The sequence below is a fragment of the Cibotium barometz genome, chromosome 8, assembly GCF_041138505.1.
Source record: "Cibotium barometz isolate CiBa-2024 chromosome 8, ASM4113850v1, whole genome shotgun sequence".
In the NCBI taxonomy this organism is placed as follows: domain Eukaryota; kingdom Viridiplantae; phylum Streptophyta; class Polypodiopsida; order Cyatheales; family Cibotiaceae; genus Cibotium; species Cibotium barometz.
The window spans coordinates 60,449,453-60,521,541 of NC_141053.1; the positions used below are offsets into that span (position 1 = coordinate 60,449,453).

Genomic DNA, 72,089 nt, shown 5'->3' on the forward strand with positions numbered 1-72,089 from the left:
TATGGTAGATAGATATCGTGTGGTGTGTTTATGACCGCGTCCAGCTGGTCATGTGTGGTGTGGACATTACATTAGGTTTACTTTGTAGTGTGGACATAACACTATGTTGTGTTCCTCTTTGTGTGTGTGAGAGAGATGGTGACTATGGCTTCTCTCCTTCTTTATGATTGATGGTTATGGATTAGGGTTTGCTTCTCTTGTGTGTGCTCCATCCTGCTTCTGTTTTTTATCAGTACAAGATATTGAGAAATTGGTTATGTTTTCTAAAAGCCGTAATGTGGTACAAGATATTGAGATGTGGCACAAACGTATTGGGCATGTGAACATACAAAAGTTGAAGAATATGCAATCAAGAGGCATAGTTGGTGGGCTTCCCTTATTCAAATATGATGGGAGTATACATGTATGTGATGCTTGCCAGTTTGAAAAGCAAGCAAGGTTGCCATTTCCTAGAGAAGGCAACATGAGTAGCAGGCCACTTGAGATTGTTCACAATAATGTATGGGGGCATACACAAAGCCCATCCATTAGTGGAGTGTTAGCAAAGTTCATGGATTTCAAAGAATTTACAAAAAATCAATATAGTAGTTGGATCAAATGCTTGAGGATAGATGGAGGAGGTGAATACACCTCACATGCATTTGAGGGCTTCTTGAGGAAGAATGGCATTAGAAGGCGGCTTTCATGCATGTACACACCTCAGTAAAATGGTGTTGCGGAGAGGAAAACCAGGGTCATTGGTGATGTGGCTAGGGCAATGATAAATGATAAGAGTATGCCAAACTTTATTGGGCAGAAGAATGTGCCACAGCGGTGTATTTGTTAACAAGACACCTACAGCTGCCATACATGAGAGTATGCTAGCGATGCGCCTTACAGGATATAGGCTAGACATTGGGCATCTAGAGGTATTTGGTAGCATTGCTTATGTGCATGTGCCAAATGAGAAGAGGAAGAAGCTTGATCCAATGACAAAAAAGTGTATCTTTGTTGGGTATGCACAAGATCACAAAGCATATAAATGTTACAATCCACATACTAGGCAAGTGCTTATTTCACGGGATGTGGTGTTTAATGAGCTTTAGTTGGTACAAAACAAAGGATGAGGATGCCAGTGATTCTAGTGATGATGATGTTCACGTGGACTTGCCACAAGAAAGTTCTACTTCTATGTTTGGGCCACAAGAGTCAAGTGGTAGTAGTGTACGTCCATGGTCAGGGCATTTGAGGCATGATGGTGCAAGCACTAGTAGTAGTGTTGTGGACAAAGGAACGAAGAAAGTTGAAGGTATTTGTGTTACAGGATATAAGTCATCTAGTTCAGAGAGTTTGGATGAGGAACTTGGCATACCAGTCTTACGCACACCAAGAGAGATATGTGCCTCCACATGCTACAGTGAGACAAGTGTCTAGAGTGATCCACAGGTTTTGAGGAGATCATAGAGAGTCAGGTATCCAGTTGACAGGTTGACATACCGTGGTTATGCTATTCATTATGCATATATGGCTTCCTTGTTGTGGTAAAGCATGTGGAACCTACATGCTGTGCAGAAGCTTTTGGAAAGCATGTATGGGAAAAGGCAATGGATGAGGAGAGATGAATGCATTGGTTCAATGATATTTGGGAGTTGGTTGCCTTACCACACTCTTTCACTCTGTCCATCTGTTTCAGGGTGATAGGCTATGCTGAGATCCAAGAAAGTTCCCACTACTTCAAAGAAGAATGGAGTCCAAAATTTTGATGTGAATTTGGGATCTCTGTCACTACTATCCTCCTGGGTAAACCAGCAATCTAAAGATCTCCTTCAAGAAAACTCTGGCAACATCCATTGCAAAGTATGTTTCTTTCACTGGAATCTGATGGACAACTTTGGTTAGCCTGTCAACTACCACAAAAATGGAGTTGTAACCTGATTGTACTGAAGGTAATCCACTGACAAAGCCCATACTGATACATTCCCAATTCATCTGTGGAATGTCTAGAGGTTGTAGTTTATCTGGCATCTTGACTCTCTCTTCCTTGACTCTCTCACACATTAAGCATTTTCACACATGATCAAGTACATCCTTTTTGAGTCCTAGCTAGAAGAAGCTTTTCTTCACAGATATATAGGTTTTTTATAAATCCTGGATGTCCAGCTATCAGGCTATCATGGGCTTCTCTCAAAATTCTTCCCTTTATTCCCTCATCATTGGGGATACATAGCCGATTATTATAATACATGCATCCTTCATCCAATTTGTACCCAAGAACTCGACTCATTTCCTGACGAGTCTTGCTTTCTTACATCAAAAGGGTAGCAATAGGGGCAAAGAATTTGTCCTGCATGATTTTCTCCTTTTCTTTTGTGAGCTTTCCTTTGGCTTGAGGGATTGAGGGTTCTACTCTTGTTTGGACCAAGAGTGGCCACCAATTTCTTTGTAGAGGATTTAGTCAAAAACAATTGAATTATCAAGTAAATTCAATGTAATTGGCTCTAGGTAGGAGTAGAGTAACAGTGCATAAAACACCATTAAGCTTTTACAAAGGGGGAGGCTTCTATTTATAGGAAAAAGTGAGCCTCAAACCAAGCAAATTGATTCTAGAATTTTCCAGATCAGTTTGGTCAATTTTTGACCATTTTGGGTCAGTTTAGCTTACTTTTTGGAACTAACTTGAAATAGGGGAGAGGAGAGATGAAATATCTCACTTAATTGATTTAAAATTGAGGAGTAAGATAAGAAAAAAGGTGCCTCCTTCATGAGGGGGAATCCTCACTATGAGGTGTCAAAAATCAAATTTTAAACTATTTTCTTTGGTCCTTATTGGATCTTCATCGTATGAGAGTATTTACTCATTTTTGGGGGTTATTATTTATTTCTTCAATTTATCTCCTCCCTCCCTACATTTGGATTAATCTTTTTGGTCCCTCAAAACCTTAATCCAAAATTTTCAAAAAATCTGGACCCTTAGGCTAAGGTCTTTTGAGCAGATTATAATTTATTTCTAATGCACCTTAGGAATTTCTTTTTAAACATCTGTTTTGAGGGAATTTATTTTAATAAAAAAGGATATTTTTCCCTCGAGGGGGTCACTCACAAAAAAATGTGAATATCACGTGCGTTCAACACAAGCATAATTTTAATTTATGAAACTTACAGAAATATATTTACATAAGAGTATGATTTAAATTTTTTTCAAAAAAATTTACAGATTCATAAAGAAAAGGGGATATTATATAGATTAAAAAATTCACAAATAAGGGATTTAAAATATAGACCTTGAATGCACGCGATAGGGATATTTTACATATAGTGACCTCCCCGAGATTTTTCCATCGAAAGATATCTAAAAATTGAATTATCTCTCTCTAGAATATTTTCTCTTTCTAGATAAAAACAGATAAAAACAAGATATGTTATTATTCTGAAAAGGGAAAGTATTAGGGAGAGAAACTGGACATCTTGAGAGGATGGGGAGGAATCTTACATCCTACCCCACTTAAAAAATGCTAGATATCCTCATCTCGCAGGTGAAGTATGATCTCTTTCATCATCTTCTTCTTCTTCTTCAATCACTTCCAGCGTTACTGTCTTGGAAGTGGACGGTTGATTTTGAAATATCTCTCTTTGACTTACCCTATTCTGAGGCGGAGGTCTTGCACTCCTTTTGATTGAGACTATGGGTTAGTCAGAGGTTCTACCTCTGGGATTTCCTTGACTTTGGCAAAAAGAAACCTGATTACTTTAGAAGGAAGAAGCTAGAGTTTGGAATCTTGATCCCTGATTTCCCTACCTTGAAAACCTTGATCCAAAAGGAGTTGGGCAACCCATACTATGATGTCCAAATCCTTGACAGTTATAGCATTTCACTCCCTTGTTCAAGGGTGGAACTTCTGAAGTTGAATTCTAGGAGATTGAGTTTCGAGAAAAAGACATTTCTTCCATTCTAGAACTTCCCATATCCTGGGCGGCTTGACCCTGATATCTTTTAGTCGGCAGAAGGTTGGAACCACCTTCTGGAATTAAAACCTTTTGAAAGGTGATGGTGCTAGCTTCGGCAGGGCTTTGACATCAAAGGCCTTAGCGAAATCCTTCCCATTTGCAGTGCTTCGGCCATGGAAACTGGCTTGGCATTCTTCACCAGGATATTCAAAGGTCCGTTCAGTCCTCGAATGAACCTGGCCATCAGCTGTCCAGCGGTGGTGAGTATTTGAGGAGGAGAGCGAACGCTTGGTAATAGACTTCAATAGCTCTGCTCCCCTGGGTTAACTCTAAGAATTCGTTCATCTTTGTTTCCAAAAAGCCGAGAGGACAAAACCTCGTCCTTAGGTAAATTTTGAGATCATTCCATGTCTGAGTATTCCGATCCAGGCGGTTTATCTCGCAGTGGTTTCTCCATGCCACTCTGGCTGTTTCTACTATCTTCAGCCTTGCAAGAGCCATTTTGCTCCTCATTGTACCCGATGACATCGAAGTACTCTTCCATTGTTTCGATCCACTTTTCCACAGCCTCACCCAAGTTTTCCCCTTCACCCTTGAAAGGTCCAGGCTGCAATCTATGAAGAGTTTTACGATATCCAAGTCGAGCTCTTCCTCATCGAGTTGGGGGTTATCATTTCTACCACGATGACCTCGATCCATGCTCCTATCAATATGAAAATTCTTGTTAAGTCCCTTTATTTATGATTCAAATCCGATTTTAGATTCAACTGATTCTAGGGTTCTTTAGATTGGTCAGTCATAGGACGCTTCCTTGGTCCCTCATCCACCGTACCGGAAGCTCACCATTTTAATTGAACCGAGGCTGGTCAAGACCTCGGCCGACCTTGCTACATGAGATGTCCTCCATTGACTCTCCGCCGTCAGCTGTTGTAACTTTAACAGATTAGGTCTCCACGACCTCATTCACAAGATGGTCAAAATGCTTCCCCAGTATTCTTGACATAAAACAGTCAGTTAAAAACAGGTCATAAATACAGTTTCTATAACGAACCCTCGTCTTTCCACATTGTTCCACATCAATTCTCATTTATTTCATATGTATTCCCATTCTTATCACATCATTTTCCATTTCATCACATCTTTTCTCATTTATCCACATTAGATCTCATCCACTCGCATCTACACATATCCACATCTCATCACATCACATTCATTCACATCTCATCCATTCAGACCACATCACATTCACTCACATCACATCTCATCCATTCAGACCACATCACATTCACTCACATCACATCTCACTCATTTTACCTCACATCTCATTCATTCACATCTATCTTGATTCACATCACATTCATTCATATCCCCATCACATTTACATTCTTTCATATCCATCACATTCACATTCATTCATATCCATCACATTCACATTCTTTCACATACACATCCTTATATATTCATGTCACATCACATCTCTTTTCATCACATCACATTCTTTCGCATACACATCCACATAACATTCTTTTACATACATTCACATACATCCACTCACATTCTTTTACATACATTTACATACATTCACATACATCCACTCACATCCCATATCATTCATTTACATCCTGATTTTCACATCCCATATCATTCATTTACATCCTGATTTTCACATGACATCATATCTCATCTATTCATTCACATTTATCTGATTCACATCACATCTCTTCACCCCTCTTTACATCTTATCCATCCATCCATTCATGCACATTTATCTGATTCACATCACACATCTCATCACATCTATTCACCTCACATGTCATCACATGTATTCACATCACATCTATTCATCCCTTCATTCACATCTTTCTGATTCACATCATTTCATAGAATTTAAACATAGAATTTGAGAAAATTCTAATTTTGATATAGAATTTCTTTATGCATCTATAAAAATCAACTTTAATGAGACTAACACTTTTGAATTAAAAATAAATCCTTTGTGCATCTTTCTATGCATAAAATCAATTTTGATTAGAATAACACTTTTAAAATAAAAATAAATCCTTTGTGCATCTTTCTATGCATAAAATCAATTTTAATGAGAATAACACTTTTGAAATAAAAATAAATCCTTTGTGCATCTTTCTATGCATAAAATCAATTTTAATGAGAATAACACTTTTGAAATAAAAATAAATCCTTTGTGCATCTTTCTATGCATAAAATCAATTTTAATGAGAATAACACTTTTGAAATAAAAATAAATCCTTTGTGCATCTTTCGATGCATAAAATCAATTTTAATGAGAATAACACTTTTGAAATAAAAATAAATCCTTTGTGCATCTTTCTATGCATAAAATTAATTTTAATGAAAATAACACTTTTGAAATAAAAATAAATCCTGTATGCATCTTTCTATGCATAGAAATTAAATTCAATGAAAACAACACTTTTATTGTTGCCATATATATAGGCAGTGGTGTGTGAGCACACTTAGGACGATCGGGGTACTTTTTCCCTCCTTAGGAGGTTTTTTCCCCCGGCTTGTATATACACATCATTCTAGGGCTAACTTATCTTTGTACATTGACACAATCTAATATACTGTGTGTTGTGTGCATTCTTGCTTCTTCTTCTCCAAGCTTTGTGTGCTTTCTTGCGACCCCAATTCCAACAATTGGTATCAAAACAGGTATCGGCTCCTAGGGCTACGTCGCTAGTACCCTACGACTCACGTTCTCCGATTGAGGTCAGCTTTCACGAGCGCTTGCACTCTGTAGATAAGCCCGCACGGCCTTACATTCTCAAAAATTGCATCTGAGGTCGTTTCAGGCTCCGTTTTTGCATTACAAGTTATGTACAGGTGTTTTCATCATTTTGTGCAAAAATTTCGACAGTGCAGTTTTCTGCAAAACAAGCATACGTATTCTATTATGGACCGTGCTACATAGCACGAGTTGTTTTCTATTTAACCTTTGCTTCATTAGAAGTAGCTTTTGCATCCGTTTCAGTCAGTGGTGGCCATGGCTGATAAAACAGCAATGATGTATTTTGCATGTTGTCCTGCTGATGACAAATTGGATGGAGACAGCAACTACACACTTTGGGCATACATGATGCAGCATGTTTTGGTTGCAAAAGGAGTGTGGAAGATTGTGCAGGGTATGGATGTACGTCCAGGTTCTGTGGATGTAGGATCTGTTGAGGATGTTGCAAGTTCTAGCAGCTCTACTGTTGCTGCTGCTGTTTTACCCACCCCACTGCTGAACAAGCTCGTTTGGGATGGTAAAGATGTGCAGGGTCATGCCTTGATTGCACTTTCTGTTAAATGCAACATCACTCCACATATTTGTTCAGCTAAAACAGCAAAACAGGCTTGGGATATTCTAGCTGGTTTGTATGCAGGTTTGTATGCAGGTTTGTATGCAGGTCGTAACGAGGCAAAAATCTCTTACCTATGTAAAGAGATAGAATCAAAGATTATGCAAGAAGATGATGACATGAATGTTTTTCTTGCTAAGATTAAAGATCTCAAGGAACAGTTGATTTCTGTAGGTGAGATTATTCCTGATCATTCTCTTGTGAAGACTGTTCTCTTGATGCTTTACTTGAGTCATATAAGACTTTTGCTTCCACGTGGAGACTTGTTACTGAGGACAGATCTGATGTTGTCAAGTATGATACTTTAGTCAACAAGCTCTTGCAAGAAGTGCAATCCAGGCAAAACAAGGCTAGGCAGCGTCCAGTTGATCAGGCATTTGCTGTGCTACCCAACAGAGAAGAAGTGGTAAGGTAGCCCCTTCCACTGTTTCTTCTCCTATTAGTAGGTCTGCTACTTCTTCTCCTTCCACAAGTAGCAACAATAGGTCTGAGAAAGCTCTTGATAAAGGCAAGAAAAAAATCAGGTACAACTCTTGTAAGGCAACTGATCATGTCATTAGGAATTGCCCTAAGCTAAAGGCTAAAGAGGCAAAGAAGAAAGAGTCAAATGCAGCCACAATAGTGGATGCTTCTACAAATGCAGATTCTGCAAATGTTGTGTAGGATAGAGAATGGGTGTTTAGTGTGTATTGCTAGTATGACCCATCTGTACATGATGCATGTTTGTTGGCAGTTTTTGTTGACTCTGATGTATGGTATTTTGACAGTGGTGCTACAAAGCACATTACCTCGCATCATGATATGTTCACTTGTCTTAAGGCTGTCCCTAATGGGAATACTGTCACATGTGCCAATAATGCTTCTTACCCAGTGAAGGGCATTGGTAAAATTATGCTTACTGCTGCAAATGGCAGCGCTTTCACACTTTCAGATGCTTTGTATGTGCCAGGGATAAAGAAGAATCTATTGTCTGTCTCTCTGCGCTTGCTAGACTTGGACTTGTAGTTAGTGATACGATTATTGCATCTAGCACCTTGTTTCGTGGGTTGTATAGGCTCAATTCTTATGACAAGTGTGTGGAAGATTCAGCAAATGCAGTTTCTGATGAAAACGCAGTTTCAGATACAAAACTACGGCATGCTCGTTTTGGTCATCTGAACTTTGCTAGTTTGCTGCGTTTGCAGAAATTTGATATGGTTGCTTCATTGCCCCCTCTTGAGGCACCCAAAGGATGGGTCTGTGCGGACCACTCGCAAATTGCAACTTGTACATAGTGATGTATGTGGGCCTATGCAAACTCCGTCATTTGGTAAACACTTGTACTTCGTGACTTTCATTGATGATTACTCAAGGCATGCATGGGTATATCCACTCAACACAAAGTCCAAAGTGTTTTTGTGCTTCAAACAGTTTTTGCTTATGGTTGAAAATGTATCCAATTGTACTGTGGGAACCCTCCGTTTTGATCGAGGGGGGGAGTACATGTCTAAAGAGTTTGATGCATTTCTGGCTAGTCACGGGATAAAACACCAATGTACAGTGCCGTATACCCCTCACCAAAATGGTGTTGCTCAGAGGAAAAACAGGTCACTTATGGAGATGGCACAATGTATGGTCAAGAGCCAAGCTTTGCCACATGCATTTTGGCTTGAGGCTGTCATATGTGCTGCATAGGTACTCAACAGGTGTCCCACTAAGGCCTTGCAATATGTTACTCCATACGAAGCTTGGCATGGTAGGAAGCCTTTTATTGGTCACTTGTGTGTCTTTGGTTGCTTAGCCTATACTTTAGTGCCTGTGTAACAACGTAGAAAATTGGATGATAAGGCTGTCAAATGCATTTTTATTGGTTACAGTGTGGAGAGCAAGGGTTACAGATTTTATCATCCACAGTCAAAGCGTATCTTGATTAGTCGAGATGTTGTTTTTGTGGAAGATGTTGTGCAGCATTTGTTATCATGTACCAAAGAGACAGGTGTGAGCTCACGGGATGTATTTGATACATTGTTGCCTTTGTTTACAGGTGGGAATTCAAATGTAAGTCCTAATGAGGTAGATATTCAGCCTATGCAGATTTCAAACGACATTATAGATCAACCTATTTCTGATGGAGATACAAAGTGCTTTCTGTTGGACTATTCTGAAAACCATGTACAGTCAAATATGCATGTATCTTTTCATACCAAGCTCGTGGAGCTTGCTTTAAACCATACAAAGCCTTTTTCAACCTACACACTTTGTTTTCCTACCCTCTTTGAACAAAACCACGAGGCTGCGATACATACACCTCCTCATGCAAATCTCCATTCAAGAACACTGTCTTTATGTCAACTGATGTACATTCCAACCATTATGAGCTACCAATGCACAAATGTTACGAATGGTAGTCATACGTCAAGTGGGAGCAAAGGTCTCATCAAAATCAATGCCCTTTTCTTAAGCATAACCCTTTGCAACAAGTCTAGCCTTATAGCGATCAACATTGCCATCTGGCTTTCGTTTCAACTTAAAAACCCACTTACATCCAATGACCTTTTTACCAATAGGCAAATCACACAAAGACCATGTACCATTCTTCATTATAGCATCATATTCACTTTGCATTGTAGCCAACCAATTTATTTATTTTTGTGCCTCATCAAATGAAAGAGGTTCTTCCTCTTCACACATACTAGACATAGCCAAAGCATAACAATCTGATGCATAAGAGGCACGCTGAAAACCTAAACGAGTACGACTAGAAATAGGTGCATCAATTTTACTATCATGCAAGGTTTGCACCAGCCATTTAGGCATACCTCTAGCCTGCTCATTTTCAGCCCTATCCTTATAAATTACATCCTATAGGTTAAACATGTGGATGATGTACATCTAATCATTGCTCTCTATGTCAATGACATGCTGCTCATCACAGGACCAAATGAGAGTCATATTGCTGATTTTAAGGCTGATTTGAATGCCTCTTTTGAGATGTCAGATTTGGGACATTTGCACCATTATTTGGGGATACAATTTAAGCCGTGTGATGGAGGTATTGCTTTGTGTCAGACAAAGTATATTGAGACATTGTTGCAGAGATTTGGTTTTGAAGACTGCAAGCCTATTGCTACTCCAATGGAGATAGGTTTGGAGTTGAGTCTTCATGATGATGTTGGAGATCACTTTGATGTCACACTCTATCAGACAGTTGTTGGTTGCCTCATTTATGTATGCATTATGAGGCCGGACATTCAGTTTGCAGTCTCACAGGTGAGCAGGTTTATGCATAACGCATCTTTCGCTACTTGAGTGGTATCATACATCTTGGGTTGTTTTATCCCAAGGGGGGATCGTTGCCGCCAGATTTACATGCTTTTTCGGACTCAGATTGGGCTGGTTGCTATGACACAAGAGTGTCCACAAGTGGTGTCCACAAGTGGTTTTTGTTTCATGCTCGGTAGCTCATGCATATCTTGGTTAAGCAAGAAGCAACCTACTATGGCCACTTCTAGTTGTGAAGTTGAGTACAGGGCAGCTTTCACAGCTACGGTTGAGTGTGTGTGGCTCAGACGGCTTATGGCTGACTTGGGTGTTGGACAGGAGTCTGCCACCTCTACACTGACAGGTCAGAGCGCATTGGTAATTATTGCGAGAAACCCAATTTTTCATGCTCGCACAAAGCACATTGAGGTGCATTATCACTATGTCAGGGAGAGACTCTCAGCAGGAGAAGTCAGCTTGGCATATGTGCCAACACAGGACAACCTCGCCGATCTTTTCACAAAGGCACTTCCTCGTGAGAAGTTTGAAGCTTTTCGCAAAGCTTTGGGCTTGCTCCCCTTTGTGGACTGATCTACTTCAAGCATGGCACTTCCCTATACATGAGTGCCAGCTCTCGTTCACACCATCACTCCCAGGGGGATTTTTTGCCATATATATAGGTAGTGATGTGTGTGAACACACTTAGGACCGTCGAGGCACTTTTTCCCTTCTTAGGAGGTTTTTTCCCCCAGCTTGTATATACGTCTCATTCTAGGGCTAACTTATCTTTGTACATTGACACAATCTAATACACTGTGTGTTGTGTGCATTCTTGCTTCTTCTTCTCCAAGCTTTGTGTGCTTTCCTGCAATTCTAATTCCAACATTTATAATAAAATTTTCCATTATGCATCTTTCTATGCATAGAAATTAAACTCAATGAAAACAACACTTTTATAAATGAAAATTTCCATTATGCATCTTTCTATGCATAGAAATTAAATTCAATGAAAACAACACTATAATAAAAATTTCTATTATGCATAGAAATTAAATTCAATGAAAACAACACTTTTATAATAAAAATTTTCATTATGCATGTTTCTATGTATAGAAATTAAATTCAATAATTAATATCAATGATATCCATGCATATTCATAGGTGAATATGTACATGAAGTAAAAAAAATTATTTCTTTTAGAATGCACAAATGGTGGGAATTACTCTTTTAGAATAACATAAAAATAAACTTTATTTCCCAAAAAACTCAAGAAAATTTTGCCATAACCTCCTTTGTATGACTGACCATTTTTAAATTTTTACATTCTATTTTCAATTTAAAATTAATCCCAATTTGAAGTAAAGTACTCTAATCTACTTAATTTTCACTTTCTAGAGAGTAAACAATAAGAAAAGTTTAATCAATTTATTTGTTACTCATTCTAGGATAAAGAAAGGCTGAATTCTTACGGAAGAGAAGGGGGTAGCCTTTTCATCAAGGCATAATATCAGGATTCAGTTTAATCAACTAAAAAAAGCAAAGACATCAGAAAACCATAGATTTGAAATTAAAAAGTAGACTTTTTAGCTTACATGGAGTTTTGTGAGCTTTCCTTTGGCGGCTTGAGGGATTGAGGGTTCTACTCTTGTTTGCAAGGGTGGCCACCAATTTCTTTGTAGAGGATTTAGTTAGAGGATTTAGTAAAAAACAATTGAATTATCAAGTGAATTCAATGTAATTGGCTCTCGGTAGAAGTAGAGTAACAATGCATAAAACACCATTAAGCTTTTACAAAGGGGGAGGCTTATATTTATAGGAAAAAGTGAGCCTCAAACCAAGTTAACTGATTCTAGAATTTTCCAGATTAGTTTGGTCAATTTTTGACCATTTTTGGGTCAGTTCAGCTTACTTTTTGGAACTAGACTTGAAATAGGATAGAGGAGAGATAAAATATCTCACTTAATTGATTTAAAATTGGAAAGTAATGATGAGAAAAAAGGCACCTCCTTCATGAGGGGGAATTCCCACTCTGAGGTGTCAAAATCAAATTTTTAACTATTTTTTTTGGTCCTTAGTTCACTCTTCATCTTATGTGAGTATTTATTTTTAGGTGAACCCCCCGAGTGCCCATGTTGAGATTGGAGACCTGACGAGTGCCCATGTTGAGATTGGAAACCTCAAGGGTTATGAGCTAGGCCATTAAAAATATCGCCACGGCATGTGGAGTTGAGTAGAGGTGAGTGGTTTCCTTCTTGAAGCTCTCTCTTAGCCTTAACATTTTTGGTGCTAATGCCAAGGAGAAATCCCTTGGCTTTATCATATGTTTTTCTCTAATCTATATTTTACCCATTGCTCATACTCTTGAATAGTGGAGATCCATGTTCGAAAGTAGGATTTGATGGATATTTATGTGAAAAATATGTGATTTTTTTGTTCTTTTTGCTCTCTTTTATGTGTTAACATAGAGCTTAGATGCTTACTATTTTCATGTTATCTAGGTTTTTTTTATATTTGATTGCATTAGCATGTTAGCATTCATACTCGATAGCTTAATCAGTAAAAAATATCATGAAAAATAAAACAAAACTCTTGATTTTTGCTAACTTTCACTAATACACTAGTTTTTTTATTAGTGAAGTCAAGACAAATATCATAAAAAATTAGAGTTAAGAGGGTAGATTGGGATCCATTATTGTGAACACAAATTCTTGATCTTCATGCTTATGAGACCCATACTAAACAGTCTGGTAAAGAAAAAACATTAAAAAAACTTCCCAACAAAACAAATTTCAAAATCACATTTTCAGGTGAAACCTACAAAATCACGACCGCCATTATCATGCCCATGATTATCTTCCTTAGATTCTCGCCAAATGTTTTGGCAATACAAGGCCAAAAATAATAAAACGGATCTTATCTTGAGTGGTATGATTTAGCATTCATCATGACATCACACGACCAAATCATGGCATATGAGCGATGTGACTTTGCAATCACAAACGTACAAACAAATCACAGTATATGAGTGGCGTAATTCTATAGTCACTGCGTACAAATAAATCATGGTGTACAAGCAGTGTGATTCTGCAATCATGGTAAAAATCAGTAGTGTACGACTAAAATCATGCTGTACGAGTAAACCTGCAACACAATTGTGAAAACAAAAACCTACAAAATCACGGTACAAGAACAAGATCAAAAGAAGGTAGATGGAGCCTAAAATAGTAAAAGGGAGTGGGGAGAAGCTTTTGAGATGGTACAAGCTTGCACTTTGGCTCAAGAATCTCAACCTATATGAAAGCTTCCAAAGACCTTGTTTTGCACCGAGAAGTCTAATCTTTGTCATCTAGGGGTACAAACTGACCTCATCAACAAGTGCTACACCCAAAAATCTTATAATTGCATTTTCTATGAAATATTAATGCAAGTTTAAGTTTTAACTCTGTCACCTAGAGGTATCTCAAAGGCATGCGTGACTTTCAAAACTAAGGGATCCTAGATGCTAGAAAACTGAGAGAAAAGGGAGCTCCTTAGCCAAGAGGCTTGTAAGAACAAGGTCAAAAGAGGGAAGAATAGCTAGTCTAGGAGTTCAAAGCTTACCCTTACACATGTAGATGTCTCATTTTACACCTTCAAGCTAGCCATAGGTAGCCATTGATACCTATGCCACATATTGAGGCTTCACACTCCTTAGGGACTTCATACCCACATTGGACCAAAATTGTGCATAATAGTTTAGGAAGGGGGTCGCACATAAGATGTCCCATGCGCAAAAGGAGTTACGCATATCTCAAGCCCTTAAACCTCTTTTATGGGAAATATCCAAATATATGAATAAATTTGATGGTTGCACAGATGCATATGAGTTCATGCAAGTGTTTGAACAATGTTGTGATGCTTTTGAAGCTATTCATTGCCTTTCTAAGGTTTAATCTTTCACATTATGCTTAATGGGAAAAGCCAGTTGATGGATTAACACACTATGTCCCGAAATCAAAGTGAACTTGAGAACTTTAAAGGCAACTTTCATCTATGGGTTGTGAAGGCAAGGCCACTGATGGTGGTGTGCATCACGTGAACTTTACTTAATTGAGTGGAAAATTGATGAAACCGTACCAGAGTTTATCCACTGGATAAAAAATTTGGATTCATAGTGTGAACCTTGGGAATACTTAAATGATATTGAACCTTGGGAATACTTAAATGATATTGAACCTTGGGAATACTTAAATGATATTGGATTCATAGTGTGAACCTTGGGAATACTTAAATGATATTGAATTGAAATGATGTTTTATAATGGGGCTAAAGAAAAATGGGTTGCACAATTTAATCCTTGTATCAAATCTTGAGACCTTTGAACAATGTTGCAAAGAGGCTATTTCATTGGATAACAACATGCATGTTGGATGATGACATGGAAGTGGGAAATCCCTCAACCAGACAAAGGGTTATAAACAATTTCTTTTGGATCTCATCGCTCAACAACTTGGCACTACTTTTATGGGAAGCGAATCCAAGATGAAAAAGGAGCTAAACATCAACAAAGTCTAAAACCTCTTCCACCTGGGGGAATAAAGCCAATGCTTTTTTATTGTAATCATTGTAAACAAAGCCATGAACCCAAACTCTATCCTATAGTTTGTGCAATCAAACTAAATTTATCACAAACACAAGTTGTGCACCAACATTGGTGAAACAGTGCCGCACATTCAACTCAACCAAATATGACACAAATGAATAAACGTAAGACATAAAACCCTCAAACCCTAAAATTCCAAGAACTCACATTAGAAAGTATGGTGTCCTTAGCCTAGAATGAGGCCACGCAAGGGGTAGAATTGTTAAAGATGAGAACAAGACCGTCACTCTAGTGCTTTATCGTCGTGGACCACACACGATAGTAGATTGCCCTATGTGGAATACCCCATCTTCAGCAAACTTACAACACTTTGAAACCCCTACATGTGAGCAATGCGTGTTACACATCTTGTTTAAAGATTGTCTGAAACTAAACATAGCAATTCAAAACACAATAGAATCAACATCACTCAATGTTTTTAGTGTGCATATGGGCAGTTAAACCACCGCACTAGTAAATGTGTTAACACGATGGCTGCGAGCTAAGGTGCCAACAACCAGAACAAAACCTACTAATGTTGAGACTTCAAAATGAGTCAAAGAAACTATTTTGACACATTAGACCAATGGTTAGGATTGAAAATTGAAGAATGAATCCCAAAAATTGAAATGGAAACTATACGGGGATAAATAAGCCTCAAACCAACCAGAAGCTCAACTGCAGAAAAGGGATCTAGAAACTTGAAAAACCAAAAAGCAAGGACAAGAAAAAGGTGGAGATCTCAAATGTGGATAGGAAAATCAAAACAATCTCACCAAAGAAACTCAAGTCAACTCTCAAGAACATCCACTCTGCACAAGAACATAAAAAATTGCATGTGAAGCTATTGATAATGCTAGCAAAAAAAATGTTTTTCTAGTAGAGACAAAGAGACTCGGATGCAAGTGCTACATGTAGGGATACAAAGAAATCCAAAATAAAAATTTCATGTGCCACCATAGAGGAGAATAAGGGATTAGAAGCATGCACATATTTCCAACCAAATGAAGAAGTATTGATTATAACTTATTCCGAGGGTGAAACATGGTAGAGCATGTGAGATTGGTGGACAGAGTCACCCTTTGACTCCTCCCCATCAACTTCCCAAAATAGAAGATTACACACTAGGGAAACAAGACAAAATGAAAGATTATTAATTTCCCTTTGAAAATGAGCCAGTTCTACCAAATGAAATTCAACCCTTGAGATAAGCAAACTACAGAAAACTCAATGTGTTGTACGGAGGCCTAACAATAACATTGGCTTATTACGAGATGATAAGCTAAAAGTAAAAGAAATCGAAATTGTCAACACAACCAATGGGAAGGGGTGAACAATATACATCTTTGTACACAATTAGTGTTGTGGACCCTAATAATGACCTTCAAACCCTTGATCAACCCTCAACGCATAACTATAGATCTGAAAGCTCCGAAGGAGAGTATGAGCTGAGGGTTGAGGATCAAATAAATGAACCTGAAAGGATCCCATCAACATTTAGTTAAATTTCATAGTGGACAAAAAAATTCACCAAAAAGGGGTAGTGATTAGTCTTAACGCTACTCACATTACTGTTTTGGGAATAATTTGGGCATCTTTAGGCTAACCTATGCTCACTCCTAGGAAAATGAATGTGCTAGAAGCTAAAGTCCAAGATGTCTAAGTGTAGGGTTATTTCTCACACACAATTATCACTAAGGATGATAACATCGAATGTGGATTTCAAGTTACCCTTGAGGAGTAGAAGAGATTGTCTTAGGTTAACACCTTGTACTCCCCATTCATCACATAGAAAGTAAACTATCTTCTTAGAAACCCTTGGAGCATCTTTCACATTACTCTTATGACCAAAGTAGCCTGTTATAGGTATATATTTTGATGAATTAATAATCTTACAAAAATATATTTAATTTAATTTGTGCGGGATTCAGTTTAATGGAATATGCAAATGGGAACAAGATTAATGTATAGGTGTAAATGTGCACATAGTCATTTATGTAACTAGGCCCATTAGCAATTATATATTGGGCAAGGTTTATTTTTTATGAAATGCCTTAAAAGCATTGGACTAAAGTTTAATTTTGTAAAAAGCAGCCTAATTTTGAAAAAAGCTATGCTATTTATGGCTCCAAGGGCTAAATTTATTAATATGATCTAAATATCGCTTGTGGGAGTGGAGCCATACGGGTAGGGGAGGAGATTGCACCCAATCTTGTGTTCATGGTGATGTTATTCTTTCTCTTGCCTTATGTTATGCTATGTGATTTGTTTTTCCATTTAATTCAAAGTCTTTGTTTTTAATTTTTGATATATTAAATTATGAGTTTTTAATTATTTCTTCAAGAAGATTAAAGGGTCCCGTGAAAGTAGTGGTATCTAGTGGTATCAGAGCTTTGGTTTTAATCTTCTTGAAGGCGGTTTTAATCTCCTTGAAGGCGTGGACAAAGAGGTGAAAGAGACAAAAATAGAGGTGATTTTGCTAATATTTTTGAATTTAATAAGTTTATGGATTTATTTTTATGCATGGTTGAAATGGTTGAAAGAAGGCTTGTTTTTAACCATTGGGTAATCAATCTATTGACAAAAGGGTAAAACTAAGTGGAAAACCATTAGTGGTTTCCAAAAACCATTAAACCACCTTCCTGAATCAGCAAAGAGAGGAGCATAATCAGATTGTTAAACTACTTCAATCTCAAGAATTCCATCATAGACTGATGAGGATTGTTCAGAGAAACTGTTTTTCAAAAATTATTTTTGGTTTTTATTTTTTTTATTTCCTCCTTAGTTGAGGGATGGGCGCAAAATTCTTTACCCAAGCTTGTGGGCAACCTTGAATTTATATATATTATCTCCTCTTCTTTGACGGCTAACAGGTAGCAGCGAGCACGCGCTATCTCCCTCTCTCTCTCTCGCTCGCGCTGCGCTACAGGACTGGTCATGCGCCGATTTGCTTCAGTTAAGCTTTCATTAAACTTTGATTAAGCTGCGTTGGGTTTAAGTTCATAGAAAACCTTATAAGCATAAGCTTTAATTAGTAAGCTTTAAATAAAAGCTTACTAAGCTTTAATCAGTAAAGCTTAACAATGCTTATTAAAGCTTACAAAAAGGGGCTGTGCAGCATTTTTTCCTCAAAACTTATTAAGCTTTTTATTAAAACTTTTCTCTTTAACTCTACTAAGGTGTTGTAACCTTTAGTAAAAGAGCTTTCTTAAGCTTTAATATTAAAGCTTTGATAAACCTCTTTTTTCTACAAACTTTATATATATATATATATATACATATATATATATATATACATATATATATATATATACCTTATTCCATGACCATTTACCTCTCTTTCTCTCTGTTGGGTGCATTTTTGTGACCAAAAATTCGAAGAGAGAAAACCCACAACCAAGGACTTCTTTAAAATCAATTTTTAGAAAGTTTTTTTTTTAAAATTCCTATCCTCATCTCTCCCCAAAAAAAGGGAACTATTCAGAAAGAAAGGTTGCAATGGCTACTTTACCCATTCCGCCCATGGTCCAAGAACAACTCTTAGCGTTTTTGAGAACAAATTGCTAATGAATGAGAACTCCGACGCAAATTAGGGCGTCAAGTCAAGCATATCAAACGCAAAAGTGATGCTTCTGATTCTTTCGACTCAGATGACAAGAAAAGTGATCAAGTTAGACACACTGTTAAAGCTACATTGCGTGCTCAAAATTGTAAGAAAGACTCACGAATCAGTCGAAAGGCATTCACTTTCCAAAATTATGATGGCAAGAAGGATGCACAAGTTCTCATTGCTTGGATTAGCCAACTAGATGACTATTTCTCTGGCAAGAAGTTCTCAGAAAAGGATAAAATTAAATGTGCTTGTAATCACTTGATCGAAAGTGCTGCCTTATGATGGAATGTGATCAAACAAGGTGAACATAGACCTGCAACATGGAAAAAGTTCAAAAAACTTTTAAAGAAACATTTCCTACCTTCACAATACAAATCTAAGACTTGACGATGGTCTACCTTTAGACAGCTTAACACAAAAAATATATCAACTTATGTGGACAGGTTTTGGCAAACTTTATTATAAATGTAGGTAATCAAGAAAGTTCAAAGCAGGTTTGAAACCTACAATTCGATCTGAGGTAAATATGTTTCGACAACATTCTCTTAACTCATCTATTTCTCTAGCTTTGAATTGTGAAAAGAAAAATGATTTTTCTAAGAAAACAATGACTCCTCAAACCTTGGCATCAACATCTTTGAACCCTAAAACCTCTCCGAAATCATTTGACACATCTCTTAATGACCAACCATGACACAGGTATTAACACTAAGATAGATGATTCACAAAAAGCTAATAAACATGATTCCAAGAAATGTTACAGGTGTAGATTTGTTTTTGTTGTTATAGCATTTTCTTTTATGCAATTGAGGACAATTGCTTCCTCAAAAGGGAGGACTGTTACAAGTATATATTTATTCATATTTTTGATGAGTTAATAATCTTACAAAAATATGTTTAATTTAATTTATGCAGGATTTAGTTTAATGGAATATACAAATGGGCACAAGATTAATGTATAGGTATAAATGTGTACATAGTCATTTACGTAACAAGGTCCATAAGCAATTATATTTGGACAAGGTTTATTTTTGATGAAATGTCTTAAAAACATTGGACTAAGGTTCAATTTTATAAAAAGAAGCCCAATTTTGGAAAAAGCTATGCTATTTATGGCTCCAAGGGCTAAATTTATTAATACGATTTAAATACCGCGTCTGGGAGTGGAGCCACACACGTTGGGGGGGAGATTTCACCCAATCTTGTGTTGATGGTAATGTTATTCTTCCTCTTACCTTATGTTATGCTATGTGATTTGATTTTCCATTTAATTCAAAGTCTTTGTTTTTAATGTTTGATATATTTTATGAGTTTTTAATTATTTCTTCAAGGAGATTAAAGGGTCCCGTGACATAACCCTTGCCTTAGTGAGACCATTGAGTCTGAACTCATTTTGCCAAAACCAAATAGCTGAAAGCTCAACAACTTGAAGCTCCAAAACCTAAGACTCTAGAACTTGAACCATTCCAATGAAATTGCTGTCTTTGAAAAGAGCCTTGGGGTCCAAACCACATCATTGACAATACGATACAATTGGAAGCCAGCCTTCTAAAGTTTAGGTTACATCCTTTTATATTACTTTCTTGCAGTATCCGTTGGTAATGTGATTCACTAGTAATAAAGTGCACTGATTGGATATTAAGGGAGCATCGAGTCTGTGATGATTGGCGTCCCGCTGGCATCTGGCAGGCTCTAACATTTGGTGGTGTTGACATTCGGCTCAGTCAGTGTAGGGTGGTGGTCCAGCTGTGGTAGTCTAGCTAGTCCACGGTCAACAAGTGTTGTGGATGGTAGTGAGCACATATAATTAACATAATGGTACATTTATTTATGCCAAAATGATGATGGTCATGAGGTGACGAAATTCTCTTGATGCATGATGATTAATCAGGAGAGTTGTTTTGCATAAAGGTACAAACAAAGGTACCAAAACAAATACTCTAGGCATAAAGCTAATATGAAGGTCAAAAGAAAATGTAGATAACAAAGAGAAAGCTCCAGCATAATCCAGTGACAACCTCCCATTCCATGTTAAGAGGTTATGTTTCCCTTGGGAACCTTAGGCTAGAGCGTGAGCTCCCATTCCACCATTCCATGTTTCCCTTTGGAACCTTAGGCTAAGCACTAGCGGTTGACCGCCCCGCATTGCGTGCGGACCTGGCCTTGAGATCCCGTGAGGGTTGCGATGTTGCCCATCTTGATCATGGCTGCTGCAAAGTCCCGAAAGAAGGTGGCCTGGTTGTCGGCGTAGCCGGCGACCTGGTCGTGGGTGGCTCCGGGCGTGGAGTAGAGCACCTCGTCGGAGTGGAGCAGGCCCCGGCCCTTGAGGAGGTTGGTGTAGTAGCGGTTGTCGAAGAGGGTGGGCGTGCCCACGTCCAAGTTGACGAAGGCGCTGGAGGCAGAAGGGCACTGGAGGAGCAAGGAGTCACGGTAGGACGAGGCCAGGGCCGTGGGGTCGTCGACGGTAGTGGGCGGCTGCAAGCGGGAGCTGAAGGTGGCGCAGTTGGCCTTGCCGATGGTGTGGCCTCCGGACAAGGCCACCATGTCGCTGGCGGAGAGGCCCACGGCGGCGAAGTTGGCTACCAGATCGCTGACGTTGAAGTTGAAGCCGGGGAGGAACTGGTTGGCGAGGGAGCGGTTGGCGGAGAGCCCGTCGCGCCGTCCCAGCAGCACGCGGTAGAAGGGGCCGCCACTCACAAGGACGGAGTCGCGGGCGGCCATGGCCAGCACGTCCGCACAGGAGACCACTCCCGGACACTGGCGCTCCAGCGCGGCCTTGATGTCGTCCACCACGTGGAAGCCCCGGAGGGAGTTGTTGTTCGGGCGGGCCTCCTGCTCCCCCTCCAGGACGCCCGGGATGCTCTTGAGCAGCAGCGAGCCGTCGCAACCCTGCACGAAGCAGTCATGGAAGTGGAGGCGCAGCAGCGAGCCCGCCATGCGCGCCTCTGTGGCCACCGCATTTTGCACCACCTCTCTCACAATCGACTCCGCGTTGGGACAGCTGCGATCGTAAAAGGCAACGCTTAGACCTAGTGGTACTGCCGGGCCCCTTAATCCATGCGCCGCGGCGCTCACGAGCGACCAGCTGCAAACTAGTGTGAGGATGAGGCTCGCTGAGTGCAGCATATTCTTGAAGCAAAGGAAGAAGAAAGAGGAACTGATCCGTGAGTGGGCTGCTGGTGGAGAATGACACAGATTTACACACTTGGGCAGAAGAGTTAGAAGGAGATCCGACGTAAAAGCGGACCCCGAGTCTCTTCCCTTTATACCTTCACCCCTCATGAGCGGCATGCATGCACCATGTATGATGTGGTGGAAGTGGTCATAGTAGCGCGTGCGTGTACTCCATCCACCTCAGCCAGAGAGACCGCTTCCAACTTCCACGCAGCCATATATATATATATATTATATATATGCCGTCCACATCCAAGCAAGCCTTGACGTTAGCAAACGGCGAAGACTCGTCCATTGACAAATTCGCAGCTCGAGGCTAAAAGGTATTTAACAAAAAGCGGAAGCTTTTTTTTTGGGGGGGGGGGGGGGGGGGGGGGGGGTGGGGGGGACCATTCCCACTCCTCGATCCAAGGCGTCGTATTTTCTTTGAAAGATCTCTCTTACCCTGTGCACTTAATTAATGTAAAAATTTTGAAGCTATGTAATTATTGTAGAGAGAAAAAATGTGTAAAGCGTATTTTGCATTTATAGGTGAACAAACTCTTCTCAAAGCTTTAACAATAATTTCTTTTAGTTGGAAAACATTAAGAATAATTAAGAAATATCAGGGTCCGCATGTTCGAGAAAATTAAATAAGGCCTTGAGGGCCTATGTGCACATGTTGTGAGTGGACCCCAGTATTATTAAGGTAAAAATTTAAAGATAAGTGAATTTTGAAAAATGGAGGCCAAAAATAGATTGAGTACGTGCCATTTTCCCTGTCTCGTGAGTATTGAGCCAAAAATAGTAAGGCTTTCCTTGTTAAATAAAGTGATTAACCCTGTGTAGGTGTTGTGTGTGCACCATTATTAAATTAAATTTGGCAAAGGAGGGTAAAATGACTAAGGCTGACAAAACCAAGGGTGGAATTGGGTAGGTCGTAAGCCATTTGTGGGATGTGGGAAGTGTGGAACTGGGCAAAACTGGATGGCGTGGTCTCCCCTATTAGTTAACTTTGCTAAAACTTAAAGGCACATGCATATCTGAAGGCTCACTCTAGCCCACAATTTAACTAATGCATGGCCCACAAAAATCTTGATGAGTAAACTGAGCCGTGAGGAGTGCCTAGAATTCACTTTAGTTTAGTGTAGTTTTATGGTAGGCTAACCATACACTTGGCAAAGGTAGTTGGGCATGTAAAACCTACACACTTGATAGCTCCTAGTTCAGCCCTACAACCATGCCTGAAATTTGCAACCCTGCCTTGGGCTTCAAACTTTACGGAATTGATTGCATTCCCCCCCACATAAAGAATCCACATGTCTCTCTCAAACTAGGGATATTCTTGCAGCCACTAAGTTCTCCTCTTTCTCTCCCATATGGCATTTTATGTTGGAAAGAATCCCCACTTGATTAAGTATTCCCATAATATCCTATTTCCACTTGTCAATGATGATGAAGAGACAATAGCTTTATTACTAAATAGTATGCTTGAAGAATATGACAATATTGTAACTACACCTCTGAATGTTTTGTATCTAGAAGTTCAAGATGTGGAGTCCTCTCTTATGGGAGGATATAAAAAGAAGCACCTATGACATGAAGCCTATGAGGTGGATCAAGCATATCTCACTCAAAAGAAGAATGGAGAACCTCCTCAATGTAATCATTATGGTAGGATTGGCCATCTCACAACGAATTGTTATCACAAGGATAAACCAAATCTCCAATGCACAGCATTTGGAAAGCTAGGACATCTTGTAGAAAAATGCTATAACAACAAGGATGAAGAAAGCATTGCTAGCACCTCTACACTTCAAGCAAAAAGTGCACTATGAAACCATGTAAACACCTCTTATGATGATGACCATGTAGCCCTCAAAGGGGAGATTGATGGGAGTGTTGGGTCCCCATGCCCAACTCATGATAGTGCACATGAGGCACTATGTTTCATGTAGTTATGATGGGGCTTTGGAGGGATATGCTATGCTTAGAAAATACCTAGGACTCATGCATTTTTATTTCATGTAGATCTATGCTCATAGGAGCTATGTTCAATGTATAGATCAAGGAGGGTGTTGGATATGCTCCATCACATGAACATATAAACATCCCCTTGGTAGAGTTCAAATTCAAAGGTCATTACGGTATTAATATTGGCCCTTTTCACTCTTGTAAAACAAGGTCTCAAAGCAACCATAATCAACTTGCCTACATCAACCTTCTTTGGAGATATTGTTTGAGAGGAAAGAGGTGGAGATAATCATGGAGGTAATGTAGGAGGGGATTATGGAGAAAGATTAGTACCTAATCACCAACAATTAATCTCATGTATCGAGAGCCTATTTAAGAGGCATCGAACTAATGTAATCAAGCGTCTCTATTTTTTATCATTTGCAGTGTTATTATCATTAATGCTAATCACTATTATCAACCTTGGAGAAAGATTAGCACCTAATCTCCAATTAATCTCATACACACGGAGCCTATTTAAGCGGCATCGAACTAATGGAATCAAGCATCTCTAAGGGTGTGTACACACTAAAGTGGTGTGTAAACACTAAAGGTGTGTACACCACCCTCTTATTAAGAGAGTGACGTGTAACACTATATGTGTGTACACCCTCTTATTAAGAGAACATAAAATTTGGCCTTGGTGCCTATATAAATCATTGTTCATGGTGGAAGCACAGTGTAAACACTATAGTGGGGTGTAAACACACCTATAGTGTAGACACTATAGGTGTGTACACACTATAGTGGTGTGTAACCACTAAAGGTGTGTACACCACCCTCTTATTAAGAGGGTGGTGTGTAAACATCATATGTGTGCACACCACCCTCTTATTAAGAGGTTGATGTGTAAACACTATAAGTGTGTACACCCTCTTATTAAGAGAACATAACATAGGGCCTTGGTGCCTATATAAATCATTGTTCATTGTGTAATCTTTTTCTATAATTGGTTGGTGCATCTCTCTCTTCCTCTTACTCTATCTATCTCTCTATCTATGTGAGGACCATTAGTAGTTGAGGGATAATGGGCTCTCTATGCCTACATTGAGTATCCTTGTCGATATGAGAGAGTACCTCCATATACTAATTGAATTTGGAGATGGCCTTAAGAAGTGACTTAGTTTATAGTTTACTTCCATATGACCCTATGGGTTTTAAATTTCAACCACCTCTAGGATGAGGTAAGGTACGCCTCTCCCTCATAATGGAAGGCTCTCTCTCTCTCTCTCTCTCTCTCTCTCTCTCTCTCTCTCTCTCTCTCTCTCTCTCTCTCATGGAATAAGACTCTGCCCCAAGCCTCATGTCATTTGCCATGCACAGGTGCTGGCAAATCATCTAGGTGAGCAGTTAGCATTTAACTTAGAAATTCTAAAAATAGGAAAGAGACTATACATATATATCCTAGACATGAGGGTGCATGCAAGCAAGGAGGGGAAAAGTCATTATTGATGTGCTAGCCATGGTGGCAAAACACAAGGCAAGCAAGGCATCATTGAAGACTAGCCTCTCATGCTGTGCAACACACAAGGCAAGCAAGGCATTGTTGAAGACTGGCCTTGTGCTATACAATACACAAGGCATTATTGAAGACCGGCCTCATGCTGTGCAACACACAAGGCAAGCAAGGCATCATTGAAAAATTGCCTTGTGCTATGCATAACACAAGGCAACCACAATAGGTGATCATTGTTGCCCGTGGTGCGGGGTAAGGTAGTGTTGATGAACGATGGTAACACACGAGAACAAGACATCGTTGAAGGGTTGGCCACAACTTGCAAGGCATTCTCACACAATAGCAACAACATGGAAAGGTTGCAAGCGAAAGTGCATGCAAGCAAGGTGGTTGGTTATGAACAAAGAGGGTGGTTTTGTTAAAGGGCTAGCTGACTGCAAGAAGGCATCACATGGCTACAAGAAGGCATCACATGGTGCAAGAAGGCATCACATGGTGCAAGATATCATGCACAACAACAGATCGTATGGGAGAGTAAACAAAGCAAGGCGGGTGATCATTGATGTGGCTTTACAAGAAAATGTCACACACAATGCAACCCTAGTAAGATTTTGAATGGCAAAAGCAAGGCTAGAGAATGTGGTTGCTCATGGCTTGCACAAGGCTGGAAAGGTGGCATCAAGGGCTAAAGCAAGGTAGTGCTTCATGACTGCAATCAAGCCACCATAAGGGGCTATTGAGCAAAGCAACATCAGCACCAAGCATTAAGGCAACAAGCCTAGTAGCGTCAAGCACAACATGGGTGACAAGCTTTCTAAGGAAACAAGGGAAATTAGTGTAGAGAGATGAAAACAAGTAGCGTAGGTTTTCTCTCTCTCTCTATGCCAATATCTCTGTATCCTTCTCTCTAAGTGAATGGTTAAAATTATAATTACCTTGCTTATCAGGGATTAACAAGACTATGGTTGATTGGTTTTTCTTCTATTGTGGCACATAATATTTTCTTTGAGTGCTTGTGCTTAGGGATAATCACTATTTGAATCCCCTCTCTAATCTCCCTAATCCTGTCTTAATCCCTCCCACCTCAAGGAGTAACTAAGTCTATATTAGGGAATTTAGAAAAATCCCAATTTTTCATTTTCATATGTTTAGGACAAATTAACCAATAATAGGTTGTTAAATTGTATTGATTTATTTTCTCCAAATTGCATATTTATGATATTGAGGCTTACAATACTCAAAGCATGTACTCTATTTAAGGAGGAGAGTCTTATGGGAATGCTTTATTGAAATGGACATTGTCTCTATCCACGAATTGTGTAACCACACTCATCTTGTTGCCTCAACCACATTTCGAAAAATATAAAAAACATCTTTTGATCAATTCAAAAGTAATTAATTAAAGAAAAACCCTTTACAAGGATAGAATGTCCTACTTCAAACTCAAACTTCACAAATATCTTCACTTCCATGAACTCATTAATGAGTGTGACAAGTTGATGATGTCCTTATTATGTCCATTTATATAACTACCAATATGGCATTGATTATCATATTTGTTAAGCTAGCTAAAGATAATAATGGAGATAGAAAAATGATATCTGCAAATCCAAGAAAATAACAGTTCTAGACCGATAATTCAAGATAAGGCCTTATGACACTTATAAATTACTAGGACTATTAAGAACCAATGCTCATTCTACAAAATAGTTTGAATGAAACATAATGACAAATGATGGAAACTTAATATGGACACATTGCAATCAAAACTCATAGTCGGCAAAGAGCACATCTCCCTCCTTGAGGTTGTTGGATATGCTCCATCACATGAACACATAAACATCCCCTTGGTAGAGTTCTATTCAAAGGTCATTAAGGTATTAATATTGGCTCTTTTCACTCTTGTAACAAGGTCTCAAAGCAACCACAATCAACACGCCTTCATCCACCTTCTTTGGAGGTATTTTTAAAGGCAAGAGGTGGAGATAATCAAGGAGTTAATGTAGGAGGGGATTATGGAGAAAGATTAGTCCCTAATCACTAGTTAATCTCATGTACCCATAGCCTATTTAAGAGGCATCAAACTAATGGCATTCAACGTCTCTATTGCCTATCATTTAATTACAACATTATTATGATTAATGCTAATCACTATTATCAACCTCCTTACAATGTTGCAACCATTCAAAGTGCACTACTGAGGCGATCCTGATGTAACCGCATCATGCTGTAGTAACTCAAAGTTTGTTGTTGAGGTGGTGATTCAGCTGGTCACTCAACTCAAAGTTTGCTGCTGTGGTGGTGATCGTGCTAGCAACTTAACTCAAAGTTCGTTCTGTGGAGATGCTGTTGATAACTCACGCATCAATTACAATGGGTGATCCTCCTTGTTAAGATATTGAGCTCAACTAGTGCTACGACGGTGGACATTGATGACCCGCCTGGGTGATACCTTCCACATCTACACCACTAGCATGGTTGGTGAGATTATGGGTGATATGCAGCCAGTGGGATGACAGGCTATGTGACAGCCATTTTGGATTACTAGAGATTGGCATAGCTATAGCACAAGCTCATTTAGTCCGGTTCACATTATGGACCAACCTTTGTATGTTGTAGTAGTAGTGATTACTAACCCATATAGTGTGTACTCTTATCTTTATGTTATCTTTGTTGAGTAGAGAAGAAGAAGATAGAAGAGAATTCAGGTATCTATCTCTCTCTTATGTGTTGCTCTCTCTTGTGTGTGTGTGTTTGCTTGCTAGGGTTTGAAGCTTGACAACTTGGAAGAGATTGAGCATGTGAAAAGTCTTCTCAAAAGGAAGTTTGAGATGAAGGATTTGGGAGATTTGTGCTACTTTTTGGAAATTGAGGTCATTCGCACACCTGAGGGTATTTGGTTGTCACAGAGACAGTATGCATTGGACATGTTGTCCAAGTATGGGATGGCTGATTGTAAGCCAATCTCGGTGCCATTAGATCAAAATGGCAAGCTTAGTGTGGATGCAAGTTATGTGTTGGAGGATCCCACTATGTACAGGAAGATTTTTGGGGAGTTTGATCTATGTCACGATCAATAGGCCAGATTTGAGCTACACTATTAGCTTAGACACCCATTTTATAAAGGTTCCGTGTGCAGTGTGTGACGCACACTTTGGTATTTGAGGACCATTATTGATTATGCATTGTTTTATGTAGTAGGTGTACCATTGGAGCTATATGGGTACACATATGCAAATTGGGCAGGTAGCATCTCAGACACGAGATGTACCAAAGGATTTATGTTTTCATTGGGGAGTGCTGCTATGACATGGAGCAGAAAGAAGCAGCTCACAGCTGCCTTGTGGAGTATAGAGGAGCTATTATAGAGGAGCTGCGGTGGTAGCATGTGAGGTAGCTTGGTTACGTAAGCTACTTGGCTGATTTAGGGTTGCATGTGGAGAGAAAGATTGTCATATATTGTGACAATCTTAGCAGTATATAGTTGACCAGGAACACAATTCACATGTGCGGATGAAACACATTGAGGTGCATTACCACTTCATCAGGGAGAGAGTCTTGGCAGGTGACATCGACTTGGCCTACGTCAGCACACAGGATTAGATTGTTGACATCCTCACACGAAGGCCTTGGGAGCTGAGAAGCTCTGCAGATTTTGCGATATGCTTGGAGTTCATGCGCTGGAGCCTGGAGTTGAGCTTGAGGGGGGGTGTTGAGATGTCAAGCTCAACATGAGCTGACACTCACGAGGCGCCTGCATGACCGTTTGACATTTATATCACTGGCAGGTTTGGTAGGTAGCACCGACATATCTTCGCAAGAGATTCTACAGCTATACTACACCGATGACTAGTCCACATCTACCCACTCCTCTTAGCGTGTTCACATTATGGACTGCTTGTATATACTCTATTATGTGTGTTAGTCACTTTATCTTCTTTGTAGACCTCTTTTAATGTGTGAAGAAGAAGAATTTTCAGCCTCTCACCTTGTGTGTTGTCTTCTAGGGTTTGTGTCAGTGTGTGTGTGCTTGCAAGAGCTCAAGCTCTCTTCTCCCCTACATCTTTTCACCTCACCCTAGCTAAATAAAAGGAGATACCCATCATAAAAATCAATAAATGATGGACTAGAAAATAGGTACCTCACCCTAGCTAAATAAAAAGGGATATCCATTAAAAAAATTAATTAAAAATGTCTAAGGAAGTAGTAAACGAGTGGACAAAAGCGCTTGAGATGGAGAAAAGAATAATGGAGACTAAGAAGAAAGCAAAGGGATGGAGACCAGTGAAAGAGAGTCTACAAGGAAGCCAATATTGATTATACAAATGGTTCTCTAATCACTAGCATTCTTGAAACATCTTAGGATGGGTGGGCCCCAATGGGGGAAAAACCTGGTCCATGGTATGATCTATTGAAGGGTTGGCCACAGCTTGCAAGGCATTCTCACACAATAGCAACAACATGGAAAGGCTGCAAAAAATGAAAGTGCATGCAAGCAAGGTGGCTGGTGGGTGTGAGAAAGAGGGTGGTTTTGTTAAAGGGCTAGCTGACTACAAGAAGGCATCACACGGCTACAATAAGGCATCACATGGTGCAAGGTATCATGTAAAACAACAGATCGTATGGGAGAGTAAACAAAGCAAGGTGGGTGATCATTGTTGTGGCTTTACAAGAAAATGTCACACACAATGCAACCCTAGTTTGAATGGCAAAAGCAAGGCTAGAGAATGTGGTTGCTCATGGCTTGCACAATGCTAGAAAGGTGGCATCAAGGGCTAAAGCAAGGTAGTTCTTAGGACTGCAATCAAGCCACCACAAGCGGCTATTGAGAAAAGCAACATCAACACCAAGCGTTAAGGCAACAAGCCTGGCAACGACAAGCACAATGTGGGTGACAAGCTTTCCAAGGAGACTAAGGGAAATTAGTGTAGAGAGATGAAAACAAGAAGCACAGGTTCTCTCTCTCTCTCTCTCTCTCTCTCTCTCTCTCTCTCTCTCTCTCTCTCTATGTCAGTATCTCTCTATCCTTCTCTCTAAGTGAATGGTTAAAATTCTAATTACCTTGCTTATCATGGATTAACAAGACTATGGTTGATTGGTTTTTCTTCTATTGTGGCACATAATAATTTCTTTGAGTGCTTGTGATTAGGGTAATCACTATTTGAATCCCCTCTCTAATCTCCCTAATCCTATCTTAATCCCTCCCACCTCAACGAGTAACTAAGTCTATATTAGGGAATTTAGAAAAATACCAATTTTTGTTTTCATATGTTTAGGAAAATTAACCAATAATAGGTTGTTAAAATGTATTGATTTATTTTCTCCAAATTGCATATTTATGATATTGACGCTTACAATACTCAAAGCATGTACTATATTTAAGGAGGAGAATCTTATGGGAATGCTTTATTGAAATGGACATTGTCTCTATCACAAAATGTGTAACCACACTCATCTTGTTGCCTCAACCACATTTCGAAAAACATAGAAAACAACTTTTGATCAATTCAAAGTCATTAATTTAATTATACAAAAATCCTTTACAAGGATAGCATCTCCTACTTCAGACTCTAACTTCACAAATATCTTCACTTCCATGAACTCATTAATGAGTGTGTCAACATTATGACGTGCGTATGTCCATTTATATAACTACCAATATGGCAGTGATTATCATATTTGTTTATAAGCTAGCCAAAGATAATAATGGAGATAGAAAATTATATTTGCAAATCCAAGAAAAATACATTCCTATATAGACCGATCATTCATTATAATGCCTTATGACACTTATAAATTACTATGACTATAAAGAACCAATGCTAATTTTACAAAATAGTTTGAATGAAACATAATGACAAATGATGGAAACTTAATATGGATGACACATTGCAATCAAAACTCATAGTCGGCAAAGAGCACATCTCCCTGCTTGAGGTTGTTGGATATGCTCCATCACATGAACACATAAGCATCCCCTTGGTAAAGTTCAATTCAAAGGTCATTAAGGTATTAATATTGGCCCTTTTTACTCTTGTAACAAGGTCACAATCAACACGCCTACATCCACCTTCTTTGGTGATATTCTTAGAGGCAAGAGGTGGAGATAATCAAGGAGTTAATGTAGGAGGGGATTATGGAGAAAGATTAGTATTTAAATCTCATGTACCCATAGCCTATTTAAGAGGCATCCAACTAATGGCATTAAGCGTCTCTATTGCATATCTGTTTTGCAGCATTATTATGATTAATGCAAATCACTATTATCAACCTCCTTAATTAACATTTGGTATCAAGAGCCAACGTGCATCCTTACAATGTTGCAACCATTCAAAGTGCACTACTAAGGTGATCCTGATGTAACCGCATCATGCTCTAGTAACTCGAACTTCGTTGCTGTGGGGATCCTATTGGTGACTCAACTCAAAGTTTGCTGCTGTGGTGGCGATCATGCTGGCAAGTCAACTCGAAGTTCGTTGTTGTTGTGGCAATGCTGCTAATAACTCACACATCAATTACTGTGGGCGATCCTCCTTGTTAAGATATCAAGCTCAACTAGTGCTACGTCGGACATTGATAACCCACCTGGGTGATACCTTCCGCACCTACACCACTGGCATGGTTGGTGAGATTATGGGTGACATGCGGCCAGTGGGATGACAGGCTGTGTGACACCATTTTGGATTACTAGAGACTGGCATAGTTATAGCGCGAGCTCATTTAGTCCGGTTCACATTATGGACTGACCCTTGTATGTTGTAGTAGTGATTACTAACCTATATAGTGTGTACTCTTATCTTTATGTTATGTTGGTTGAGTAGAGAAGAAGAAGATAGAAGAAAATTCAGGTATCCATCTCTCTCTTGTGTCTTGCCCTCTCTTGTGTGTGTGTGTTTGCTTGCTAGGTTTTGAAGCTCTCCCTCTCCCCCACATTCTCTTTATGGTATCAGAGCGTGGTTCGTGTGAGAGATAAGGAGGCAAGCAAGAGGCAAGAATAAGCAAGGAAGGAAGTGGTACTACATGGGTAAGAGCACCATCATCTCTTTCCCCTTTTTGGTTTAGGTATAACACCCCCTCAGTAGCTCTGGGATCTACACATCTTTGATTGAGGAGCTATCTTTGCAGGTGCAGAGCTATAGAGCAGGTATGTTGTCCAATCAAACAACATTTGTCAGCCAAATTCTCTTTTCAAGTGCGTTACGGGCCTTGTTTCGTCACTGCAAGGTATTTTCAATAGTTTTCTGTATTTGGTGCTATTGCCTGAAGGCAAGAAAGCTATTGGGTGTATAAGGTGAAACATAACAATGATGGTAGCATAAGTAGGTACAATGCTAGATTGGTAGCTAAAGGATATGCGCACACATGGGATTGATTATGAGGAGACATTTGCCCCAGTTGTAGAGATGGTAACCGTGAGAGTTGTGATTGTTAACTTATGAGACGGACATCCTAACATTGAGACGTACTATGTTTTACGTCATGTAATTAATTTAAGTATTCTGAGTCATGGGCCGGGCTTGTCGGCACCATATGTAAAGGATAAAGGGATTGGGTGATCGCGGATGAGAGACGCACCTTGAATATCAGTAGGATAAGGGTTAGGATCGGTCGGCCATGTATGGGCACCCATGTGTGAACGGCCAAGTCAGCTATAAGAATCAAATGTAACCCTAAAACCCTCATTCTCATGTGTTGAATACAGAAGTGCTCTTGCCTTATCTTCTTGGTTTCCTTCTCCTGCGTGTGTGTGTGTGTGTGAGAGAGAGAGAGAGAGAGAGCGAGAGAGCGATCGAGCACTGTGTGGCGGCGAGGCGGTAGAGCGGCGATGGTGGCTCCTTCTTCACTGCGACGCGGGAATACTTCACGGCGACGGTTTGAGCGGTGAGTGACACACCTTTTGCATTCTGTTTGAGCTTGCTTTCCTGGTTGTATGCTTGTAGCCATTCGTGGCTCACATACGGTGTTTGGCTAGGCCCTAGCCACGACTTGTGCGGTAAAAGCGCACATTTTTGGCGCCGTTGCCGGGGGAGATGCCCTGCACCAAGCTCCAGCTTGCAGCTCGGGCTGTTGCGTGAAGTGAAATTTACACAATAGGAAAGGCGACTGTGTGTTTGTTGTTGAGGTTTTCTCGTATTTTGCAATCTGTTTCTGTAATTTGTCTTCTGCAATTCTGTTTCTTTTGTTATTTTTTCACTCCGCATGTGGGCATGCGTTTTGTTTCCTGGTTTTTTGCATCTGAGAGAGATTTCTGAACCCTGCATGCGCTGTGTACGGACAGCGCCACGGCCAAGCCCAAACCCTAGAAAACAAACCCTAGAAAACCTTTTTAATTTAAAAAAAACTTTAAAAAAATAAATATAAAAAACAAAATCAAGAAAATTTTATTTTTTTAAAAAAAAAGGCAAACATGTTGAGAGGAAAGATTTTTTATTTGGAGAAAAAAATTTTGAAAAGAAAAAACCCCCAATCGACCCCGGTCTCGGTCTCGATCTTTTGATATATATATATAGGAGAGTGAGCCTCCATAGCTTTCTTCCAAGTGAGAGCTTAAGGGAAGTGGAGCTCTATATCTAGCCCACCCCCCAAGGAGTGAAGTGAGCATGTGGGATAAAGCCTTCACCTTTTCCTCCACAAGCAAATAGGCCTTCACCCCTTTCCCCATAAGTAAATAGACTGTTTTGAGGACCACAGGCGCTCTAGATAGGCGAACACTGTGCTGTAAAGCATACTAGGACCCTTTAAACGATACGCTTGTCTCGAGCTATCACACGCCCTAGTTTAGGTTCAACCATAAGTAAGGGGGTAAAAAAACGGGTTAAAAACAATACAAAAACAAGTAAAAACGGGGTGTGAAACACCTAAGAAACCACTTGGGTGGGCTTCAAAGGTAGTCACCAACGCCCGTAGGGTACCCACGTCACATGCATCTACGCTCTGGTCAGGTGCTAGAGTCTGAGCCACTAGAAAGCATTTCAGTTTACGCAGGCTCACACCATTCCTCTACATTAGCATCTTGGCCTTCAGCTGGAACCCAAGGAAGTGCAACCCAAGATCCACGAATAGCGGATAGTGACTCGTCCTCTGACTCAGAAGCCATGGAAGGGCACCTTACCAAGAACCCTGACCAAGAACCCTGAGGAGGCAAGCCAAAACATGCCAGTGTGGGCCCCACAACCCATATCTAGCATGTTTAGTCGTCTAATAGAGACCTTTAGTAGAGCTACACGCTCTGAACATGCGACAAGCGAGGTAAATGAAGAAGGAGGGGTAGTGGATTCGACCCTACTCTCCCAAAGAGTGTCCATGTGGATATTCTACCCACTTCGTTTAATGAGGGCCCTACTGAGCTACCACCTTCCGACGTGCTTCCTAAAGTAGAGGTCCCTAGAAGTCAATCCTTAAGAAGTGACATTGCGTCCACTTCAAAAGAACCGTTTGGCACACCAAGTCTGGATGGGATATTCCTCAATGAAAATTGGGAATATGATCTACACACGGAGACTCTGACTGACCTATACACGGGTTACACATACCATGTAGGTTGGTTAGAAGTCATATGATCTACATCTAGTGCCACTAATCTAGAGGAGCAACAACAAATGATATGTGAGGTTATTCATAGAATTATCCAATTTGAGAGGCAAAGTAGGGGAGTGGACCTAGTTTCCAATGGCCTTATGAAATTTTTGGATACGGGCAAGGCCAAACAACCAACCCTATCACAATTGGAGACTCCCTCTCGGTGAGTCCCATAGACCTTTCGTATGTTGTTTCGCCTGGAGTCTCAATGCAAGTTGAGCCCACGAGCAGTAACTTCAGCTTTCCAACCTTGGCTCAACTTTCCATTAGGGAATCCACAATGCCTACTCCAATGATGAGCATGACAAAAAGCGCACCTGTTACCACTGTAGTTAGTACGACACCGCTATTTAGTGGAACAGTACCTACAACAGTGCGTGCCAGTGCCTATCGACCATATGTACCTATACTCATGCTCATGTAGCTCCTACACCTCTTAGTATGCCAATGGCGTATGCTCCACGACTGCCTTATCACAACCCTTATCCAAGAGGAGCTAGGCCTAGTGACATATCATATCCTACGTCAGCTGCCTACATACCAAGACCAACTCCTATCAAACCAGGCTATCCCAGAAGTGCCTCCACCAGCTATGCTTGCTCACCTAGGTGATCTCGCAGCGTTTGCCCAGACGATCGGATGATCTATTGTGGAAAACATGCGGGGCATGCCTAAGAGGGAACCTAGAAGCAAGGCAGTATAAGTTGCCAAGCTCACTCAGAACTTCAGTGGTAACAAAGATGTTAGGAAGCACATTGAAGTCTTTGAACACGTGTGTGATTCCTCGGAAAAGCACAATGAGCTACATGTGTAAAGGCTTAGGCTTAACCTTGAGTGGGAAGGCCGGAGATTGGTATCGAACCTTAAGGGTTGAAGAGTATACTCACTACCCCACTCTCAAGAGATTGGTCTTGAAGAAATACATACGTGAGGGTGTGCTTTGGGGAGTAGCATCTCAACTCCAAAAAGCTGAACGCGAGGAAGGGGAGTCAGTGAGAGACTTTATTAGTCGATTGAAACATCTAAATTCTCGCTGCACTCCCGATGAGCGCTTCAATAACAATCAACTGCTCAATAGATTCATCTGAGGATTGCGCCACGAGGACATATACAATGGCCTAGTCATTAGAGGTCTTACAACGTGGGAAGCAGTCACTGCCAATGCAATCGAGTTAGAAGACAACTTGATGATTGCAGGTAAAAAGGTGTCTTCGGAGACAAAATCCGTAAGTTCGCAACTATCTGGGCACGAGCCAATGACGATAAAACCTATTGCCAAGGAGTCCAAGATATCCGAAATGTCTGTGACCGACCTTCCTAAGGCTCTCCAAGAATACTTTAGGGGTAATCGAGCTCCTCAAAATAGCCATATGTACCCAAGAAGAGAGTAACAATGGTGTTCGGTTTGCTTAGGACCACATAGCACAAGTGAATGTCCCACATTCAGAGTTAAATTCAATGGGAATTGCAATGCATGTGGTAAGTATCTAAGGATTGCCTGGTACTTAAGCGTATGTTGGAAAATCAGGCACCACTAGCCTGGTCAAACACACCTCAAGTACCCGTGCTAATGCCTGCACAACCTGTCGAGCAACCGTTCTCACAGCACATAGTTCCAAGGAACCCGAATGTAGTCCAGTCTGTGCCGTTACCACCGCCAGTGCTAGGACCAAAACCTCCACATCCAAGGATTATCCCAATAAACCAGATGGGTTGTGAGTCACATAGTGCGTGTGGGGATTATGAAGAAGAGATAGACCCCACTGCTCCATATGGGATTCATACGTTTGAAATGACTCCCCAGTACTACATGGAGGATCATTTTGGGCAAGTCAACCCTGTATATCAAGCGGTTGCTCTCGCCACAAGAGGGCAAAACCTTAATACCTTGGCGAGGAGACCACCTCTTCAATGCTACGATTGTGGTGGATCGCATCATGTAGCGGAGTGCCCTAATAGGCTACAGAAGGTCGCTACGCAAATGCAACCAAATCAAGGGAGCACATCGGGAATGCCGGTACTTACATGTAATCATTGTGGCATAGATCATTTGATTGCTCAATGTCCACATAATCCTAGTGCACCCAAGATTATGCCATTGAATTTGGTTGAGGTTACCAACCAGGCATGAGGAACCACACCTGTTGTACCCGTGAATGTAGTTACACCGTCATTGCTTCAAAATCAAAACTACATTCTCGAGGAGAGGGATACGGTTAATAGCTTTCCACCCAAGGAGCCTCGTAAAGATCTAGCTCGAAAGCTGATCAAAGAATGTGAACCCTATTGCCTGATAGCCGGGACTCTTTATAAAAGAGAAAAGGATGACGTTCTTAGGCATTGTGCCTGAGAGGATGAGTATCTATACATTTTGCAAGAGGCACATATGGGCGTAGCCGGTGGTCACTTCTCAGGAGACTTAACTGTGTGAAAGATTTTACAATCAGGGTATTGGTGGCCCACTATGTTCCAAGATGCATCACTTTTTGTAAAGGGTTGCAATGAATGCCAACGATACAAGAAACCCCAGCGGCGAAAAAATCAGATGCCCCTACATCCAATCAAAGTAAACCAACCATTTGAAAAGTGGGGTTTAGACTTGTTACCATATTATAGTAGTGATGTGTGTGAACACACTTAGGACCGCCGGGGCACTTTTTCCCTCACTAGGAGGTTTTTTCCCCCGTGCATTGTATATACGCCTATTATCTTCTAGGGCTAGTCATCTTTCATTTTTGGCACTCATAATACACTACTGTGTTGTGCTCAAGCTTCCTCATCTTCTTGAAGTTGTGTGTGCATTCCTGCAACCCTAATTCCAACAATTGGTATCATTGCAATCGGAGGAGATGAAGCGGCAGGTGCCGGTGATGCTGCCCGGGAGGAGGAAGCCTGCTCTGATACCAACGAGGTTTCACGAGCGTCTGCAGGTTAGTATATGCCGTGGGCGAGCCCATAGGGCTCGGTCGTTTCAGAATTTTGATCTGAAGTCATTTCGCCCTCCGTTTTTGCATTCCAAGTACTGCGCAGGCAAAATCGTCCTACTGTGCAGATTTTCTGTCAAGATTAAAATCTGCAGGACAGGTGCCCATTCGTCTGTTTTGGGCTGTGCTATATAGCACAGGTCGATTTTATACAGGTTTACCTCTTGCAGACAGCATTTACATCTAGTAGTACAGTCATTGGCCATGGCTGACAACAATGATGTATTCCGCATGTTGGCTGCTGAGGATAAGTTGGATGGCACCAACTATCCATTGTGGGCATATATGATGCGACATGTATTGGTAGCAAAGGGGTTATGGAATATTGTGCAGGGTATTGATGCACGTCCTATTGTGGCTGGGAATGCTGCAAACACATCAGAAACAGGTACTGTTGATGATGGTGCAGGCACAAGTGCTGTAGCAGCTGTTCGGGAACCACCACTTTCAGCAGAGCAGATTCGTTGGGATGGTAGAGATGCGCAGGCTCATGCCTTGATTGCGCTGTCTGTCAAACGTACCATTATCCCACATATTCGCTCCTGCAGGACTTCTAAGGATGCTTGGGATGTACTTGCCACATTGTATCAGGCAAGAAATGAGGCTCGTGTTGCTTATCTCCGAAAACAGTTGGAGAATGAGCATATGAACGAAGGTGATTCTATGGATAGCTTTTTGACAAAGATCAAGGATTTCAAAGAGCAGCTCATTTCTGCAGATGAAATCCTGTCAGACAGTTCACTTGTGCAGACTGTTTTGAATGGTCTACCAGATTCTTATCAGGGTTTTGCTTCCACTCTTCGCTTGATGATGAAAGGCAATCCCAATGCCTTATCATTTGAGGAGTTAGTTTCTGTTTTGCTGCAAGAAGACCAGTCAAGGCAAAACAGGAATAGTATGCGTGTCGCAGATCAAGCTTTCGGTGCTAGTCAGAGAAGCGGGAAAGGTAAAGCTGGCTTTTCTTCTAGTAAGCAGAAATCTGCAAATGCTGCGCAACCAAAGAAGGAAGACAAAGATGAGAAGAAGGGTGACAAACAGAAGACATTTTGCAAGTACTGTAAGGGAAATGATCATGTCATCAAAGCGTGTCCTAAGCTGGCTGCGAAAGAGGCTAAGAAGAAAGAGGCTGGTATGGCTGTTGCAGATGCCTCTCCTTCTAACAATGAATCTGCTAATGTTGTGCTAGATACAGAATGGGCATTCAATGCGCAGTGCAGTTATGACCCATCTTTGCATGACACATGTATGTCTGCAGTAGATTCAGATGTATGGTACTTTGACAGTGGTGCCACTAAGCATATCACCTCGCAGCGCAGTTTATTCACTTTCCTTGAGTCTGCTCCCACAGGGAATACTGTCACTTGTGCCAATAACTCCTCTTATCCCGTTAAAGGAGTTGGACAGATTGTGCTGAATGTTGCAAATGGCAACACCTTTACACTTTTTGATGCATTGTATGTGCCAGGGATCAAAAAGAATCTGCTGTCAGTCTCCGCATTTGCCAAAACAGGTTTGGTTGTAAAATTTGTGGATGACAGATGTACTGTTCATGATCTCTCTTGTGGTGACATCATTGTAGCATCTGGTTCACTATGTCGAGGGCTGTATAAGCTCAATATGGATGGCAAATGTGTAGAGGATTCAGCATGTGCTATTATGGATACGCAGGCTATTTCAAATGCAAAACTGTGGCATGCACGTTTTGGTCATCTGAATTTTGCAAGTTTGCTGCGCCTGCAGAAATCTGAAATGGTGTCTTCTTTGCCTAAGCTTGAGGCACCTGTCAAGCATGTTTGTGAGGGCTGCATATTGGGTAAAATGCAGCGTGCTTCCTTTCCCAAAGATGGATCAGTGAGAGCTGAACGCAGATTGCAGCTTGTTCACAGTGATGTTTGTGGTCCCATGCAAACTCCATCATTTGGAAACTACCTTTACTTCGTGACTTTCATTGATGATTTTACCAGGCATGCATGGGTATATCCTTTGAAGGCAAAGTCCGAAGTGTTTTTGTGCTTCAAACAGTTTTTGGTTATGGCTGAAAATGTGTCAGAAAGTAAGATGGGCACCCTCCGTTCAGATCGAGGGGGGGAGTATATGTCTTCAGAATTTAATGCATTTCTGGCTGAGCGTGGGATAAAACACCAATGTACAGTGCCGTATACACCACAGCAAAATGGTGTGGCTGAGAGAAAAAACAGGTCTCTCATGGAAATGGCAAGATGTATGGTTAAGAGTCAAAGTCTACCACATGGTTTTTGGCTTGAGGCTGTCATGTGTGCCACTTATGTACTAAACAGGTGTCCCACCAAAGCATTACAGGTTGTCACTCCATATGAGGCATGGCATGGCCGCAAGCCATCTGTTGGCCATTTACGTGTTTTTGGTTGCCTGGCATATGCATTAGTGCCTGTGCAACATCGCAGAAAATTGGATGACAAAGCTGTCAAATGTATTTTTGTTGGATATAGTGCTGAGAGCAAAGGCTATCGTTTGTATCATCCACAGACAAAGCGCATTTTGGTTAGCCGTGATGTTGTATTTGTGGAAGATGCAGTTCAGCCCTTGGTTTCATGTACTAAGGAGACAGATATCAGCTCACGTGATGTCTATGATACATTGTTGCCTCTTTTCAGTGGTGCACAGTCAAGTGCAATACCTCATGAGGCAGTTTTTCAGCCTATGCAGGTTTTAAATGATGGCACAGATCAGCCTATATCTGATGCAGATGTGCATGATGCACTTGAGGATGAGAGACAAGAGATTGAGGGCTCTAGGAATATGCCTAGATGGCTGGTGCAGACTTTGCGTGACAGCAAGTTGGATGCCCCTTTGTCTAGTCGCACTCGTTCTGGCTCTCATGGTGCCTCTTATGCGTCAGATTGTTATGCATTGGCTGTTTCTAGTATGTGCGATGAAAGTGAGCCTGTTTCATTTGATGAGGCACAAAGTTCAGAAAATTGGATGGCTGCTATGCAAGCAGAATACGATGCTATTATGAAGAATGGTACATGGTCTTTATGTGACTTGCCCCCTGGCAAGAAGGCCATTGGCACTAAGTGGGTATACAAATTGAAGCGTAAGCCTGATACAGTGGATCGCCATAAGGCTAGGCTTGTTGCAAAAGGTTATGCTCAAGAGAAGGGCATTGATTTTGATGAGACTTTTGCTCCCACATGTCGTATGACCACTGTTCGTAGCATCTGTGCATTAGCAGCTCATAATGGTTGGAATGTACATCAGCTGGACATAAAGACTGCGTTCTTAAATGGAGATTTGCATGAGGAGGTGTATGTATCGCAGCCTCGTGGTTTTGTTCAAAGAGGGCAGGAAAACAAAGTGTGCAGGTTAAAAAAGGCTTTATATGGTTTAAAGCAAGCTCCACGAGCTTGGTATGAAAAAATACATGCATATTTGACTGCACATGGGTTTCAGAATAGTCCAACAGAAAGCACTTTGTATGTTAAACGTGTGGATGGTGTACATCTAATCATTGCTCTCTATGTCGATGACATGCTGCTCACAGGACCAAATGAGAGTCATATTGCTGATTTTAAGGCTGATTTGAATGCCTCTTTTGAGATGTCAGATTTGGGGCATTTGCATCATTATTTGGGGATACAATTTAAGCAGTGTGATGGAGGTATTGCTTTGTGTCAGACAAAGTATATTGAAACATTGTTGCGGAGATTTGGCCTTGAAGACTGCAAGCCTATTGCTACTCCAATGGAGACAGGTTTGAAGTTGAGTCTTCATGATGCTGGAGATCACTTTGATGTCACACTCTATCAGACAGCTGTTGGTTGCCTCATTTATGTATGCATTACGAGGCTAGACATTCAGTTTGCAGTCTCACAGGTGAGCAGATTTATGCATAGCCCAGGCATTAAGCATTGGCAGGCAGTGAAGCGTATCTTTCGCTATTTGAGTGGTACTCGGCATCTTGGGTTGTTTTATCCCAAGGGGGGATCATTGCCGCCAGATTTACATGCTTTTTTAGATTCTGACTGGGCTGGTTGTTATGACACACGCGTGTCCACGAGTGGTTTTTGCTTCATGCTTGGAAGCTCATGCATATCATGGTTGAGCAAGAAGCAGCCTACTGTGGCCACTTCTAGTTGTGAAGCTGAGTACAGGGCAGCTTTCACAGCTACGGTTGAGTGTGTGTGGCTCAGACGCCTTATGGCTGATTTGGGTGTTGGGCAGCCATCTGCCACCACCATCTTCACTGACAGTCAGAGCGCATTGGCAGTTGCGCGGAACCCAGTGTTCCATGCTCGTACGAAGCACATTGAGGTGCACTACCATTATGTCAGGGAGAGACTCTCTGCAGGAGAGATCAGTTTGGCTTATGTGCCAACACAGGATAACCTTGCAGATCTTTTCACAAAGGCTCTGCCTCGTGAGAAGTTCGAAGCTTTTCGCAAAGCTTTGGGCTTACTCCCTTTTGTGGATTCGTCCACATAGCTAGACACTTCCCTATACATGAGTGCTAGCTCTTGTTCACCGCATCACTCCAGGGGGGATTTGTTACCATATTATAGTAGTGATGTGTGTGAACACACTTAGGACCGCCGGGGCACTTTTTCCCTCACTAGGAGGTTTTTTCCCCCGTGCATTGTATATACGCCTATTATCTTCTAGGGCTAGTCATCTTTCATTTTTGGCACTCATAATACACTACTGTGTTGTGCTCAAGCTTCCTCATCTTCTTGAAGTTGTGTGTGCATTCCTGCAACCCTAATTCCAACAAGACTTTGTAGGTCCAATTAGCCCAGTGGCACACAACACACAATCTCGCTATATTATTGTGGCCACTGACTATATGATAAATGGGCTGAAGCAAAAGTGACACGTAAGGTAGATGCAAGGACAATAGCCAAGTTCCTCTTCGAAAATATAATCACACGCTTTGGTTGTCCTTTTGAACTTGTGAGCGACAATGGTACACATTTTATAAATGAAGTGATCAAGGAGCTCACAAAAAATTTCATGATATCCCATCATAAATCTACTCCTTACTATCCGCAAGCGAATGGCCAAGCCGAGAGTACCAACAAGACTTTAATCTCTGTTTTGACAAAGATAGTTGAAGCTCATCGCACAGATTGGGATCTAAAGCTTACGACAGCTTTATGGGCCTATCGTACTGCGTACAAAGTGGCTATTAATTGCACACCATTCAAAATGGTATATGGCCAAGAAGCAGTCATGCCGTGGGAATTTGTCATTCCTAGTCTTCGTGTTGCTACTCAAGAGGGTTGGGATGGTAATCCCTTAGTAGAGCGTCTATATATCCTTGAGCAGCTAAACAAAGAAAGACAATTGGTTGTGTACAATGCCCTTGTGGAGAAGGATAGAAGGAAAAAATGATTTGATCACCACCTAAAGGACAAGGACATCAAGGTTGGGGATAATGTCCTAATGTATGGAGTGCGTAACGAAAAAAAGAAGCTCAAATATGCTGGTAAGGGACCGTATAGAGTATGTGAAATTACCCCGCAAGGTACCATCCGAGTGGAGACTCTCGATGGAGTTGAAACCATTGGATTCCTTAATGGGAGTAAATTCAAAAGATACTATGACCCCCTGAGCCAAGAGGAGTTACATGCAATCCATCACAAGAAGGCAACTAAAGAACAAGCTGAGCTTAAGAAGATACAAGCGAGAGTTGAAGCCAAAGAACATCAACAGTGTGCTAAACGACAACGAGAAGCTAACTTGGGGATTACACAAGCATTTTTTGAGGAGGCAGACGAGGATTCACTGGAATCTGACCCGCCTCTAAGTTACAAAGTCCTTACGGGGAGGTGCTGTATAATGCATTATTGGATACAGGAGCTCAACACAATTTGCTATCATATGGCGTGTGGTGTCAACTTGGAAAACCACCTTTATCCAAGAGTGCTATCCAAGTTAAAGGAATCAACAAGAAGAAAACCCATGTCTCAGGAATTCTGCACACTCCGGTTGCCTATGACAAGGGGACCATAATTCAAAGCTTTTTGGTTATGCCTGCTGGTACCATGGAAGGGACTGTAAACTTAGGGCACAAATGGATGTTGGCCACCAAGTGCAATATCGATTGGGCAACCAGACGAGTCACAACGCAAGAACCAACACTCAGTATGACCGCTCAAAATCTCGCTCCTAAGCCATCAACTCTAGACAAAATGCTGGATAACGAAAAATCACAAAGTCCACTGGCAAAACCATCTTTGATTGTTTGCCACCCCTCTAATGCTTCAACACCAAGAGTGGAAACAAACACTGTGGTCTCCAAGGCTCTGCTTACTATGCCAAAGAGTACATACAAATGGGTGCCAAAAGCTTCATTAACAGCTAGTTCCCCTGCTCAATCTCGTTCACATAGGAAGCCTCATAGAAGGAAAGCAGCTACCCACCCGAGAAAGGGCAATGTAACATCACAATGGATCCCTAGAAAATTATTAGTAGCCCAAGGGTATTACGAAGGGAATGACCAGATTTGGGTCCCTAATAAGCATAAGCTGAATCCCTCTACATCACCTGTAAAACCTTGCAAACAAAATGTTGCCACCCCAATGACAATTCAAGACCGTGGTAAAGGAAAGGTAACAGAGTGCTCTGCACCACTTCTTCCAGAGCTAGTTTGGATTCCCAAACGATATCAATCAATACCACCTAGCTCAGGAAGGGGGGAGCCACATGAAGCTTCTAGCTCCTCATGCCAGGCACACATTGATATAGAAGTTTCTTCATGCTCTACACCTACTCTTGTCAACACCCAACAAGAGACCAATGAGTCTATGTCTCCCCTTGTAATAGTATCATCGGAAACAATTTCCTCCATTCGTTCATGGGAGCGTACACTACCATCTCTGCAATTTGATGTGGCCACAAGGGTCATAAAAAGCTATTTGCCCACATCACCTTCTATGACCCGCTGGACAAATTGGTTCCAAAAGGTTGCAACATCATTGCAGAAAATATGATCTACCCAAGGAAAGGGGGAGCATGTACTCACACTCGACATTCTATTGCTTCCTCCTTAACCTTCTCCCCTGACCATATAATTGCCAAATTCAAGGGGATGTATATATATAGCTTCATACACAAAAAAGAAAAGAAAAATAAAAAATAGTAAAAAGAGCAAGAGCACATTAAGAGAAAAATATCCATATACAATCAGGAACTAGATTGACCTGTCATAAACCTACTGATGCTATATCTGTGTTTGCAGATATGGCAAACGCACGAGCATCACACACTTCATCCACTCCCACCTTTGGTGAAAGGTATCATTTGTACCTTTCTCAGATATTTCACATGTGCTATCCTGTAATTGAAACTGAATGGGATCATATAGATGTACTAGCTAGAGAGGAAAATTTTGAGGAATTAGAATGGCTAATTCGTCTATTGACCATGACTGACCCCTACTCCATAGAGGACATATCCCTGATAGCCCAATGCTTTCCTTTTCCACAAGATGACTATCCTCGCATGGTTACATTCTTGATGAGTTTATGTGGATGGAAAAACGAAAAGGAAATATCTGACAATGATGAATGGACAGATGAATCTAATGGAACTACCGAGGCTGACTTTATTTATGTGGATGATGCGGATAGAGGCTTAGCTTTAGGGCTAGAGCCAGGACTCTATAACATCGTCTTACCATATCCTCAGTAGTAGTGTGGTGACTGATAGGTAGGTTAGTGCTTTCAAGTTGTTTCTAGTTTTGAGTCCTTAAACGAGTCTTTTATTTTTCCATTGATGTGCCTCTCGAGGTATAGTGTTTGTTAGTTGGTTGTACAGGTTAAAAAGTTGAGATGGGTTTGCTTCCAAGGCCTGAGACTACCGCAATGTTCATTATAAATATCTACATCAAATTGCCAGCTTTCTCATCAAATCCAGGAGATCTCCAATTTACAGGTGTAATTCTTCCATGCCTACTATCTTTAATTTTTCCTGTTCAATTAAGTGCAAACCGAAGGCATGACCACATGGAACTTGTCAAAGCACTACTTAGTTTTTGAAGTTGCCTAACGTGCTAGTGTAAATCATTAATAAGTTTAACCTTATTGGATATATTCTTGAGAATGCATGAAGTCTTTAGTTAGCCTGGAATATGGTTGTCTTAAGTCTAGGGTTATAACCATCTTAATGTTTGAACACCTGGCTGTGTGTGTGTTGACCTCTAGGACATAGCTTTTACCCCTTGTCAAAAGGATGTAAGAACACATTTTAGTTCAGGAGCGAAGATCAAAAGAAATAATTTTTTTTTAAAAAAGCCTACAATAAATGGCAATGCAAGTCTATTATGTGCTCTAAAGTTGGTCTATCGCCTTATTGACACTTGGTAGGCGAGGAGTATTCTACTCCAAACGGATGCCTTGGTTGGTAGGGGGTAGCCTTGCCTAAGGTGAACTAATAGATTCCTGGATAATGCTTTGTGTTAAACATGGTACCAGGATCGATGTTATTTTTGCCTTAGGGAGGTCGCCATTGTGTGTAAAAATTATCACGTGCATAAAGAAATAAAGGCAAAAGGCTCCTGTAACTCTGATGTTTCTTGTGTCCCTAGGCTCGTGGTATAAACTTGTTCTTAGAGTAAACACGTTGTGGTCATCTGTTTATTGATTAAGCTTGGATATTTTCCCTGACTTAGGTCAGTTATAAACCTTGATTAACCTTTGACACCTTGCTAACTCTTGATTTACTTTCAATAATTTTAAACTCGTGTTAATTTGTTACACTAGCTCATTCATATTACCCCTTAAACTAAGTTCTCATAGCAACATCCATTGTGGTCTAACATGCTTGAATTTATTACAATTTATATCTTTTGAATTTCAGCACACTTTCACTCTACTTCCCTGTTTTGCAGACAGTCTACCACAACAAACCCTATCGATCTTACCATGCCATAGATTTCGAGGACGGAATCTACATCAGGAAAGGGGGCATGTTAACCTATGAGCGGACATCCTAAACCTATGACGGACATTGAGACGTACTATGTTTTACGTCATGTAATTAATTTAAGTATTCTGAGTCATGGGCCGGGCTTGTTGGCACCATATGCAAAGGATAAAGGGATTGGGTGATCGCGCGGATGAGAGGCGCACCGTGAATATTAGTAGAATAAAGGTTAGGATCGACCGGCCATGTATGGGCGCCCATGTGTGAACGGCCAAGTCACCTATCAGAATCAAATGTAACCCTAAAACTCTCATTCTCATGTGTTGAATACAGAAGTGCTCTTGCCTTATCTTCTTGGTTTCCTTCTCTTGTGTGAGAGAGAGAGAGAGAGAGAGAGAGAAAGAGAGAGAGAGAGAGAGAGAGAGATCGAGCACTGTGTGGCGGCACGGCGGTGGCGAGGTGGTAGAGCGGCGACGGCGGCTTCTTCTTCACTGCGACACGGGAATCCTTCACGGCGGCGGTTTGAGCGGTGATTGACACACCTTTTGCATTCTATTTGAGCTTGCTTTCCTGGTTGTATGCTTGCAGCCATTCGTGGCTCGCATACGGTGTTCGGCAAGGCCCCAGCCACGACTTGTGCGGTAAAAGCACACAGTGATTGTAGTGGCTACAACTAAAGGCTGGTTTTTACATCAAATGGATGTCAAAAATGTGTTCTTGCATGGTGACTTGCAAGAAGAGGTGTATATGGACCAACCACCAAGTTTTGAGTATACAGGTCACCCAAAGGATGTGTGTAAGCTTCGTAAGGCCTTGTAGCAAGCTCCATGAGCATGGCATGATAAGATTGTTGAGTAGCTTGTCACTATTGGTTTTCATATGATGGCAGATGCAGATCACTCTTTATATGTGCGCAAGAGTGATAAGGCTATTGTGATCATCACCATTTATGTAGATGATCTTATTATTGGGGGTGACAACTTGGAAGAGATTGAGCATGTGAAAAGTCTTCTCAAAAGGAAGTTTGAGATGAAGGATTTGGGAGATCTGTGTTACTTTTTAGGAATTGAGGTCATTCGCACACATAAGGGTATTTGGTTGTACAGAGACAGTATGCATTGGACATGTTGTCCAAGTATGGGATGGCTGATTGTAAGCCATTCTCAGTATGATTAGATCAAAATGGCAAGCTTAGTGCGGATGCAAGTTATGTGTCGGCGGAGGATCCCACTATGTACAGGAAGGTTGTGGGGAGTTTGATCTATGTCATGTTGAGTAGGCTAGATTTGAGCTACACTGTCGGCTTAGACAGCCAGTTCATGCAAGTTCCGCGTACAGTGTGCAACGCACATTTTGATATTTGAGGTCCATTGTTGATTATGCATTGTTTTATGCAGCAGGTGTATCATTGGAGCTATATGGGTATACAGATGCAGATTGGGCAGGTAGCATCTCAGACAGGAGATGTACCAATGGATTTATGTTTTCATTGGGGAGTGCTGCTATGACATGGAGCAGCCAGAAGTAGCCCACAGTTGCCTTGTCGAGTACAGAGGTAGAGTATAGAGGAGCTGTGGTGGCAGCATGTGAGGTAGCTTGGTTACGTACGTTGCTTGCTGATTTGGGGTTGCCTGTGGAGAGAAAGATTATCATATATTGTGACAATCTTAGTAGTATACAGTTGGCCAAGAACCCAATTTTCATGCGCGGACAAAACACATTGAGGTGGATTACCACTTCATCAGGGAGAGAGTCTTAGCAGGCAACATCGACTTGGCCTACGTCAGCAAATAGGATCATATTGCTGACATCCTCACACGAAGGCCTTGGGAGCTAAGAAGCTCTGCAGATTTCGAGATATGCTTGGAGTTAATGAGCTGGAGTTGAGTTTGAGGGGGAGTGTTGAGATGTTAAGCTCAACATAAGCTGACACTCACGAGGTGCCTCCATGACCGTTTGGCATTTATATCACTGGCGCGTTTGGTAGCTGGCACCAACATATCTTCGCTAGAGATTCTACAACTAGACTACATTGACTAGTCCACATCTACCCACTCGTCTTAGCGTGTCACATTACAGACCGCTTGTCACACACTTTATTATGTGTGTTAGTCATTTTATCTTCTTTGTATACACTTTATTATGTGTGTTAGTCACTTTATCTTCTTTGTAGACCTCTTTTGTTGTGTGAAGAAGAAGAATTTTCAGCCTCTCACCTTGTGTGTTGTCTTCTAGGGTTTGTGTCAGTGTGTGTGTGTGCTTGCAAGAGCTCAAGCTCTCTTCTCCCCTTCATCTTTTCACCTCACCTTGGCTAAATAAAAGGAGATACCCATCAAAAAAATCAATAAATGATGGACTAGAAAATAGGTACCTCACCCTAACTAAATAAAAAGGGATATCCATAAAAAAAACTAATTAAAAATGTCAAAGGAAGCAGTTAAGAGAGTGGACAAAAGCACTCGAAATGGAGATAGAAAATGATATTTGCAAATCTAAGAAAAATACAGTTCTATATAGACCGATCATTCAAGATAATGCCTTATGACACTTATAAATTACTATGACTATAAAGAACCAATGCTCATTTTACAAAATAGTTTGAATGAAACATAATGACAAATGATGGAAACTTAATATGGATTACACATTGCAATCAAAACTCATAGTCGGCAAAGAGCACATCTCCCTACTTGAGGTTGTTGGATATGCTCCATCACATGAACACATAAACATCCCCTTGGTAGAGTTCAATTCAAAGGTCATTAAGGTATTAATATTGGCCCTTTTTACTCTTGTAACAAGGTCACAATCAACACGCCTACATACACCTTCTTCGGTGATATTCTTAGAGGCACGAGGTGGAGATAATCAAGGAGTTAATGTAGGAGGGGATTATGGAGAAAGATTAGTACCTAAATCTCATGTACCCATAGCCTATTTAAGAGGCATCCAACTAATGGCATTAGGCGTCTCTATTGCCTATCTGTTGCAGCATTATTATGATTAATGCAAATCACTATTATCAACCTCCTTAATTAACATTTGGTATCAAGAGCCAAGGTGCATCCTTACAATGTTGCAACCATTCAAAGTGCACTACTAAGGTGATCCTGATGTAACCGCATCATGCTGTAGTAACTCGAACTTCGTTGCTGTGGTGGCGATCCTATTGGTGACTCAACTCGAAGTTTGCTACTGTGGTGGCGATCATGCTGGCAAGTCAACTCGAAGTTCGTTGTTGCTGTGGCGATGCTGCTGATAACTAAGGCATCAATTACTGTGGGCGATCCTCCTTGTTAAATGGAGCTCAACTAGTTCTAAGTCGGACATTGATAACCCGCCTCGGTGATACCTTCCGCACCTACACCACTGGCATGGTTGGTGAGATTATGGGTGATATGCGGCCAGTGGGATGACAGGCTATGTGACACCATTTTGGATTACTAGAGACTGGCATAGTTATAGCACGAGCTCATTTAGTCCGGTTCACATTATGGACCGACCCTTGTATGTTGTAGCAGTGATTACTTACCTATATAGTGTGTACTCTTATCTTTATGTTATGTTGGTCGAGTAGAGAAGAAGAAGATAGAAGAAAATTCAAGTATCCATCTCTCTCTTGTGTCTTGCCCTATCTTGTGTGTGTGTGTTTGCTTGCTAGGGTTTGAAGCTCTCCCTCTCCCCCACATTCTCTTTATGGTATCAAAGCCTGGTTCGTGTGAGAGCTAAGGAGGCAAGCAAGAGGCAAGAATAAGCAAGGAAGGAAGTGGTACTACACGGGTAAGAGCACCATCATCTCTTTCCCCTTTTTGGTTTAGGTACAACACCCCCTCAGTAGCTCTGGGATCTACACATCTTTGATTGAGGAGCTATCTTTGCAGGTGCAAAGCTATAAAGCAGGTATGTTGTCCAATCGAACAACATTTTGTCAGCCAAATTCGCGTTCCAAGTGCGTTACGGGCCTTGTTTCATCACTGTGCAAGGTATTTTCAACAGTTTTCTGGATTTGGTGCTATTGCCTAAAGGCAAGAAAGCTATTGGGTGTATAAGGTGAAACATAATAATGATGGTAGCATAAGTAGGTACAACGCTAGATTGGTAGCTAAAGGATATGCGCAGACACATGGGATTGATTATGAGGAGACATTTACCCTAGTTGTAGAGATGGTAACTGTGAGAGTTGTAATTGTAGTGGCTACAGTGAAAGGCTAGTTTTTACATCAAATGGATGTCAAAAATGCATTCTTGCATGGTGACTTGCAAGAAGAGGTGTATATGGACCAGCCACCAGGTTTTGAGTATACAGGTCGCCCCCCAGAGGATGTGTGTAAGCTTCGTAAGGCCTTGTAGCAAGCTCCATGACCATGGCACGATAAGATTGTTGAGTATCTTATCACTATTGGTTTTCATATGGCAGATGCAGATCACTCTTTATATGTGCGCAGGAGTGATAAGGATATTGTGATCATCACCATTTATGTAGATGACCATATTATTGGGGGTGACAACTTGGAAGAGATTGAGCATGTGAAAAGTCTTCTCAAAAGGAAGTTTGAGATGAAGGATTTGGGAGATCTGTGCTACTTTTTGGGAATTGAGGTCATTCACACACATAAGGGTATTTGGTTGTACTACAGAGATAGTATGCATTGGAGATGTTTTCAAAGTATGGGATGGCTGATTGTAAGCCAATCTCAGTATGATTAGATCAAATGGCAAGCTTAGTGCGGATGCAAGTTATGTGTCGGAGGATCCCACTATGTACAGAAAGGTTATGGGGAGTTTGATCTATATCATGACCAGTAGGCTAGATTTGCGCTACAGTGTCGGCTTAGACAACCAGTTCATGCAAGTTCCACGCATAGTGTGTGACGCACATTTTGGTATTTGAGGGCCATTGTTGATTATGCATTGTTTTATGCAGCAGGTGTATCATTGGAGCTATATGGGTACACAGATGCAGATTGGGCAGGTAGCATCTCAGACCGGAGATGTACCAATGGATTTATGTTTTCGTTGGGGAGTGCTGCTATGACATGGAGCAGCAAGAAGCAGCCCACAGTTGCCTTGTCGAGTACAGAGGTAGAGTATAGAGGAGCTGCAGTGGTAGCATGTGAGGTAGCTTGGTTATGTAAGTTGCTTGCTGATTTGTTGGGGTTGTATGTGGAGAGAAAGATTGTCATATATTGTGACAATCTTAGTAGTATACAATTGGCCAAGAACCCAATTTTCATGCACGAACGAAACACATTGAGGTGGATTACCACTTCATCAGGGAGAGAGTCTTAGCAGAGGGAACATCGGCTTGGCCTACGTCAGCACACAGGATCATATTGCTGACATCCTCACACGAAGGCCTTGGGAGCTAAGAAGCTCTGCAGATTTCGAGATATGCTTAGAGTTAATGAGCTGGAGTTGAGTTTGAGGTGGAGTGTTGAGATGTCAAGCTCAACATGAGCTGACACTCACAAGGTGACTCCATGACCATTTGGCATTTATAGCACTGGCGCATTTGGTAGCTGGCACCGACATATCTTCGCTAGAGATTCTACAACTAGACTACACTGACTAGTCCACATCTACCCACTCGTCTTAGCGTGTTCACATTATGGACCACTTGTATACACTTTATTATGTGTGTTAGTCACTTTATCTTCTTTGTAGATCTCTTTTATTGTGTGAAGAAGAAGAATTTTCAGCCTCTCACCTTGTGTGTTGTCTTCTAACGGTTTGTGTCAGTGTGTGTGTGTGTGCTTGCAAGAGCTCAAGCTATCTTCTCCCCTGCATCTTTTCACCTCACCCTGGCTCAATACAAGGAGATACCCATCAGAAAAATCAATAAACGATGGACTAGAAAATAGGTACCTCACCCTAACTAAATAAAAAGGGATGTCCATTAAAAAAAACTAATTAAAAATGTCAAAGGAAGTAGTCAAAAGAGTGGACAAAAGAGCTTGAAATGGAGAAAAGAATAAAGGAGACTTAGAAGAAGAAAGTAGAGGGATGGAGACTGGTGAAGGAGAGTCTACAAGGAAGCCAATACTGATTATATAAATGGTTCTCTAATCACTAGCTTTCTCGAAACATCTCAGGATGGGTGGGCTCCACCAGTGGGGGAAAACCTTGTCGATGGTGCCCTGAGATCACCAATGATCGGAATATCAATAATTAGGACACTCACATAGGCATGGCTCAACACTGCATTTGCGTATTCACTAAGGGCCTATTTACATGAAAAATCTTTGAAAACATTATCTATAGAATATATGCACGCACGTTCCAATCTACACATGCCACGTTCCATTATACAAATGTATGTTCTCATTAAATCCATGCACACTCCCATGTTTCATTTGTGCATGTACGTTCACTTTTGTGCTTAGACATACAAATGCATGTACGCTCTATGTACACATGTTCCTAAGATTGGTATGTGAATGCATATACACTCTATGTATGCATGTTCTTAAGATTGGCCTATGAACATATGTACCAACCTACATAGATACATTCCCAAGAAAAAGCCATATAAACAAAATTCCCCCGTCTTATTTTCCACTATTCACTCTCCAGCTAGGTAGACTCTTGCAAATTGTAACTTGAAATCCTCCTAGTATCCCAGCCCTATGTCTCCCCCCAATGTGATCACGGTAGCTACATCAAGGGCATCAGAGACCTCCTCAGACACACAGTGCTGCTCACACCAGCCACCAAGAAGAGGAAGGCCACAAGGTCCCCAAACTCTTGGAGTATTAGGTGAATATAGCCACCGATTTCTCCCGTCTCTCGGAGTGGATCTACTCCAAGAAGTCGAAGGCAACTTGATCCACAACAAGATCCGGTCATCAAGAAGAAATTGGAGCATAAGCTCATCATCTATCACACATAGGATTGCTACCAGGTCACCAAACAGCCAAAGATCATGGAGCACATGGATTGAATCAAACTCGGTAGGTAAGCCAATATTGATTATATAAATGGATATAGCCACCAATTTCTCCCCTCTCTCGGAGTGGATCTACTCCAAGAAGTCGAAGGCAACTTGATCGACAACAAGATCCGGTCCGAGAAGAAATTGAAGCATAATCTCATCATCTATCACACATAGGATTGCTACTAGGTCACAAACAGCCAAAGATCATGGAGCATATGGATAGAATTAGACTAGCTAGGCTAGTAGCTCTTCCAACTCGAGGGCCATACCTTAGCACATGCCCTAGATTTATTTCTTCTTGTGACATTGGCCCTATAAGAAACTAAGTGGAGCATGGGGGGTGGCCATAGACATCATGAGAGGCCTAGTCAGCAAGGGGTGAAGTGGGAAGACATTTTTAAACTTGCTCTCCCCATCCCAGAGCTTCCCCAATCACACACAAACTCATGGGTAAAAAACCTGTGTGGCGGTGACCCGAGCTTCTCTAGGTCAAGTATGGGAAGGAGTACTGCTATGCTCCTAGGAATCCCTATTTGTTTCCCAACAATAAAACAAAGATGGGCCTACTATTGGAAGGAGTATTGCTATGCTCCACGGTATCCCTATTTATTTCCCCAATTGAACGAAGATGGGCCTAGGACCTCTTCGAGCAAGGACACCCAAAGCTGTAGTTTAATTTTCCCTGGATATCTCTCGCTTCTCTAGGCCAGTATTGCTATGCTCCCAGGTATACCTATTTATTTCCCAACTTGAACGAAGATGGGCCTAGGACGTGTTTGAGAAAGAGCTAGAGAAAAACCCAAAGCTATGTGTTGGTGACCCTACCTTCTCTAGGCAAAGCATTGGAAGGTGTACTGCTATGCTCCCAAGTATCCCTATTTATTTCTCATTTGAACAAAGATGGGCCTAGTATTGGAAGGAGTAGTGCTATGCTCCTAGGTATCCCTACTTTTTTTCCCAATCAAATGAAGATGGTCCTCAGACCTCTTAGAGCAAGAGAGCCCAAGGTTGTAGTTTAATTTACCCTGGATATCTCCACCTTCTTGAGGCCAAGTATTGGAAGGAGTACTGCTATGCTCCCAAGTATCCCTATTTATTACCCTCGATATCTCCACCTTCTCTAGGCCAAGTATTGGAAGGAGTACTGCTATGCTCCCAAGTATCCCTATTGGAAGGAGTACTGCTATGCTCCCAAGTATCCCTATTTATTTCCTAACTTGAAAAGAGGTGGACCTAGGAACTCTTCAAGAAAGAGCTAGAAAAAAACTCAAAGCTGTAGTACAATTTCCACTAGATATCTCCACCTTAACCACTCGTCCTTCTCCATGAAGAATGGATGCTTTGCACAATGCAAAAACTCATCCAAGTGATGAGGTGTCCGACATGGTCATTACTATTTGCTTTTTTTAGCTCATCATTGTCCTCTTGGTGGAGTTTCCAAAAAGTATTTCAAGCAAGATTATGGAGACCCCTAGAGTCTTAAGACATACATAGAAGTTCCCATAAGAATGTGATGCTTGTCAAAGATTGGGCCAACCTAGCATTGCATAATCGAATATGCCACATAATCTAATATTTCCCCCATTGAATCGTAGTGGGGTCTTGATTCTGTAGGACCATTCAAACTTTGTGCTCACACCACGGTGGCAATAATTATATTCTAGTGGCAATAGATTATTATACCAAGTGGGTTGAGGCTTAGGCTTTAAGTGATAATAAAGCCACTTTAGCTATGCCAAATTTTTGTATGAGTTGATTTATGACTAGATTCATTGTCTGATTAATCAAGGAAGTCATTATTAATAAAGTCATGAAGAGCTTGACTCAACATTATAACAAAGTTATGAAGAGCTTGACTTAACATTATATGAAGTCATGAAGTGGTTGACTCAACATTATATGATTATTCATTTACAAAATTAGAATGTATCCATAAGTAAATGGCCAGTCTGAATACTGCAACAAAATTTTGAAAAAAAAATCTAAAAAAGGAAATCAATGAAAATAGGACAGATTCGCAAGTGAAACTTTGTTCGGATCTATATGGGCACTCCAAAGTGCTTAGAATTCAGCCAAACGGGACACAATAGGGTACACACCTTTTCAGTGGCATACAATCTCTAAGTAAAGGCTCCCATGTAATTTTTGGTTCCCAATTTATGGTAGAAATTTCAACCAGATTATCTATAGAGGATTCTGAGGAGCACTGAATTCAACAATTACATGCTCTTATTGAAAATCAGATCGGGCATTGTCTACCATCGTCTCAAAAGTTTTTTGTGGATTGGAATGTAAAGTTTGGATTTTCAAAGTTAGTAATGCAGTTCTTTAGTTTAATTTTGGGATGGATCCACATCTAGGAAAGTTGAGGTGGATGTGGGATTATTGTTTCTAGTGGACTTGGAACATGAAGTTTTGAACTTAATACTTAGGATGATGTCAACCTAGCTAAAGTTGTGCATGGTTTTAGATTGAAATCTTATTTTGAAATATAATTGAAAGTGTTTCCTCATATGTTATTTTTATCAAATTTTTGCATGATGAGTTCTTTATCACGTGTCACCACACATGCTTTGAATTTCGGAAAGAGTAACTTGAATGTAATTATTAATCAAGGAGGAAATTTTCATTGGTTGTTTTTGTCACAAGGTCATCTCGATTTGTGATTGTCTTAACTGTGGTGATAATGATTGTGGGTGTAAAGTGATTTCCCATTGCAACACTCGTTTATGCTTTACTTTTGCTCCATTTTCAATTTTTTTAACGAAATAATTACCCATAGGACTACTTAATTGTCAAAAAAATCCATGGGTATATTTATGTTTGCAAATGAGGTTACTTGGGACAAAATTATGTACACTGAGCTAGCACGCTTAGATAAAGAACCTAAACCCTAGCTCATGCAAAACAGAAACTACCCATATTTGCAGTATCCAGGTATTCTAGCAAGCCCAAGCACAGTACGTCCTCTGACTTTTGCTTTAGGACAGTAGGATATGCCGCACTTCGCTAAGAAAATAAGGAATGATAGCACACTAGAAATAGTGAAGTTGAGAGAGCAGCTGCAAAAACAACAAGGATAGCAGAGGTAGTAGAACTAATCTATTCAAAAGAGATTGGAGCATGCGTTACAAATGTTTCATGAAAAGATTACATGTATGCCTATTCATCAAAAGAGATTGGAGCATGCATTACAAAAGTTTCATAAGAAGATTACGTGTGTGTAAAGAGAATGCCTTAAGGACTTGCACATGAAGAATTGAGTTGATGTGTTGAGGCCTCGTTCACAACATGAAGTCGTGAGATGAGGGTAGCATGAAGTCCTCATGAAGTCGTGAGATGAGGGTAGCATGAAGTCCTCACGAGGATTCGATATATCTCCTTTTGAGCTTGGGGAAGTCAATAGTCACACGAACCCATATATCAAGGTGAGAGAAAAGGTGTTTAGTGTTGTGCATGGTAGTGAGCAGCATAATGATACATTTCTTTATGCCAAAACGATGAAGGTCACGAGGTGACGACATTTTTTTTAAATAAAAATTTAAGGAGTTTTGTATTATTAGTATCGATAAGATACAGCAAGCACTTCTTGGGTGTATAGGAAGGAATGTATACGCTATGGCACGTCATTAGAAGTTGTGTCCTGAATGCCATATGGGAAAACAGGAATGCGGCAAGAGCCCATCAAGGCGCTGGTAGGATCATTTCTAGCTCAAGACAATTTGTGAAAGAGCTCCCTTTAGAAGCTTAGAAGCTAGCCACAGATATTGGTAGTAAGATAAGATCAGTCACTGCTAAACTTCTTGGTAAGAAGCTAAGTAAACTGAAGATGTAACCCCTGGTGTCTGTCGACATTCTCTTGATGCGTGATGATTCCCATTGAACCATAGTGGGATCTTGATTTTGTAGAACCATTCAAACTTCGTGCTCACACCAAGGTGGCAATAATTATATTCTAGTGGCAATAGATTATTATACCAAGTGGGTTGAGGCTTAGGCTTTAAGTGATAATAAAGCCACTTTAGCTATGCCAAATTTTTGTATGAGTTGATTTATGACTAGATTCATTGTCTGATTAATCAAGGAAGTCATTTTTATAATAAATTTATGAAGAGCTTGACTCAACATCATAACAAAGTCATGAAGAGCTTGACCTAACACATTATATCAAGTCATGAAGTGATTGACTCAACATTATATGATTATTCATTTACAAAATTACAATGTATCCACAAGTAAATGGCCAGTCTGAATACTACAACAAAATTTTGAAAAAAAAATCTAAAAAGGGAAATCAATGAAAACAGGACAGATTCGGAAGTGAAACTTCGTTCGAATCTATATGGGCACTCCAAAGTGCTTAGATTCATAGCCAAACGGGACACAATAGGGTACACACCTTTTTAGCGGCATACAATCTCTAAGTAAAGGCTCCCATGTAATTTGTGGTTCCCAATTTATGGTAGAAATTTCAACCAGATTATCTATAGAGGATTCTGAGGAGCACTGAATGCAACAATTACATGCTCTTATATTGAAAATCAGATCTGGCATTGTCTACCATCATCTCAAAAGTTTTGTGGATTGGAATGTAAAGTTTGGATTTTCAAAGTTAGTAATGCAGTTCTTTAGTTTAATTTCGGGATGGATCCACATCTAGGAAAGTTGAGGTGGATGTGGGATTATTGTTTCTAGTGGACTTGGAACATGAAGTTTTGAACTTAATACTTAGGATGATGTCAACCTAGCTAAAGTTGTGCATGGTTTTAGATTGAAATCTTATTTTGAAATATAATTGAAAGTGTTTCCTCATATGTTATTTTTATCAAATTTTTGCATGATGAGTTCTTTATCACGTGTCACCACACATGCTTTGAATTGCAGAAAGAGTAACTTGAATGTAATTATTAATCAAGGAGGAAATTTTCATTGGTTGTTTTTGTCACAAGGTCATCTCGATTTGTGATTGTCTTAACTGTGGTGATTATGATTGTGGGTGTAAAGTGATTTCCCATTGCAACACTCGTTTATGCTTTACTTTTGCTCCATTTTCAATTTTTTAAACGAAATGATTACCCATAGGACTACTTAATTGTCAAAAAAATCCATGGGTATATTTATGTTTGCAAATGAGGTTACTTGGGACAAAATTATGTACACTGAGCTAGCTAGCACGCTTAGATAAAGAACCTAAACCCTAGCTCATGCAAAACAGAAACTACCCATATTTGCAGTATCCAGGTATTCTAGCAAGCCCAAGCACAGTACGTCCTCTGACTTTTGCTTTAGGACAGTAGGATATGCCGCACTTCGCTAAGAAAATAAGGAATGATAGCACACTAGAAATAGTGAAGTTGAGAGAGCAGCTGCAAAAACAACAAGGATAGCAGAGGTAGTAGAACTAATCTATTCAAAAGAGACTGGAGCATGCGTTACAAATGTTTCATGAAAAGATTACATGTATGCCTATTCATCAAAAGAGATTGGAGCATGCATTACAAAAGTTTCATAAGAAGATTACGTGTGTGTAAAGAGAATGCCTTAAGGACTTGTACATGAGTGAAAGAGCTCCCTTTAGAAGCTTAGAAGCTAGCCACAGATATTGGTAGTAAGATAAGATCAGTCACTGCTAAACTTCTTGGTAAGAAGCTAAGTAAACTGAAGATGTAACCCCTGGTGTCGACATTCTCTTGATGCGTGATGATTAATGGGTAAGAAGCTAAGTAAACTGCCTGGTGTCGACATTCTCTTGATGCGTGATGATTAATGGGGAAGGTTTGTTTGCATATAAAGGTGCAAACGGAGGTACGGTTGAAGCGGCTCGGCGCCTCCCCATGGGAACCTGAGGCTAGAGCCTGAGCTCCCATTCCATGTTTCCCTTTGGAACCTTAGGCTAAACGAGGATTAGCACTAGCGGTTGACCGCCCCGCATTGCGTGCGGACCTGGCCTTGAGATCCCGTGAGGGTTGCGATGTTGCCCATCTTGATCATGGCTGCTGCAAAGTCCCGAAAGAAGGTGGCCTGGTTGTCGGCGTAGCCGGCGACCTGGTCGTGGGTGGCTCCGGGCGTGGAGTAGAGCACCTCGTCGGAGTGGAGCAGGCCCCGGCCCTTGAGGAGGTTGGTGTAGTAGCGGTTGTCGAAGAGGGTGGGCGTGCCCACGTCCAAGTTGACGAAGGCGCTGGAGGCAGAAGGGCACTGGAGGAGCAAGGAGTCACGGTAGGACGAGGCCAGGGCCGTGGGGTCGTCGACGGTAGTGGGCGGCTGCAAGCGGGAGCTGAAGGTGGCGCAGTTGGCCTTGCCGATGGTGTGGCCTCCGGACAAGGCCACCATGTCGCTGGCGGAGAGGCCCACGGCGGCGAAGTTGGCTACCAGATCGCTGACGTTGAAGTTGAAGCCGGGGAGGAACTGGTTGGCGAGGGAGCGGTTGGCGGAGAGCCCGTCGCGCCGTCCCAGCAGCACGCGGTAGAAGGGGCCGCCACTCACAAGGACGGAGTCGCGGGCGGCCATGGCCAGCACGTCCGCACAGGAGACCAGCGCGGCCTTGATGTCGTCCACCACGTGGAAGCCCCGGAGGGAGTTGTTGTTCGGGCGGGCCTCCTGCTCCCCCTCCAGGACGCCCGGGATGCTCTTGAGCAGCAGCGAGCCGTCGCAACCCTGCACGAAGCAGTCATGGAAGTGGAGGCGCAGCAGCGAGCCCGCCATGCGCGCCTCTGTGGCCACCGCATTTTGCACCACCTCTCTCACAATCGACTCCGCGTTGGGACAGCTGCGATCGTAAAAGGCAACGCTTAGACCTAGTGGTACTGCCGGGCCCCTTAATCCATGCGCCGCGGCGCTCACGAGCGACCAGCTGCAAACTAGTGTGAGGATGAGGCTCGCTGAGTGCAACATATTCTTGAAGCAAAGGAAGAAGAAAGAGGAACTGATCTGTGAGTGGGCTGCTGGTGGGGAGAATGACACAGATTTACACACTTGGGCAGAAGAGTTAGAAAGAGATCCGACGTAAAAGCGGACCCCGAGTCTCTTCCCTTTATACCTTCACCCCTCATGAGCGGCATGCATGCACCATGTATGATGTGGTGGAAGTGGTCATAGTAGCGCGTGCGTGTACTCCATCCACCTCAGCCAGAGAGACCGCTTCCAACTTCCACGCAGCCATATATATATATATATTATATATATGCCGTCCACATCCAAGCAAGCCTTGACGTTAGCAAACGGCGAAGACTCGTCCATTGACAAATTCGCAGCTCGAGGCTAAAAGGTATTTAACAAAAAGCGGAAGCTTTTTTTTTGGGGGGGGGGGGGGGGGGGGGGGTGGGGGGGACCATTCCCACTCCTCGATCCAAGGCGTCGTATTTTCTTTGAAAGATCTCTCTTACCCTGTGCACTTAATTAATGTAAAAATTTTGAAGCTATGTAATTATTGTAGAGAGAAAAAATGTGTAAAGCGTATTTTGCATTTATAGGTGAACAAACTCTTCTCAAAGCTTTAACAATAATTTCTTTTAGTTGGAAAACATTAAGAATAATTAAGAAATATCAGGGTCCGCATGTTCGAGAAAATTAAATAAGGCCTTGAGGGCCTATGTGCACATGTTGTGAGTGGACCCCAGTATTATTAAGGTAAAAATTTAAAGATAAGTGAATTTTGAAAAATGGAGGCCAAAAATAGATTGAGTACGTGCCATTTTCCCTGTCTCGTGAGTATTGAGCCAAAAATAGTAAGGCTTTCCTTGTTAAATAAAGTGATTAACCCTGTGTAGGTGTTGTGTGTGCACCATTATTAAATTAAATTTGGCAAAGGAGGGTAAAATGACTAAGGCTGACAAAACCAAGGGTGGAATTGGGTAGGTCGTAAGCCATTTGTGGGATGTGGGAAGTGTGGAACTGGGCAAAACTGGATGGCGTGGTCTCCCCTATTAGTTAACTTTGCTAAAACTTAAAGGCACATGCATATCTGAAGGCTCACTCTAGCCCACAATTTAACTAATGCATGGCCCACAAAAATCTTGATGAGTAAACTGAGCCGTGAGGAGTGCCTAGAATTCACTTTAGTTTAGTGTAGTTTTATGGTAGGCTAACCATACACTTGGCAAAGGTAGTTGGGCATGTAAAACCTACACACTTGATAGCTCCTAGTTCAGCCCTACAACCATGCCTGAAATTTGCAACCCTGCCTTGGGCTTCAAACTTTACGGAATTGATTGCATTCCCCCCCACATAAAGAATCCACATGTCTCTCTCAAACTAGGGATATTCTTGCAGCCACTAAGTTCTCCTCTTTCTCTCCCATATGGCATTTTATGTTGGAAAGAATCCCCACTTGATTAAGTATTCCCATAATATCCTATTTCCACTTGTCAATGATGATGAAGAGACAATAGCTTTATTACTAAATAGTATGCTTGAAGAATATGACAATATTGTAACTACACCTCTGAATGTTTTGTATCTAGAAGTTCAAGATGTGGAGTCCTCTCTTATGGGAGGATATAAAAAGAAGCACCTATGACATGAAGCCTATGAGGTGGATCAAGCATATCTCACTCAAAAGAAGAATGGAGAACCTCCTCAATGTAATCATTATGGTAGGATTGGCCATCTCACAACGAATTGTTATCACAAGGATAAACCAAATCTCCAATGCACAGCATTTGGAAAGCTAGGGCATCTTGTAGAAAAATGCTATAACAACAAGGATGAAGAAAGCATTGCTAGCACCTCTACACTTCAAGCAAACAGTGCACTATGAAACCATGTAAACGCCTCTTATGATGATGACCATGTAGCCCTCAAAGGGGAGATTGATGGGAGTGTTGGGTCCCCATGCCCAACTCATGATAGTGCACATGAGGCACTATGTTTCATGTAGTTATGATGGGGCTTTGGAGGGATATGCTATGCTTAGAAAATACCTAGGACTCATGCATTTTTATTTCATGTAGATCTATGCTCATAGGAGCTATGTTCAATGTATAGATCAAGGAGGGTGTTGGATATGCTCCATCACATGAACATATAAACATCCCCTTGGTAGAGTTCAAATTCAAAGGTCATTACGGGATTAATATTGGCCCTTTTCACTCTTGTAAAACAAGGTCTCAAAGCAACCATAATCAACATGCCTACATCAACCTTCTTTGGAGATATTGTTTGAGAGGAAAGAGGTGGAGATAATCATGGAGGTAATGTAGGAGGGGATTATGGAGAAAGATTAGTACCTAATCACCAACAATTAATCTCATGTATCGAGAGCCTATTTAAGAGGCATCGAACTAATGTAATCAAGCGTCTCTATTTTTTATCATTTGTAGTGTTATTATCATTAATGCTAATCACTATTATCAACCTTGGAGAAAGATTAGCACCTAATCTCCAATTAATCTCATACACACGGAGCCTATTTAAGCGGCATCGAACTAATGGAATCAAGCATCTCTAAGGGTGTGTACACACTAAAGTGGTTTGTAAACACTAAAGGTGTGTACACCACCCTCTTATTAAGAGAGTGACGTGTAACACTATATGTGTGTACACCCTCTTATTAAGAGAACATAAAATTTGGCCTTGGTGCCTATATAAATCATTGTTCATGGTGGAAGCACACTATAGGTGTGTAAACACTATAGTGGGGTGTAAACACACCTATAGTGTAGACACTATAGGTGTGTACACACTATAGTGGTGTGTACACACTATAGTGGTGTGTAACCACTAAAGGTGTGTACACCACCCTCTTATTAAGAGGGTGGTGTGTAAACATCATATGTGTGCACACCACCCTCTTATTAAGAGGTTGATGTGTAAACACTATAAGTGTGTACACCCTCTTATTAAGAGAACATAACATAGGGCCTTGGTGCCTATATAAATCATTGTTCATTGTGTAATCTTTTTCTATAATTGATTGGTGCATCTGGGTGGTTGCAAGATGAGGGTACTCACTTTCGTTCACTCTCTCTAAAATTGGGACATCCATGCATCTCGGGCGGAGTACCTCGATCGTGATAGTGCCGCGAATCAAAAGACGACACGTGCCTCCCGAGCCTAAATCGACATATCTCGATCGAGATGCCAACTAATGCCACGCTAGCAGGTCCGGGTTTCCAGGCGTCATCCATGTCACCAATACATGTCACCGCCACCACAATATCTCGATCGAGATATCTATGCTACTCGGATCCACATCAGGGCCACGCTGTATCCCCGTAGGCATATTTGACTAGCACATCTCCATCGTCCACGTATCTCGAACGAGAAATTTACATCCAATCGCGACCATTCATTGTTCGAGGTAATCGGATACAATCTCCACCGTCCCCATATCTCGATCGAGATACTGAGTTCAAATCTCAGCCGTCCAAATATCTCGATCGAGATACAGAGATTCAATCTGCACCGTCCGAATATCTCGATCGAGATACTTAGATGCAATATCCACCGTCCAATTATCTTGATCGAGATACGGAAACGCAATCTATACCGTCCATTCACGTACGCTGGAAGATGCGATCTCGGCCGTTTAAATATCTCGATCGAGGTATATAATGAATCTTGACCGTCGAGATACCTTGTCGTGGTAATGCCTTTAAATCGTGGCCGTCCATTTACCTTGAACGAGATACTAATATCAAATCTCAGCCGTCGATCCTTCCCCAACCCTAGAATTAGGTGTGTATCTTGGCCGTATGTTGCACTAACCCTAATATCCAGAGCGTTAATCTTGCAAACCCTAAATTGCATGATGTTTCTGAACCTCGATCGAGGTTATAAAACCGGAAAACCTTTTTTTTGGCCTCATTTCACAAGTCGTTTTCACTCTCTTGCTCTCTTGATTTGGATTAGTATTAGTGAGCCCATTAGCTTTGTTTTTAGCTTCATTAGTGCTACTTAGCACTAAGCATTAGACCCTTCACATTAGACCCTTCACATTGGACCCTTCACAGTTGGCATAGGTTTTAGCATGGAGGGCCACGAGGAGGGCCACGAGGAGGGCCGCTCATCTATTGCGGACCTCATCGCGGAGATAGACCGCGAGTTAGCGGCTATCCGTAGGAGTGCTAGAGACACTCCGTCTACATTACATATCGTGGCAGACTTGGAGGCGATGCTTGCGTCCCTTCGTAGCCTTCACGATATTGTTTATGTAGATGAGTGGATAGCCCACCATCGCGCTGCTCCTGTGTCACATGGCCTGACATATCGTCAGGTCTGTGATCTTGCTCCTATTAGGGATGGGGCTTTCCTAGATCTTTTCCTCGATAGTCGTGGGATGAGGCCCGGGGCGGGCAAGCCCCTCACTATTTCGCGATGTTCGCATCCTCGTATGGCGGCACATATCTATAGTCGATATGTTGCCGCATATGGGAGGATGCCGAACAACCGCCAGATTCCCATATACTTCGCAAAGCAGTTATATGCGGAGTTTGTCTTAGGGGAGGAGGTCGATTACACCAGCCATCGTCCGGGTGGTGGTGCTGGCCGAGGCCGTCTCCAGGACCAGGGTAGGCGGCCTCCACCAGCCCTTCATGTAGCACCTACCACAGATCCTTCATTTGTGCCATTGTCGACAGTAGAGACTCTTGGCACGCAGGTCGGCATTGACGTACGGAGTACCACGGAGAGCATCCAGCACGTGGTGCGCCTATTCTCACGATCTATACCGACGACAGATGTGGAGGTATTTACATATATATTACGTCTTAAGTTTTTTTGGTCATTTATCTTCATGTTTATATGTACTTTTCTATATTTTTACATGAGCAGCATGGTTGATTGTGTCACGCAGGTTCCCACACCTGCCACTTAGAGGCTCACTCAGGAGTTGGTAGAGGCGAGAGTGGAGATAGACCGCCTCCGAGCTGCATTACAGATGGCAGAGGCAGCTACTGCAGAGGCACAGCATCTGAGAGAGTCCGACATCCAGCAGGTAGGTTTCTCTTGCACGTTAAAGAGTTATAATTAAGGTCCTAAGTTACAAATTTCTTTAAGTAATACCTAATGAGAGACTAATCAAATATTTTAATGCTTTACTTTTTTGCATAGGCTCGGACCGAGGTAGAGAGCTCCAGAGCTGAGGCACAGCATCATCAGATTATGGAGCAGATTGCCCAGCACAGGGCAGAGCAGCTGATGCTGCACGTTCGAGAGTATCGTAGATCATCGGACGTGACAGTGCCTTACCTACCGTTATATCCACGGCCTGTCCTCACAGAGGTTTTTCGACGACCTCTCCCGCAAGATGCACCACCCTTCCTACGTGATGCGTGCTGCAGTTTATGTATCGAGGACATTGATAGTACAGGAGGATATGCCCTAGGATGTGGACATATTTTCCACTTGTCTTGCATCACCCAGGAGCTCGTCCGGTTCTCAGCATGCCCATCCTGCCGTGCACGCGTCGACTTAGCGACGTACAGGGTATTGGGCATCGATGATCTTCACCCAGGCCTTGTACGAGTAGATGCCAGGACTGGCAGGCGTGTCGACTTTACATCAGCTATGGACTTGGGACTCGACGCCTTCGACGATAGAGCCTAGGAGCCTGAGGTGCCTCCTGAGATAGAGTGGAGCTCACATGAGTTTGACGCTTACCAGAGAGTCCTACATGAGAGCCAGGTGACAGCATATGAGCGCGTGGGTGGTGCTGGTCCTAGTGGCACAGCGGGTGATGGTGCTAGCAGCAGTGCTGCTTCTCATGAGCAGCGTGTTCTTACAGCAGAGGAGCTTACACGAGCAGAGTGGCAGACACGCACCATTGCAGATTATAGATTTTGGGTTTACAGACAGAGGCGTCTTGCATTAGCACGACATAGAGAGAGAGAGAGGGCCATAGTAGCTTTTGGGACTCGTGAGCTCCCGAGTACACCTACACCAGCTCACGATCCTTCCTTTGAGGCAGACCTCCCCACAGACATTCGACGACCCCCGCAGCCGGCACAGCCTCCTCGACGTGCACAGCAGCCTCGACGCGCATGTCGACCGGCAGTTAGAGATGACGATTTTGATTGGGTTGCTGTTGATAGTGACTAAACTCAGACTAGCTGGGTTAGCTCACTTACATTGTACTTAGATTTTTGGGCAGTGACTAACCTCAGACTAGCTGGGGTAGCTCATTTTCAATCTGATGTACTTATTTGATGTTTATATCATTATGAGTTTTCTCATTATTGAGTATCATTACATTTTAGTTGATGTTCTTGATTTTATTATATTTTTTAACACTTTGGCTATCATATTGTTTGTTGAAAATCTCCATGCCATCGTACCCAAACATGCTCTGATGGGGACCAAAACTTTCCAAGCATGGGGAGGGGACCCACCCCCACATCCTTGCAAAGTTTGGTCACAATCAGAACATGTTTGGATTGGTAATTGGCGCCCAGTGCGGGTTTTTGAAGTCTCTTGGTGCTTAAGAGGCCATGGAAAATCCGAGCCTTCCCCATACCTTCGTACCCAAACATGCTCCGATGGGGACCAAAATTTGCAAGCATGTGGGGGTGGGTCCCCCCCACATGCTTGCAAAGTTTGGTCACAATCAGAGCATGTTTGGATTGGCGATTGGCGCCCAGTGCGGGTTTTTCAAGTCTCTTGGTGCTTAAGAGGCCATGGAAAATCCGGGCCTTCCCCATACCATCGTACCCAAACATGCTCCGATGGGGACCAAACTTTGCAAGCATGTGGGGGTGGGTCCCCCCCACATGCTTGCAAAGTTTGGTCACAATCAGAGCATGTTTGGATTGGCAATTGGCGCCCAGTGCGGGTTTTTCAAGTCTCTTGGTGCTTAAGAGACCATGGAAAATCCGGGCCTTCCCCATACCATCGTACCCAAACATGCTCCGATGGGGACCAAACTTTGCAAGCATGTGGGGGTGGGTCCCCCCCACATGCTTGCAAAGTTTGGTCACAATCAAGGCATGTTTGGATTGCCAATTGGCGCCCAGTGCGGGTTTTTCAAGTCTCTTGGTGCTTAAGAGGCCATGGAAAATCCAGGCCTTCCCCATACCATCGTACCCAAACATGCTCCGATGGGGACCAAACTTTGCAAGCATGTGGGGGTGGGTCCCCCCCACATGCTTGCAAAGTTTGGTCCCCATCGGAGCATGTTTGGATTGGCAATGAGCGTCCAGTGCGGGCTTTTCAAGTCTCTTGGTGCTTAAGAGGCCATGGAAAATCCGGGCCATCCCCATACCATCGTACACAAACATGCTCCGATGGGGACCAAACTTTGCAAGCATGTGGGGGTGGGTCCCCCCCACATGCTTGCAAAGTTTGGTCACAATCAGAGCATGTTTGGATTGGCAATTGGCGCCCAGTGCGGGTTTTTCAAGTCTCTTGGTGCTTAAGAGGCCATGGAAAATCCGGGCCTTCCCCATACCATCGTACCCAAACATGCTCCGATGGGGACCAAACTTTGCAAGCATGTGGGGGTGGGTCCCCCCCACATGCTTGCAAAGTTTGGTCACAATTAAAGCATGTTTGGATTGGCAATTGGCGTCCAGTGCGGGTTTTTCAAGTCTCTTGGTGCTTAAGAGGCCATGGAAAATCCGGGCCATCCCCATACCATCGTACCCAAACATGCTCCGATGGGGACCAAACTTTGCAAGCATGTGGGGGTGGGTCCCCCCCACATGCTTGCAAAGTTTGGTCACAATCAGAGCATGTTTGGATTGGCAATTGGCGCCCAGTGCGGGTTTTTCAAGTCTCTTGGTGCTTAAGAGGCCATGGAAAATCCGGGCCATCCCCATACCATCGTACCCAAACATGCTCCGATGGGGACCAAACTTTCCAAGCATGTGGGGGTGGGTCCCCCCCACATGCTTGCACATTTTGGTCCCCATCGAAGGATGTTTGGATTGGCAATGAGCGCCCAGTGCGGGTTTTTCAAGTCTCTTGGTGCTTAAGAGGCCATGGAAAATCCGGGCCTTCCCCATACCATCGTACCCAAACATGCTCAGATGGGGACCAAACTTTGCAAGCATGTGGGGGTGGGTCCCCCCCACATGCTTGCAAAGTTTGGTCACAATCAGAGCATGTTTGGATTGGCAATTGGCGCCCAGTGCGGGTTTTTCAAGTCTCTTGGTGCTTAAGAGGCCATGGAAAATCCGGGCCTTCCCCATACCATCGTACCCAAACATGCTCCGATGGGGACCAAACTTTGCAAGCATGTGGGGGGGACCCCCCCCCCCACATGCTTGCAAAGTTTGGTCCCCATCGGAGCATGTTTGGGTACGATGGTATGGGGAAGGCCCGGATTTTCCATGGCCTCTTAAGCACCAAGAGACTTGAAAAACCCGCACTGGACGCCAATTGCCAATCCAAACATGCTCTGATTGTGACCAAACTTTGCAAGCATGTGGGGGGGACCCACCCCCACATGCTTGCAAAGTTTGGTCCCCATCGGAGCATGTTTGGGTACGATGGTATGGGGAAGGCCCGGATTTTCCATGGCCTCTTAAGCACCAAGAGACTTGAAAAACCCGCACTGGGCGCCAATTGCCAATCCAAACATGCTCTGATTGTGACCAAACTTTGCAAGCATGTGGGGGGGACCCACCTCCACATGCTTGCAAAGTTTGGTCCCCATCGGAGCATGTTTGGGTACGATGGTATGGGGAAGGCCCGGATTTTCCATGGCCTCTTAAGCACCAAGAGACTTGAAAAACCCGCACTGGGCGTGAATTGCCAATCCAAACATGCTCTGATTGTGACTAAACTTTGCAAGCATGTGGGGGGGACCCACTCCCACATGCTTGCAAAGTTTGGTCCCCATCGGAGCATGTTTGGGTACGATGGTATGGGGAAGGCCCGGATTTTCCATGGCCTCTTAAGCACGAAGAGACTTGAAAAACCCGCACTGGGCGCCAATTGCCAATCCAAACATGCTCTGATGGGGACCAAACTTTGCAAGCATGTGGGGGGGACCCACCCCCACATGCTTGCAAAGTTTGGTCCCCATCAGAGCATGTTTGGGTACGATGGTATGGGGAAGGCCCGGATTTTCCATGTCCTCTTAAGCACCAAGAGACTTGAAAAACCCGCACTGGGCGCTAATTGCCAATCCAAACATGCTCTGATTGTGACCAAACTTTGCAAGCATGTGGGGGTGGGTCCCCTCCCCATGCTTGCAAAGTTTGGTCACCATCAGAGCATGTTTGGGTACGATGGCATGGAGATTTTCAACAAACAATATGATAGCCAAAGTGTTAAAAAATATAATAAAATCAAGAACATCAACTAAAATGTAATGATACTCAATAATGAGAAAACTCATAATGATATAAACATCAAATAAGTACATCAGAATGAAAATGAGCTATCCCAGCTAGTCTGAGGTTAGTCACTGCCCAAAAATCTAAGTACAATGTAAGTGAGCTAACCCAGCTAGTCTGAGTTTAGTCACTATCAAGATAGAGATCTTGTCAGCAGCACCCTCTCTAGCTCTCAACTGCTCTAGAATGCTCTCATGGTAATCCACTCGAAGCCGAAAACGAGGGTGAGAACTGTGTTTTCGGCTCTGTACTCGAACAAGAGTGAGCCTGGTAGCAACCACTAGATGAGAGAACTGAGATGCCTCTAACTCCCACTTCCACTGCTGGAACTCAAGACTCCCCCGATGAAGTCGAATCTGCTGGTAGAACCGGCCTGCCACAATCATGCTATGGGCGTCATAAGAAAACCCATGATCATCCACTGTATCCTGGTCAAGCATGCACTTTGGCCTAGTGCAACTCATCAGATAGTAGTCTACTCCCTCGCTATTTCCCTCACTGGCAATAACAGCAAATACATCACCCTCCTGTAGCAAATCTGTCAGGTCATCATAACTGACCATGAACGCAGGACCTGTGTGCTCATCAGACACCACTGGATGTGAAGGATGCTCGGGGGAGAGGAATGTCTGTATCCATGCATCTGCCCATCCTCTCGAGGCACAATATGACCAATCGCCATCCATACATGCTCCACAGAAGCATGCAAACCGTCGTGTGTAAATCGTGGGGGCCGCCATGCACGTGCTCCTGATGGAATGTAAGCCCAAGGTGCCAGGTACTGTGTCACAATCATGGGAGACTCTACGGTCAATCGTGCCACCATCCACATGCCAAAAAAATCTCCTGACAATCCGAGCATCACGTTTGGGGTACGATGATGCTGCACTCCCACACAAATGTTGGGAGCACCACTCGACTACGTGGCCCGCATCTCTGAACCGCTGAGCATCCTGTCGCAGCTGATGACGCCTCAAGGCACGTTTCACACACGCGCCTGCACCATCATGCTCACCCTTCCCGTGACCAGTCTCAAAGAATGACCAAATCACTGGGATACTAGACTGCACATGCCACCTATAAATCCATAAAAGATAGTCTTAGTTATTGTTTTCTTTAAGATGCTCTAGTGAATTTAGTTTAATTGTAAATGTAAGAAAGCCATAAGTACAACCTGTAGAGACAATAGAATTGACGTGATGACTTGAACTGTGCGCCACAACCATCCGACCAAACCCATCGCTGGACATGTCTGATCCCACCATCTCCTAAAAAATCGTCATGGAGACGAAAACAGTGTTGCACAAAATGTGCATCATGTGAACGATCATCACTGATATAGAAATGATACTCTCGAATAATGACACGGGTCTCGGGGGTACTCGCTATCCCATCTACATGAGCCTCTGCATGTCGATAGCTAATGTGGACCAAAATAGCAACCTGGTGAGGTAAGCAATACATACGTTTAGGACACAAAAAATCAATTAAGTAATGTAGCTCAAACATAAAACAAATATTACAAAATATAACCATTACCTGCTCTGAGAAGTAATACTCAGATTGTATCTCCTGAAAAGGTGTGAAAGTGTAGTTCTCTGCAAAATCAATCACAGAGACGACCACACCAATAGGAAACTCTGCTAGGCATGCTCGGAACTGACGATCCTGCCACTTGGCACAATGACTGTGCCATATGTAGGGGTAGATCTGCTCCCTAAATGTGGCTGTGAAGTGACAACGTGGTGTATGTTTGTCCACGAGCTGCAACTTCCTGGACTGTCCACCACTCTGGAGCTGGTGTGTCACATACTCATAACGTTACCATGCCACTATCTCTTGGTCACTTGCATCAAGATCTACCATCTGTAGATGTGCAAGTGAACCACATGATGTGCAATTGCTCTCCACACAAGGCATCCTATGGAACTGGGCATCCTCCGTGCGTGCACACAAAAGAGAGTGGATGAAATCACGTGGACTACGAGGCAACTCTCTATGCCCACTAAGAGA

General features: G+C 42.0%; 2 pseudogenes across 1 annotated transcript; both read right to left on the reverse strand.

Moving 5' to 3' along the window:
• Positions 1-20,701: 20,701 nt before the first annotated feature.
• Positions 20,702-22,002, reverse strand: LOC147636507 (peroxidase P7 pseudogene; annotated as a pseudogene). The gene is made up of 2 exons (XR_015266413.1): positions 20,891-22,002; positions 20,702-20,774 (listed from the first exon to the last, which is right to left on the reverse strand). The product of XR_015266413.1 is annotated as a peroxidase P7 pseudogene (transcript).
• Positions 22,003-59,358: 37,356 nt separating this feature from the next.
• LOC147636508 (peroxidase 2 pseudogene) lies at positions 59,359-60,792 on the reverse strand (annotated as a pseudogene).
• Positions 60,793-72,089: the final 11,297 nt, after the last annotated feature.